General features: G+C 44.1%; 1 protein-coding gene across 2 annotated transcripts; it reads right to left on the minus strand.

The window, feature by feature from the left end:
• Positions 1-21,746: 21,746 nt before the first annotated feature.
• Positions 21,747-60,672, minus strand: HPRT1 (hypoxanthine phosphoribosyltransferase 1). Of its 2 annotated transcripts, XM_021684341.1 has the most exons (9): positions 60,507-60,672; positions 45,187-45,293; positions 42,803-42,986; positions 32,783-32,848; positions 29,488-29,505; positions 27,426-27,508; positions 23,256-23,302; positions 22,971-23,047; positions 21,747-22,453 (listed from the first exon to the last, which is right to left on the minus strand). In XM_021684341.1, exons 1-9 carry the CDS (start codon positions 60,531-60,533, stop codon positions 22,406-22,408), a joined length of 657 nt encoding a protein of 218 aa, XP_021540016.1. In that variant the 5' UTR covers positions 60,534-60,672; the 3' UTR covers positions 21,747-22,405. The 2 variants fall into 2 exon arrangements, with proteins under 2 accessions (XP_021540016.1, XP_044767933.1); XM_044911998.1 differs by lacking the exons at positions 21,747-22,453; positions 22,971-23,047 and adding an exon at positions 22,886-22,937.
• Positions 60,673-62,453: the final 1,781 nt, after the last annotated feature.

A 62,453-nucleotide genomic window follows, 5' to 3' on the forward strand; every position in this document is an offset into this window, starting at 1 on the left:
ATTATCCAGTGTCCTCCTTTCCCTACTAGACAGAGTGTAAGAGAGGGGATGAGTGTGGGAGGGCCCCCTTCCTAAATGGAAGGTCTCCTGCCCAGCTGAGAGAGAGAGAGAGAGAGATTCTTAATATAAGCACTGACCTTAACTCTTTTCACTTACCAGTGAGAAAAGCTCTAGCCCCTGAATTTCTGAACCAATAAACGGTCTTAGGATTTGGCCAGGACAGAGAGCACTCAGAGCTGGGAGTATGCCAAGAAGGAGCTGGGAGCTGCCCTTTGCTAACAGGGTCAGGGCAATCCCTCATTTTACGGAAGAGGAAACCAAGTTGCTGAGAGAGGAAATACGGTGTAGAGAGGTCATGCAGAAAACCGGTGGCCACGTTAGGACTGGAACCTTGATCTTCAGGGCTCTGTCCACTCTAACACCCTGTCTGTAAAGGGCGGACGGAGCCACCCAGGAAGGCGCTCTGAAGGATGTGGGCTCTGTGAGAACCTTTGAAGGCGGGCAGGGCCAGAAGAGGCAGAGAGGGCGTGGCAGCAGGGCACTCAGGAAATAGGTCTGGAGGAAATTGTGAAGGCCAAGTCTGGCTTCCCAACGTGAGCTCTTCAGACCATTGAGGGGATAAGCCAGTGTCCCCAGGGGTGCAAAAAGCCACACAATACTAGGGCACACACTGGGCCCAATCGTGAGTCATTTAAAGCATTGTTTTCCTGTTAAAAGCAGCACAGATCTCAAAAGATAAAACTGAGGCCTCAAAAGCATTTCAAGTTTGTCGCAGTGTTGCAGGCCCCTCGGGGCTGTCCCCCAACTTCCACCCCAGGCCCATTCCAAGGGAGCATCTGTGTACTGGTCTCTAGACGTTTTGGCTTTTTGTCTGTTTTTCCTGCCAACAACAGGATCCTGCACTTCTCCTGCTAAGAGCAGTTCTGCCCTTGCCTTGGGTGAGCTGCTTCTCCCCAGCCTCCTGCCCAGCACATGACCCAAGTCAGGCCAGTGAGGGCGTCTCATGCCCCTTTCTGCGCTGACTGTGCTAGAGAAAGTGCATGCGACCCTCGCCTGACCAATGAGAGCACTTCCCTGGGATTTCTTTCCCTCCTGGAATGGAGAGAGTCTCTTCTGCAGTTTCTAAGCCTGCTTTACCATGTTCATCACTGGGAGGAAACCCATCCTCTCCCCGGCCCCGACCCACTGCACCTTTAAGAGCCATTGCAAGCACTTCCTTCTCCAGAGGGCTTCCTTGACTGCTCCCCACCCCTGCCAGGCGGAACCTCCTTTGAACTCCAGCCACACCCATGTCCAGGCACTTGCTCATAGTAGCTGTGGATTTTTGCAGGAGTGTCTCCTGCAATTCAGTAGGAAGCCACCCGGGGGCAAGAACCTGGGCCCCCCTGCACGGCCTCCCCCCTGGAGCCTAGCCCCGTGCCCGACCCAGCAGACGGGGTACTCAACTCAGGCTGCTGGAGGGACCTGTTGCGGAGACAGCTCAGGGATAAGGTATATCTGAATTCCTTTTCCTGGGACAGTCCTGGTTCAGGCCAGTTTTATTGTCATAATTATTAGTAGCATCCTCTTTCACTCTCAAAAGTGCCTTATGATAAAGTAGACTGTCAGCTGTTTATCGGGGGGAGTCCCAGAGGGGCTGTCGTCACAGCCAAGTTGGAGTGGCTCCCGATATAGGACAAAATATTTATAAAGTCTAAACAGCATCCTATTGAAATTCCGTGCTCCATCACTTGGAACTAAGCATGCTCCTTGCGGAGCTCTGGAAGGTCCTGCCCGCCCGGGTCTTGCCTGCTCTGCTGGATCCAGTTGCCACGCACCCCCTGGCACACGAAGCCTGAAAACCATAGGACAACCTGTCGCAGGATTCCGATGTTGCTTCCATTGCCGTCATGCCCCGGGCGTGGAAAATAGCACCGTTACGCCCCACAGAGGCTGGAAAGGCCCACGGGCCCCGTCCAGGCGCAGAAAGAATTCAAAGGCAGTCATGAGTGAACCCGAAGCCCAACAGATGGGCTACCCATGTCCCCAGAGTCATGGCTCCATCCTGCCACTGCCCTGGGATGCTCAGTGTGCCTCGGATGCTCACGGTCCGCGGAGCAGAGCGCCCGTCTCCAGCAAGTCCCTCCTGGGCCGGTGAACGGTGCCCACAGATTCTCCGACACTCCTCCCACTGGGATGTGGGGTCTGGGTCCCCTCCCCTCCAGTCTGGGCTGGCCTCAGTGACCTGCTGCGCAGTGTGGCAGCCGTGGCCTCACCTGGCTTCTGCCTGGGTCTCTTGGAGCCCTGAGCTTCCACATGGAAGTCCAGCCACGTGGAGAGGTGCCACGGAGAGGCCCCTGAGCCTCCACTAAGGAGGGAAAGAGAGGCCCTGGGCAGCCCCTTACTATTCCAAGCCCCTCGGCGGTCAGGTCATCCCTGCTGTCCTCGGATATCACTAGACATCCGGGCCGAATCGCAGATTCTGGAGCAAGAGAAATGATTGTGGTTGTTTTAAGGGCCGGAGTTTGGGGGTGGTTTGTTACGCAGCGCTTGATAAGCAGGCCTCTCCCTATTGCCAGTGCTGATTTATCACTTCTCCTAGCGTCAGTCCGCTGTGCTAGGTAAGCTCTACAACACAAAGGGAGGCAGGGGAAGGACAGAGCAGGTGGAGGGAACAGAGAATCCGCTACTGCTGCGCTCTGAGTTCAGTAGGGGAGGGTGGCTAGACAGTGAAGGTGAAAACTCCCAGACATCTGTAGTACTGTGTGTTTACTTTTACTTTCTATTTATGGCAGGTGAAAATGGGTTTTGTTTACCAGAGCGAAATGAAATGATACTTAAAAATAAATTTACGTCACCCTCATGAAGATGGCTACTATAGAAAAAAAAAACAAACCCAAAACCCAGAAAAGAACAAGCGCTGGCCAGGAGATGGAGAAATTGGAACCCTTGTGCATTTCTTAAATGGTACAGCTGCTGTGGAAAACAGCATGGCAGTTCCTCAAAAATTAAACACAGAATGACCGCAGGATCCAGCAATCGCACTTCTGAGTATATACACGGAAACACTGAAAGCAGAGATTCAAACGGTATTTGCACACCGGTGTTCACAGCAGCATTATTCACGATGCCCAAAAGGTAGAAACAACCCGTGTCCACTGACAGATGAATGCATGCAGAAAGTGTGGTCTATCCATATAATGAAAGATTACTCAGCCTTAAAAAGGAAGGGAGTTCTGACATCTGCTACAACATGGATGAACCTTGAAGACATTATACACTCAGTGAACTAAGGCAGTCACAAAAACCAAGCATTGTATGATTCCACTTAGGTGAGTTATATGGCCTATATGAGTACAGCACCGCCCCCCCAGTGGTGAGCTGGGACTCTCCACGGGCGCCCAGGGGTTCCTGCCTCCCCAAGGATACAGAGTGCAGGTGCGTAGGGACCATCACCCTGGGTGGCCCCTCCCAGGGACCGCCTGGCATATTACCCAGGCCTGGGGAGTGGGTGGAGTCTGGGGGAGAAGATCCAGGCCTCCTGACTGCTCCGGCTCATTCTGAGCCCCCACTCCCACCCCCACCGCCACCCCCCCAACCCCCCAAGTCGACTCTGCCTGTGACCACCCGCGGGACACAAACCTCAGTGCCTCAGACCCAGTGATGATGCGTACATGTGGAGGGGTGGCCCAGCATGCATGTCTTGGCCCAAGTGAGTTCAGGAAGGCATCAATATGCGGCGGGGGGAGGGGGGTTGAATTATAGAAGGTCTGTTCTTGGTGACACTTAACACAGCTGAGGATGGGAGTTACTGGCTAAACCAAAAGCAGAACAACTGATGGAAAGTCCATTTAGACTTTACTAAGTCCAGCACCCTCACCCCTAGGCTCCTTTCCCCAGAGCTCCCAGTATGCTGACAACCTGGCATACATCCACCAGTCTGGAGATTGGAGTTTATGTAGTCCCCTAGTGTGTCTTGTCCCTTCCCGTGGGCCACGTCTGATTTCAGCCACATACATGCACCGTTTTGTACAAGATCAGACTGACCTCATGCTGGTGGTGTTCGACCTTCGGGGAACATGAGGCTTCTTTCTGCTTGTAGTTCCCAGGCCTTCTCTGATGCTGTGTGCTATGGTCTGAATATTTGTGCCCCCCTCCATTCAGCTGTTGAAACCTACCCCCTAAGGTGATGGTATCAGAAGGTGGCGCCTTTGGGAGGTGATTAGGTCCTGAGGGTGGAGCCTTCATGAATGGGCGTAGTGCCCTTACACAAGAGGCTCCAGAAAGATCTCTTGCCTCCTCGACCATGGGAGGACACATCAAAAAGATGGCTGCCTGTGAACCAGGAAGCGAGTCCTCACCAGACACCAGACCCTGGACTTCCCAGCCTCCGGGACTGTGAGAAAGAAATGTCTGTTGTGAACAAGCCACTCCACGTGTGGGATTTTGTTACAGCAGTCCAGATGGACTAAGACATTGTAGGTGCCTACCTGGCTCACTTTTAAGAGCAGCCTGAAGTGTGGTCAATTATCACCGCAGGATTAACTCTCCACCCATGGGGAGATAGGAGCGGGTGTTTAAATGCTCCAGGTTCCCGGCGCCTGGGTGGCTCAGATGCTTAAGCATCTGCCTTCGGCTCAGGTCATGATCCTGGGATCCTGGGATCGAGCCCCGCATCGGGCTCCCTGCTCAGCGGAGAGCCTGCTTCTCCCTCTCCTTTTGCACCTCCCCCTGCTCATGTGCTCTCTCTCTCCCTGTCTCAAATAAATTAAAAAAAAAAAATCTTTAAATGTTCCAGCTTCCTGGGGCGCCTGGGTGGCTCAGTTGTTGGGTGTCTGCCTTCGGCTCAGGTCATGGTCCCAGGGTCCTGGAATCGAGCCCCGCATCGGGCTCCCTGCTCGGCGGGAAACCTGCTTCTCCCTCTCCCACTCCCCCTGCTTGTGTTCCCTCTCTCGCTCTGTCTCTCTGTGTCAAATAAATAAAATATTAAAAAAAAAAAAAAAAGCGCCAGCTTTCTGTTCTCTGTGGTCAATTCCGGGAGGCCTCTGAGGGCTTCTAAGGAGGCGCCGGGGGGGATGAAACCATGTTCCCTACAGGGGTGACCTCAGGCACGCGCGTTTATATTGGCTTTCTCTCTTTCCCTGTGTCACTCTCTCAGCTCCTTCACTCCAAACGCCTGAGACCAACTCCTAAATACACTGCCTGCTTTCAAATCCTATTCTCAGCCTCCACTTTTCAGAAAACCCAAATTAAGATGCTCTCCATTTGGAGATGCCATAATGAAATGTCTGTGTCCTGGTCCAGGCATTCTAGAATGAAGCCAGTGGACAGGCCTGACCCATGCCACGGGGCTTCTGGTCAGCATGTTCATATCTCATCCCTAAATATGGATCAGGGTCCGGAGCTGGGACTAGAGTAAGGCAAGATGACCAGGGCGCACAATTTAAGGAGGCGCTCACTCTCACATGCTGGCCCTGCATTTGCATGAGCCTGAGAAGGGAGTGCCTCCCTAAATTTTACACCCTTGGCGTCCTGTTTGTCTCACCACGACCTGGTTCTGGCCAAGACACTAGTGAAAAAACCTCTGAGATTAAAACAGACAAGGGGACCTGGGTGGCTCAGTCCACTAAGCATCTGCCTTCAGCTCAGGTCATGATCCTGGAGTACCAGGATCAAGCCCCGAGTTGAGTCGGGCTCCTGGCTCAGTGGGAGTCTGCTTCTCCCTCTGCCCGTCCTCCCTCTCGTGTTCTCTCTCACTCACTCTCTCTCTCAAATAAATACATAAAATCTTTTAAAAAAAGATTAAAACAGACATAAGAAAAAGAAACTCAAATAAAAAGGAAATCATGCACACAGTAGAAAACAACTTTTAAAAATCCACAATATCCTTGGAGACGTAATTCATCGAGAAGGAGCATTTAAAGAACAAGAAAGGGCTCTTGCAAATTAAAAGTTTAGGACAGCTCTCAGAGAGTAGGAGACAAAAGACAGAGTAGGACTGAAAAGAAAAAGGACATTAGAGAATTGTTCCAGGAGACAAATATTCGAGAAAGAGAGCGGGGGGGGAAAGGTGGAGAGGAGATTATTGAAAAAATCACACATAAAAATACCCAGAGCTGAAGGACATGAGTTTCCAGTTTGGAAGAATATGGTGTGCCCAGCATAGTGAGTGAAAAGAGCCCAAATCAAGGCACCTCATCATGAAAATTTCAAACACAAGGATAAAGAGAAGATTTAAGCACTTCCAGGAGGAAAAAAAAATAGATTAGATGAAAAGGATCAGAAATCAGAATGGCTTTGGATTCTTCAAGAGAAACACCGGCAGCTAGAAGATAAGGAAGCAACGCTTTCAACATAAAAATTAATATCCAACTAGAATTCCAAATCCAGCCAAACCAACAATTATGAGAATAGAAGTTTCAAACATACAAGGCCTCAAAAAATTAATTCCTTTTTTTAAGATTTAATTTATTTACTCTAGAGAGACAGAGAGCAGGGGGTGAGGAGCAGAGGGAGAGGGACAAGCAGACTCCGAGCTGAGTGTGGAGCCCGACGCAGGGCTTGATCTCAGGACCCTGGGCCGAAACCAGGAGTCCAACACTTAACCGACTGGATCACCCGGGTGCCCCCCTCAAAAAATTAATTCTTATACACTCTTTCTTTTTTTGCCACCCAAACGAAGAAGAGGGACTTTAGCTTCTGTAAATGGCAGACTAGGTAATGCGGACCAACACTCCCACTGGAGACATCAAAGAAGGTGGACAAAATAATTTCAGTGAGAAAGTAGCGAGCCAAGATCCGGGAAAGGACAAGAACCCAGTGAGATGAGAACAGCTCTTCAGGTCACTTTGGCTCAGGGAGACTTTTTCCAATCAGGAAGAAGCAGCTGAGAGACCAAGTGCTTCTGGTGGCCTCCCAGGGACAGGGAACAAAAGTCAGAGTCCAGGGTCAGGCCAACGTAAATTACGACCCTGTTAAACCATTGCCTGCCTTGGACTGGTATCTTGAAAAGCTACACCCTAGCAGTAAGGATGAATGGGATGCAAATCATATCTCACACGCATTGCAGCCTGCCTTCCGTTCATCTGTGTAACCCAGAAAAATCTCATACCCCGAAATCAGGTTAAGTTTACTTCAGATAGCTAGGAGCCCCAGGCACCTAGGGAAAACAAATCAAAGTCTTCTTTGGAGGAACAACAGTATCTTAGGCTTAAAATTATTTCTTTAAACTAAAATCTAATGTCCAACACAAAGACACATAAAAATTTAAGACACTACAAGCAAGAACCAGTAGAAATCACAGCCAATAGAAATGAATGCAGGAGAGTTTCAAATACCAGAATTTGCGAGCGTGATCGTAAAACAATGATGCTTATTTTGTTCAAGAAGAAAATGCCAAGCTTTCCAAATGTGGGGGGAATTGGAAAACTATAAAATGAGACATAGATTAAAAATGAAAGAAACCAAAGCATGAGAGTAAACCAATTAAGACAGAGATAGGGGATCCATCAAACAGGGGACACAACACAGAAGTACAAAGGGAATCCCTAAGTCGATAGGGGAGGAGGATGCCAGCATGACAGCCGAGTGTGAAACCTTGAGAGCTCCAAGTTCAGATGGGGAGCTCCAAGTTCAGATGGGAGCAGGGGACGGAAGGCCTCCAGAAGGTTGTTTTCCAAGAGGAAAAAAAGTGGAACTGATAGCTTATCAACTGGGCTGAAAGCTGTTTTACAAAGTGATTGGACATTATGAGAACAGTTAGCCAAGGATTTGAAGAAACGAGAGAGAGAGAGAGAGAGAGAGAGAGAGAGAGGCGGGGGGGGGGGGAAGGGTAAGGAAAATACTTAAAAGATTTTATTTTGTTTGTAAGTCTAATTTCTCACATAATTTCTTATTTGGCCTGTGGGTTATTTAGAAGTGTGTTTATTTACTCATATTGGGGAATTTCCTTCCCTCTTTGGGGTTAATAAAATATCTCTTTGTGATACCTGCTATTTCTTCTTAGCTGTACCTCTTTTTGCTACTTTCTGTGGTAGCTCTAGGTTAACAATACACATCTTTCACTTAGAGAGTCTCTTTTAGAGTCATACTTCACGCCTGAAACATCAAACTTCCAACTTTCCCCTTCTCGCTTTACATGTGACACTTCACAAATCTACTAACCTTCCAACACAGTAGTTAGTTCCATATACCTGCCCTCCTATTCTTGGTGCCACTTTGTCGTATCTTTTACTTCCACAACTGTTGTAAACCCCAGTGTACAGTTTTTGTTCTTTCCATTAGAGAGTTGTTTACCTTTTAAGTCAGCTACAATAAGAAAGCATCATTTTTTCTTACTCAATGACTTGCTATTTCCAGTCTTCATCCCTTCTTGTACATCCGGGTTTCCTTCTGGCGCCATTTCTCTTTGGTCTGAAGGACACCTTTTAATGTTTTTTGGTTTTTTTTTTAAGATTTTTATTTATTTATTTATTTATCTGTCAGAGAGACAGAGAGCACAAGCAGGGGGAGCGGCAGGCAGAGGCAGAGGGAGAAGCAGTCTCCCTGCTGAGCAAGGAGCCCGATGTGGGGCTCGATCCCAGGACCCTGGGATCATGACCTGAGCGGAAGGCAGATGCTTAATGACTGAGCCACCCAGGTGTCCCCCTTTAATGGTTTCTGGTAACGAAGGTCTGCTGGTGACACATTTTCTCACCTTTGGTTTATCTGAAACTCTGTCTCTCACTCATTTGCGAAGGATCCTTTTGGATGGATATAGGTCCTTTTGGTCATGATCTCGGGGTGGTGAGATAGAGCCCTTCCTCGGGCTCCACGCTTAGCAAGGAGTCGGCTTGAGATTTTCTTGCTCCCTCTCCCTCTGCCCCTCCTCCCCACTCCCATCTCTCTCTCTCTCTCTCTCTACCTAAAATAAATAAATAAATCTTTTTTTTTTTTTTTTAAGAATTGCCATTTACTGACTACCTACCCCATGTTATTGGAAGTGGACCCTCAGTGGAAAGTGAGGTTCAGAGAAATGGAGAGGAAGTGAGGGTGAGCATAGGAATCCAAATCTTTCAGTAGACACATGTTGGTCTTCTCATGCAGTAGCCTGGAAATGTGTATGACACACAAACCTAAGCAAAAAAAAAAAAAAAAGTCATGGTCAGATATAAAATGTGACTATAATTAGGATAAAAAAACACTGCACTTCTGATTGCATTTGGATGATTCACTTCCTAGTTTTCTGTATTTCTCACATTTTTAAAAATCAGCATTAAAAACTATAAGAGTACAAATCGAGGCTTTCTTCTTGATATAATCAGAATGATTGAAAAAGAATGATTGAAAAGAGGGGGGAAAATGAGAGAGCAAAAGCTTCCTTTTTAAAATTACTCCCTTTCTCTGTTTCAGCTGCAATAAAACTAGTTTCATTTTTTCTGATGATATACATTTAGATATATACATAAAAGTTCAAGAACCAAACAAACAACCTGATTAAAAAATGGGCAAAGAACTTGAATAGACAAGTCCCCAGAGAAGATATACATTTAAATAACCAATAAGCACACGAAAAGATGCTCAGCATCACTAATCATTAAGAGAAATGCAAATCAAAACCACAATGAGAGACCATTTTTATACATCGGGATGGCCATTAACAAGAAAACAGGGGGTGCCTTGGCTGGCTCAGTCATAGAGCCTACGACTCTTGATCTCAGGGTTGTGAGTTCGAGCCCCATGCTGGTGACAGAGCTTACTTAAAAAATTTTTAAATATTAAAAAACAAAACAGACAATAACAAGTGTTGGTGAGGATGTGCAGAGAACGGAACACGTGTGCTTTGCTGGTGGGCATGGAAAATGGTGTAGTCACTGCAGAAACCAGCACGGCAGTTCTCCAAAAAAATTAAACCTTGAATTATCATATGATCCAGCAATTCCGCTTCTGAATATATACCCAAGATAATTGAAAGCAGACTCAAATAGATATTCATATACCCATGTTCACAGCAGCCTGATTCACAGTAGCCAAAATGTGGAAGCGACCCAAGGGCATTAATTTGGTAGGGCTGCCATAACAAGACTACAGACTGGGTAGCTTAAACAAGAGAAATTTATTTCCTTACAGTTCTGGAGACTGGAAGTCCAAGACCAAAGCGCCAGCAGGGTTGATTTTTCCTGAGACTTCTCTCGGTGGCTCGCAGATAGCTGCCTTCTTGCCACGTCCTCATGTGGCCTTTTCACACATCCTTGGTGTTGCTTCCTTTTCTTATAAGGACACCAATCCTACTGGACTAGGGCCCCACCCTTATGACCTCACTTAACCTTAATTACCTCTCCAAAGTCCTATCTCAACTACAGTCACACTGGGGGTTTGGGCTTCAATATGGATTTGGGGGGGCACAATTCAGTCCATAGCACCAAATGTTCATCAATCGATGAATAGATAAAAGGAAATGTCATAGACACATGAAATTCTGACACACGTGACAACGCGGATGACTCTTGCAGACATTACGTGAGGTAAAATGTTGGTCACAAGGGGACAAATATTGTATGATTCCACTTCCATTTAAGTTCCTAGAGTGGTCACATTCACAGAGACAGAACCGAAGGGTGGTGGCTGCCAGGGGCTGGGGACAGGGAGGAGGACTGGGGAAGGATTACTGGGAATGGGTACAAAGCATCAATTTTGGAAGATGGCAAAAGTCACTGAATTGGGGACACCTGGGTGGCTCAGTCAGTTGAGTGTCTGCCTTCAGCTTGGGTCGTGATCCCAGGGTCCTGGGATCGAGTCCCGCTTCGGGCTCCTTGTTCAGCGGGCAGCCTGCTTCTCTCTCTCCCTCTGCCTGCCGCTCCCCCCTGCTCGTGCTCTCTCTGACAAGTAAATAAATAAAATCTTTTTTTAAAAAAGCCACTGAATTGTATACTTAAAAATGTTTAAAATGGTAAATTTTATATTATATATGTTTGCACAATAGAAGCACAAGAACCCCCCCTCCCCCCGAGATATTAATCATTAACATTTGGGGAACTCAACTTTTCATGCCTCTTTTTCTACACTTATGTATACACATATCACATGCGGTTTTTTTCTTTTTCATCCTTGTAGAAGTCCTACTAATTTTAGGATAGTTTTATTAGATTTCAAGTGTCTTAGAGAATCATATTTCAAATATAAAGCATAGAGAATCATGTGTACCCACCTGTGTACCCACCACTCAGACTTCACAAATTTCACCATTTCCCACGCTTGCTTGAGATCTTTTATAAAAGTCTTTTTGATGATGTGATATTTAGGACCTACGATATTATATATGAAATGTGCCCATAAAATAAAAATGCATACTTGAGAACTCACAACACACAACCTCAGCTTTAGGCCCTTAAGGGTACCTTTGAATCTACCTGTGTTCCTCCCCCAAGAAACACTATCTTGACTTCTGGGTTTATTATTCCCTCGCTTAAATAACTTGTCACTTGGATATACAGCTCTATTCTGGCCACCTTTTGCTGCCTAAGAAACTACCTCTAAACTTAATGACTTAAAGCATCAACCATTTAATTACATCTCATGATTTTATGGGTCAGGAATTCAGGCAGGGTTCAGCTGGGTGATTCTTTTATTTCACATAGCAGATGGGCTGGTCTGGAAGGTTCCGTGTGGGCTCCACTCAAGTCTGGAGACTTGGTGGGGCTGGGTAGAAGACTGAGTTCAGCTGGGACTGTTTATTGGGCGCTTCCAGAATGACCAACTCTGGGTAGTCGAATTTCTCATATGGTGGCTCAGGACTTCCAGAGTGTTCCAAGAGAGCCAAACAAGGCTGGAAAGCCTCTTGTAACAGCCTCGGAAGTCCTAAAACGTCACTTCTACTGCAGTCAATTGTCAACTCTCAAAGGCCAGACTGGATTCCGGGGGAGGGGAGTTTGCTCCACCCCGTAATGGGAAGATTAGAAAAGAATTTTTGGCCATCTCTCATCTATCACAGCCCCTGGATAATATATTTTTTAGTCCTCTTAATGCCAGATGGTGGCAGGGGCCCTGTACATGCTGAGCATTCCACAGCAAATGTCCCCTTCTCAATTAGGTTATCCTGGTAACTTGTTTTTCTTCTTTTTTTTTTTAAAGATTTGTAAGTAATCTCTACACCCAACATGGGGCTCAAACTCACCACCCTGAGATCACATGCTCCACCAACTGAGCCAGCCAGGCACCCCTTTTTCTTCCCCCTCTTAAAAAAACAACTTATCATGGGAAATTTCAAACATATATAAAAGGGGAGAATAGTATCCTGAACTCTGCATATACCCATCACCCAGTTTCAGTGATCATCAGCTCATGACCTATTTCCCCTGACTCCTGTATTTTTTTGAAACAAATCCCAGACATCGAGCTGTTTTCATCTGTAAATAATTTAGTCTGTATTTTCTAAAAGATAGGACTTTTCTTTTTTTTTTTAAAGATTTTATTTATTTGACAGAGAGAGACACAGCGAGAGAGGGGAACACAAGCAGGGGGAGTGGGAGAGGGAGAAGCAGGCTCCCGGCCGAGCAGGGAGCCCGATGCGGGGCTCGATCCCAGGACCCTGGAATCATGACCTGAGCCGAAGGCAGACACTCAACGACTGAGCCACCCAGGCGCCCCCATAAATGTGTATTTTCAAGTTTACTTGGGTTGGGATCTAAATCAAGTCCGTACATTGCTCCTGGTTGAGATTTCTGTCTCTCTTAATCTATAGGTTTCCTCCTTCATGTTTTTCCTTGCAAGTTATTTGTTGAAGAAACCAGGTTGTTTGCCCAATAAACAACTGATAGCATCTTAGACTCAATGAAAACCAGGAATATTTTTGGTTTATCAAAATTCACATTTTTTCCACATTCCCCATTTCTCACTCAATGAGCACAATCCTCCACTTTCTTGGCACTTGAGAGCACAGAGGTTGCTGGTTGCCTCCCTAGCACCGAATCCGGGCTACGTCCTCTTCACCAAGTTCTGAGTTTGTGCTATGCGTCCCAAGGGAAATGGACTCTAATCTTAGCTCCGGAAGTGGGCCTGATGGGGCAGAGGGCAATCCCACCCCCCATCGCTAGTGACTGGCTATGAAATGGACATCTGAGCCTGTTCTGGCTCGTGGGACACCAGGAGGGATTTTTCATCACTTCTAAAAGCAAGTTGACACAGAAGGCCGTTCTCAGTGAAGCTTGCCCCCCCACCCCGCCCCCGATGACTACTGGCCGCCCTCACCCGGCCACAGGACGAGCGGCCTTAGGATGAAGCTGGTCCAGGGCAGGCACGTGGGAGCCTGGCATCGTCATGGAGCGGGGGATCACCCCGAGCGGGCTGGAGCTACTCCTGGGCTTCTCAGTTCTGTAGTTAATGCCCTTTATTGCGTAGGCCAGTCTGAGCAGGGCAATCTGACGGGAAGCCTAGATCATCCTAACAGATACAGAAGCCCTTAAAATGACCCCAGTCTACTCTGCTGGCTTTCTCTCTTATCGCTCCCCTCGACATCCTCTGCCATGGCCAAAATAGACTCCTCACCATTTCCCACACTACCCTGTGATTTTTTTTTAACCCATGCCTCTGCCCAAGCAGATCCTTTGGCTGAAACCCTTTCCCCAGCCTTCCTTCCTCTCTATCTCCCTATTCAAACCTTTCCTGTTCTCCAAAGTTGTATTTTTTTTTTTTTTTAAGATTTTATTTATTTATTTGAGAGAGAGAGAGAGCACAAGCTGGGGGGAGAGGGGCAGAGGGAGAGGGTGAAGCAGGCTTCCCTCTGAGCAGGGAGCCCTGATGCGGGACTCGATCCCAGGACCCGAGGATCATGACCTGAGCCGAAGGCAGACACTTGACCCACTGAGCCACCCAGGCGCCCCTCCAAAGTCATATTTTAAATGCTGCTTCTCGGGCGCCTGGGTGGCTCAGTTGGTTGAGCGACTGCCTTCGGCTCAGGTCATGATCCTGGAGTCCCGGGATCGAGTCCCGCATCGGGCTCCCTGCTCGGCAGGGAGTCTGCTTCTCCCTCTGACCCTCCTCCCTCTCATGCTCTCTGTCTCTCATTCTCTCTGTCTCAAATAAATAAATAAAATCTTTAAAAAAATAAATAAATAAAATAAAAAAAAATAAATGCTGCTTCTCCCTGAAGCTTCTTTCAGAAGGCCCCCCTGCTTCCCCCTCCTCGTTCTGAGCTTTCTTTGAAGTCCCATTACATTAGGTGTACCCTCTTCTTCGGCACTGAACGGAGCCTTGCCTTGCGTTGGAACACTGGTAGACTTGCCCCTTTCCCCTCCTAGACCTGAAGCCCCTCGAGGACGTGGACCGTTGGCATTCAGTGCTATCCCTGAAATGCCCAGCACACAGCCCGAGACGCAGGAAGGCCCCATCACCACTACTGAATGGAACAGCGACAATGCCAAGTGCGGATGCTCCTTGAACCGCTGTGCTCCCAGACAACTGTTTTCCATGAAGCCTCGGTTACCTTTTAAAGAAATTGCTAGGTTGCCAAATTTACAAGACGTGTCAACACATTTTGGAAAATGGGGAGGGTGGAATCGACTGAGGGCAACGTCTTCCCCCAGGTCCTAAGCAAAGGCCAGGTGGCCCCTCATGGCCCTTGTCTAGCCACGCCGGAGCAGAACAAGGCTTGCGACAGTGAACAGAACATTTTCAGAAAGGTGACTTCAGACGTGCCGAGCTTCAGGGAGACCCAGGATGAGGAGGGACCAGACAATTTTAACAAAAAGGTGGTCCCAGTGTTGTTCCTGGTGTCAGATCCCGGCTGGGGTAGCGGTTATGTGCCAGGATGTCAGCTCGGACAACGTCCTCACATCTGTGGGGCTCAATCCCCTCATCTGAGAAAATGGTGGTGATACTAGGACCTACCTCAAGGGGCTGCCGTGAAGGGGAACGTGCCCAGCCGCAGTATGTGCTCGGCACACACACGGCTGCCACGAGAAGCCAGGAAGATGATGATCGTCGAGTGGGTGGGAGGAGCAGAAAGCTGGGGCAATGGGAACCGGACGAGGGGACCAAGTATCTCCGAGCAGACCTTTCCGTATCGCTCTCACTCTTATTATGATCCACTGTAAGACTCAATCACGACTAGGATATAGGAGCCTAAATAAAATACACTAACAAATGATTCAAACTGCATGACAGGTGAATACCACAGCTGCGCTAAAAGGGAGGGAGAAGAAAATAATTCTGGAAAAGAGTATTGCGATTGGACACCGTAAGGCTTACGGCAAAAAGATCTGCCCACAGACACCGGGCTCTGGTTAGTTAGATCTGTCATGGGCACACATTAAGTCCTTCATGATATTGGGGTTGAACAAGCAAGCGAATGGAGCCAGATTCTCCAAGTCGAAGCGAAGAGAAGTTCAGAAGTCAGGCAAGGCGGCTAGAATGAATCCTGTGGTGTGGATGAGAGCAGCCCGCAGTGTGAACTCTTTCTTTTCCTACGTACACAGATGCAGAAATAGACACAGATGTGTGTGTACGTGTGCGAGGGTGCGTGCTCCCTCTTCTAGCTCTGTTCCACCCGGAGGCCCCGGAAGCCAGGACGCCCCGACGGTGATGAGCACAGCGCTATCCCTGAAATGCCCAGCCAGCTAGCTGCCACATCCAGGATGAACCCGTCAGGTCTTGTGGAGCCGGGGAAATGGGGAAGCCCTTGGGAAAGGGCAGGGCAACGAGGACACGGGGGCCGGTGGGCAGATGCGGGATGAGCGCTCCAGACAACGCCCCATGCAGGAGAACCGAACTGGTTCATGTTCACAGCTCTCGAATATTGTCACGATGAAGGCAAGAGGGGGGAAAAATGTCAGGAAAGGAAGTTCTACTGTAAAGCTACGGAGTTTGAAAGTCACTTCAGTCATGAATCATAATGAGGAGGCTCATTATGAAGTACACCCGTGTTGTGTTAAGAGAAAACTTGAAAGAATTTGGCAGTTTTTATCAGTAATGCTTGAAGTTACAACTAATAATGAAAAACCATTAAAAAATCATTACTCTTTCAAGTGGTTTGAGGGATCTATAAAATTCACATTTACAAATGGCAAAGAGCACACACACAATCCTTCATGCCAGAGAGTTATTTTGTCTGAAGCTGCCCACGGGGTCGTAAAATAAGCCAGCAGAAAAATTCGGAGATCACATTGGAGGAACCCCGCAATTGTTTTTGAAAACGGTTCCCAGTGCTGGAGGAAGTCAGTGTACATTCTTAAAGATCAGCTGTGACCTTGAAAAGTTGTTTAAATACACAAGTCATTTGGAATTATTCCCTTCAACGAGCTTAATATTTTTCTCTGTGCCCTCAGTGTATTAGTTTGCACCTAAGAACCAGGCACTAAAGGTTAAGTGCTAATGGACTAAGAGGGCAGGTTCTGGAATAAGACCGCCTGGGTTCAAATTCCTCATCTGCCATGTCTAGCTGTGTGATCTTGGGCAAATTACACAACCTCTCTGGGCCTGCATTTCTTCATTTGCAAAATCAGGATGGTGAAAAAACATCTGCCTCCTAGGGGTATCACAAAGATTCGACAGTGCTTAGTATGCGTCCACTGCATGTGGTTAATAACCCAATCAATGTTAGCTACTATTAGCAAGAAAGAAAATTCTGCTCGTGTTTTTGTTTTTGTCTTGCACAACCTGAGGAAACGTTTTGCTTCTCATTCTGGGTAATTTGGCTATCATTTTAAAATATTTTACTTGCTTTTTAACTTCCTATCATTTATCCAATGGATACTTCTTGAGCACCGTAGTTTGCCAGGCCCTCTGGTGGGTGTTGGGGACACAGCAGGGAAGAGGGGCAAGGTCCTGCCCTCACGGGGCTGGGGGTCTATGAGGGAAGCCAGGAAAGAGAGAGAGAAAGCCACAATCCACTGGGCAGGTGCTTGTAAGGGACCAGCTCCGCCACAGATGCCACCCCCTAGGCAGCATAGAGAGAGCCGACTGCCGTTGGACCCAAGTCTCAGACATCCCGGGAGCCTGCCGGGAGCAAGGACAGGTGAGCAGTTGTGTGAGGAGCTGCCGCAAGGCTGTCTGTCGTCCCCCTCCTCATCTCACGGGTCTGCCACGAGGCAGCTTCCCATCCGCCTCCCTGGTTCGGGCTAAGCCGTGGGACCTCCGACTCGCCCCCTGAGCTCGGCGAGAGCTGCAGGCCACACATTTAGCCGGAGAACAGTGCCATCCCGTGGGCCCCGCGCCGCTCGGGCTTAGGCTAAGGAATAAACTGGCCGCGGCCACCTGGGCAGCTTCCTTCCCAGCCAAGCGCGTGGCAGAGTGGCCGCCGTGGCCGTTTCTGCCCGGTGGGGACCGCGTGAGTGCTCGGTGGTGCTGAGGACCACGAGCAACCGAAACAGGTCACGTCACAGAGCGCGACCTCGAGGCTGTTAGAGGAGATCAGGGAAGGGTTCACTGGGGCGATCCGTGAGCCAGCCTGGCTGATCTGGGGCAAGTGAGTGACAGGCACAAGGAACAGCAGGAATTGAGGCCCTGAGGTAAGGGGGGATGGCCTGGCAGGTCTGAGGAACTAAAAGAGCAGTGTGGCTGAAGCGAAGTGAGCAAGAAGGACAGATGATGTGAGGTGGCGGGGGGCTAGTTCGTTCATAGGCGGGCTTGCAGGCCACACACTCTCTCGCTGTGTCTCTGTCAAATAAATAAAATCTTAAAAAAAAAAACTTTATTCATTCATTTGAGAGAGGGAACACAAGCAGGGGGAGTGGGAGACGGAGAAGCAGGCTTCCCGCTGAGCAGGGAGCCTGACGCGGGGCTTGATCCCAGGACTCCGGGATCATGACCTGAGCCGAAGGCAGATGCCCAACCGACTGAGCCACCCAGGCGCCCCTGACTTCTATTTTTTTTTTAAACATTTACAGTCTTTATTCAGCAATTATTATTCTGGAATGTTACACAAAGGAAGTGATTCGAGGTTTCTTAGACATATAAACTCATAATTTTGTCTTTTTATAATATCAAAACTTCAGGAGGATTTAAAATGTGTATATTAACTAGGATGCATGCAACCATTCAAAAACATATAAATTCTATAACTAGAAAATTTTCATGATATAGTAAACGCAAATATTTAAATTTTTTGTAGAAATATTATTTATCTGACTTCTATTTTTAAAAGAACATCATCCCAAAAAAGCAAGCAGACACCAAGAGTAAGAAAAGAAGGGCCTACCTACAGCGCAGGGGGGCAGCAGGAAGGGGGCAAGAGCCAAGGCAGGGAGAGCAGCCGTGGGGGGCTGGCAGCCATCCCCATGCTCGAGCGAAGGGAGGGGGAACACGCAGCAAGCGAGCGGGTCCGGGGCGAGCTCAGCATCCTTACGGTGGTGGTGGTGGTGGTGGTGTGGCCAGGCGCCCCGCAGCAGCGAGGCGGGACCCACAGGCGATCCACCCCTGGAAGGACCTGGGCTTGCCCCCGACAAATGGGGAGCCCCAAGAAGGATCTGAGCCAAACCGAACATCTTCCTTGGACTCTGACTGCTGCACCAGCCGGTGTGGGTGTCAGTCTGGCGGGCGGGGGACAAGGATGGGAACTGGAGATGTGACTGCAATCACCCGGGGAAGAAATGGCGGCCAATCTGTCCCCGGCAGCCTCCCCTCCACTAATGTGACAACTGAGCCTCCGAGACGGTCCCTTCTGTGAAATGTGCTGTGAGCAAACGTAACGCATATAAGGCACTCGCCTTACGCGACGCCGTAGGCCCTGCCGGTGCTGGTCTGACTCCCCAAGCCCCTGCCACCCCTGCCACTCTTGGAACTGCCCCTGGGCATCCTCGCGCCTCCGAAGCTGCAAACAGAATCTCAATCCCGGCTCCCTGCTTCACAGCCCTGGACGGCCGCCTGCTGCCCAGCGCACAAAAGCCCTGCTCCTCGGCCGCCCGGCACACGGCCTCCCCAGTCTCCGGCGCCACCTCGCTTACACGTGCGCACACACTTACTCTCTCTCCCCGGCGCAGACACACACGCACACACACACGCACACACTCTCTCTCCCCAGTGCAGACACACACACTCACACTTACACACACATTCTCTCCCCGGCGCAGACACACACACTCACACGCGCACGCACACACTCTCCCCGGCGCAGACACACACTTACACACACTCACACTTACACACACACTCTCTCCCCGGCGCAGACACACACTTACACTCACACACATGCGCGCACACACACTCTCCCCGGCGCAGACACACTTACACTCACACGCGCACACACACACTCTCTCCCCGGTGCAGACACACACACACTCACACTTACACATACGCGCACACACTCTCTCTCCCCGGTGCAGACACACACTTATGCACTCACACACACTCTCCCCGGAGCAGACAAGAGCGCACGCACTCACACACGCACTCACACTCTCTCCCCAGACACACACACACACACACTCTCTCCAGTGCCGACACACACACACTCTCTCTCTGGCGCCAACACACACACACATGCACACACGAGAAGACCAGGAACCTTGCCAGTCTTCCCCAGGACCTGGCACCCAGAGGGTGCACAGTGTGCTTCTAGAATCTCAACCGCAGGGGAGGACATTAACCCTCGAAGCTGATGAATCAGACCAACAGGCCATCTTTACACACGGAATTACAGGCATGATGCAAACAGTAGTCCCATACAAGCATTCACAATAGGGGGACACGTGGAGGGTTTGGCACACACAGTTTTCCAGGTCTTTGAGCACCCACATCGCCTCGGATGGTAAGATGCCATGTTTCCCTGTCTCTCAAAATCAAGCAAATGAAAGCGCAGTCCCGAGGATTACAGACGTGTGACATTTGTGACCAGCGGCTCCCAGGCTAAATGACCAAAAAGGGCCCCAGGAGGCTTTGGCCTTTTTTTTTTTTTTCTTTTTAGTACTTTTCCTCTCCCTTGACAGACTATTATTCCAGAAATTACTACTGCTCCCATCAGTGTGCCCTTTCTGTCATCCTATAAATGGACAATGTTTAATCTGCTGCAAGTTAGTCAAGGAAATAAAATTACTGGGAACAGGCACCCCAATGGCAGGTGAAGTAAGGTCTGAGGCATCTTCTTATGAGGTAAGAGGATGCGCTCCCCAGGCCTTTCGTTCCCAGCGGTTAGCTGGGATTCTTGACGGGTGTGCCAAGCAGCGAAGACATGACCTAACCGCAAGCTAATGAGCTCGGCCGACTCGGGAGAAACAGCTGAGGCTCCTCATGCTACAGTAGCAAGAATCTGACAGATCTCAGCTTAAACCTCGGCCGCTGACTAGCCGTGCACCTCACTTCTCAGAACATTCATTTCTTTCAGCATCAACCACAGTTTACAGCGTGCCGGCTCGCTCCCGGACCACCGTCCCACTCCACCTGCATTATGGCAGCTCCTTACTCCTCACCACGTGCCTGTGAAGAGACACCACTGTCCCCACTTACAGCTGAGAAAACAGGCCCCAAAGTTCAGTACCTCGATGTCACAGTGCTAATAAGGAAAGGTTAGGACAGTCTAACCCAGAGCTCTTAGCTACTCATTTGACAACTGTCATGTGAGCTCCTAGTAAATCTTCGAGACACTGAGTATACATCAGTGAACAAAACAGATACAAATTCTTGTCTTGGGGCACCTGGGTGGCTCAGTCCTTAGGCGTCTGCCTTCGGCTCAGGTCGTGATCCCAGGGCCCTGGGATCGAACCCCACATCGGGCTCCCTGCTCAGCGGGGGGCCTGCTTCTCCCTCTCCCACATCCCCTGCTTGTGTTCCCTCTCTTGCTGTCTCTGTCAAATAAATAAAATCTTTAAAGAAAAAATTCTTGTCTTCCTTATGGAACTGACATTCTAGAAGATGTGGAGAGGGGAGACAAACAGGAAGCCGTACATACAAATGTAAACCACACAGCATGTTTTTAGGGCACACCACTTGAAACTGCCACCAGCCAACAGTTTTTCTTTTTTACCTATGAGAAGGGTCATTTCACATGGTTCAACCTAACAGAAGGTGGGAAGTGCACCGGGAAAGGGGAGGGGAAGAGGGATGGGCAGCAGGAGGCCGCTTGCCTAGCAAACCCACCGTGAGGCCAGGACATGCTGAGGGGAGGGGAGAGGAGGGGAGGGGAGGGGAGGAATCGGGAGTTATGGTGGATACTACACCCATGTCGACACCAACCTCAACACCACAGGGTTATGAAGATCAAATGAGATAACCAAAGTGAAAAGGTTTGATAAACTAGGAAGCTCCGCGACCCTAACAAATTATTACTCGGTACTACTTCAAGTTCCCTACTTTGCTCTTGGGAAGGACAGCAAACTTCTTAAGGCAGCGATGTGGCTAGATGGCTCCCGGGGTTGCTGGTTCATACCTCACCTGGAGCTGAGGGGCCCCTGAGGGTCTGGGTTTAAAACCGGTCTCCCTGGTCCCAGAAAACAAGAGGCTGTGTTGGTGCTGTGTTCTCAGTGAGGTATTATCTACACAAAGGCGGCAGCGGGATGCGGCTCAGACAGACTGCTGAGATGCCCGCCAGACCGCGGTCTGAACAATCTACCAGGATCGCAAGAGAAAGCCCCGTTACTCGAACACGGTGACACGTCATAAAGCATACTGTGTGTCTGAAACTTAAATGTCGGTAAGAATTTCACCAGCCTCACCCACGCATTCTACCAGATAATCGCTATTCGCTGGGCTCGGTAAAGATTACAATTAAAATAGCTGCTAAGGCGTAACAGACAAGGAAAAGGTAACCGACAGAAAATGACACTAGGTTAATTTGTAGGGAAATGAGAGGTAGGCATAGTTTCTTTTAAGAGACAGCCTTTATTGTAAGGAGTTTTACACCCAAGAATTCAAAATGTGGTAACGTTTTTTGGAATTTATTGATTTGTATTTAAAAGGAACCGCTGACACAGATTCACCGGAAATCACTGGAACAAGCGCAAGAAAACTGTTAATACTACCGAAACAGCAAAGTAATTCCAAGACATGTGGTTTCTCCAACAGAACAATACTGTAGATGCTGTCACTGATATGAAAACTGACGGCTCCTTACTCTTCTAAACACACAGTGGTATATAATTAACAATATTCAATCACTTCTGTTCTTTCCGTAATATATAAAAATTAAAATACCAATTAAAAAACTAATATATCTTCTCTTTAAATGTTTCTTACAGATACAATTTCAATATTTTCATTCGATAGTGGTGTGGTTTAAGCGATTTTTTTCATTCACAAGTCAAACAACACTCCACGCCAAGAGAACAGATAGTCTATAGGCTCATACTGCAAATAAAGACTTGAGGAATGCAGCAACGGGCATTTCTAAAATACAAAATGGATAAAATTCTGAGAGGAAACATGCAATAAAGCTCTACTAAGCAGCCGGCCACAGAACTAGAACATTCTACTGATGATTTCAATGGGACTCCAGATGCTTCCAAACTCAACTTGAACTCTCATCTTAGGCTTTGTATTTTGCTTTTCCAGTTTCACTAATGACACAAACATGCTACAAAATAAAAATCCAGAAACTCACATTAGAAAAGCGTACTGTGCAACGAAAGGCAAGAAGAGCATTTTGCATGGCTCGGGTGAACGGTGCTGTGCTGTAGGGGTTCTAGTGGACAGAGGGGGGTGGGGTCTTCTGCATCTTCCTCACCCATGTGAGGAAACGCACGCCCGGGCCTCTTGCCCACAGAGCAGAAGCAGGTGCTTGAAGGAGAGTGAGTGAAAAGACTTAAACCTTCATTTATTTCTTACTTATGACTACATCTATCATCTGAAGTAATAATGGGACAGTTATTGTACATTAAAGCTGTTCAACTGTTGCAGCCAGCAAGAAGTGTCGCCCCAGCCTGGCCCAGTTCCAGCTCTAAGGACGTCTGTACTTGACTACAGCTTTATGTGACTAATGGGAACCATCAGTCTGTTCAAATTATGAGGTGCTGGAAAGAGAAAACAAGTCTTCTCTTTTGTAAATTTTTGTATGGGTTCTGAAAAATGTGAGAAAACGAGGCATTACTTACATTCAAATCCCTGAAGTATTCATTATAGTCAAGGGCATATCCTACAACAAACTTGTCTGGAATTTCAAATCCGACAACTAAAAAGAATCATAAGTCATCATTTAGATACAAGAAAACATCATTTTCAAATCGAATGCTTATGAATGTGCCTTCTCTACAAATACTCTCTAAAATCTTAAAACAAAACAAAACCCAAATACCCTCTAAAGTAACTCTCAACCAATTCACGTAGAACTTGTTCGGGTCAAAGATGGTTAAATGACTGACATAAAGTAATTCACTTACAGTCTGGTTTATAGCCAACACTTCGAGGAGTCCTCTTCACCAGCAAACTGTTAATTACAAAATGTAACGTGTGACATATGGAGACATGACAGGGCATTACAAAAGAGAACATTCATGCTCTGAGACATGGTCTCACCCGCACCTAGAATACTTTCTACGTGAAAGACTATGAAATGGGGAGCTAGCTCACAGGGACTGGGCGGGCCAGCAGTGCGTTCCCACCACAGCCAAGGCCCCTGCCTGCTCCCCACCCGAAACACAACTGACGGTTCTGAGAGCTGCACCTTGACCACTCAGCACCCACCAAAGGGCAGCGAATCAGAAGGGTGAGTGGACGGCGAGTGCCAACGAGCAGTTTCACAATCCCTGGAAATCCAATCCTAGAGCTGCAAAGGGGTGCGGGAGATGTGAGCATCACCTGAGACTCTTAATACGTGGCTTACAAAGACCATGAGGCTAAAAAATAAGTAGCATGCTCGAGGAGCTAGTAATCATTTTTGAGAGCAAAAATTGCAGTTGGGATAAGCCACCTCTAACATAAGCTAATTTCGTAACTCAAGTGTGTACTACCTGCTGAAAATTTTCAGCCATTAAGAAAAGCTATCGACAGTGTTTTGAGAGCCTTTACATGTTAAGGGCAGTCCCAATAAAACTCACGATTTTATATCTTCTTAGATAAATATATTTAAAAAGCTGGAAAGGACAGGGGCACCTGGGTGGCTCAGTCGGTTAAGCCTCTGCTTTCAGCTCAGGTCATGATTCTGGGGTTCTGGGATCGAGCCCCCCTCCCCAGACCCCCCGCCCCCGCATCGTCATCAGGCTAACTGCTCAATGGGGAGCCTGCTTCTCCCTCTGCACCCCGCCCCCCCCCGACTCGTGCTCCCCCTCTCACTCTGGTCTCTCTCTCAAATAATTAAATAAAATCTTTTTTAAAAAAAAAGCTGGGAAGGACATAAAGTGATATTCAATCTTAGCTACACATCAGACTCACCTGGGAACTTTAACAAAACAAAATCCAGATACCCAGGCCACACCCCTGACTGATTACATTAGAACTGCTGGGGATGGGACACAGACATAGGTTTCTTTTTTTTTTTTCTTTAATTTGTATAAGTAAATAAACTATACAAGTATACTTCAGAGATCTTGTGGGTATGGTTTCAGACCACCACAATAAAGCAAATATCACAGTAAAGGGAGTCAAATGAATGTTTTGGTCTCCTAGTGCACAAAAACTGTTTACATTATATTGAGGTGTATTAAGTGTGTAATAGCATCACATCTAAAAAAATGTACATATCTTAATTTAAAGACATTTTATTGCTAAAAAATGCTAACTATCATCTGAGTTTTCCGAAGTCATAATCAGTGATCAGAGATCACCACAGCAAATATAATAATAATGAAAAAGTCTGAAATATTCCAAAAATTAATCAAAATGTGACAGAGAGGGGCGCCTGGGTGGCTCAGTCATTGGGCGTCTGCTTTCGGCTAGGGTCATGATCTCGGGGTACTGGGATCAAGCCCCACATCGGGCTCCCTGCTCAGCGGGAAGTCTGCTCCTCCCCACCGCTCGTGCTTGCACACTCTCTCTCAAATAAATAAATAAATAATCTTTAAAAAAAAAGTGACAGGGACATGAAGTGAGCAAATGCTGTTGAAAAACTGGCGCCTACAGACTTGCTTGATGCTGGGTTGCCACAAGCCTTCGATCGGTAAAAAAAAAAAAAACAAAAACCCATGGTATCTGCAAAGTGCAACAAAGCAAAAGCACAATAAACTGAGCTATGCCTATATCAAAAGTTACTAAGCAGATATAGTTATAAAGTCCAATGTTAACAGCTTATTCAAATTTTTCATTTTGAAATAATTAGATTACCAGGAAGTCACAAAAATGCACAGGGAGGTCCCGTGTGCCCCCTGCCCAGCTTCCTCCAATACTAACAGCTCACATAACGAGTAGGTGACCACAACCAAGTGGACTTTGGGGATCTGACCTTATCCAGATTGCACCAGTCTTACACACATACATGCGTGTGCGCGTGTGTACTTCTATGCAATCCTATCACACGTGCGGATTCACGTAACCACCACCACACTCGAGATACAGACCTTTCCATCACACAAGGCTCTCTCCTGCTACCTCTTTATTTATAGTCACACACTGCCATCACCTCCCTCACCCCTGGCAACCACTAATCTGCTCTCCATTTCTATCATTTTGTCACTTTAAGAAGGCTGCATAAATGGAATCATGTAGTAGGTAACCTTTCGACATTGGCTTTTTTTTTTTAAAGTAGGCTCCACACCCAGCATGGAGCCCAACATGGGGCTTGAACTCATGACCCTGAGATCAAGACCTGAGCTGAGATCAAGAGTAGGACACTTAACCGACTAAGCGCCCCCAGGTGCCCCTCGACATTTGAGGCTCATCTAGGTTGTCATGCGGATCCACAGCGCAGGGTTCCATGGACGGGGCCCTGCCGTTTGTCTAGCCATTCACCCGCTGGGGGGGCATTCTGGGTGTTTCCTGTTTGGGGCTATGACAAATGAAGTTGCCATGAGCTTTCGTGAATGAGTATCTATAGGACCCAAGTTTCCATTTCTCCGGGATAAAGGCAAGTGCTTGAGTCGTACGGCTGCCACATGCTCAGTTTCTCACAAAACCGACAAGCTGTTTGCCCAGGCAGCCATTCCATTTGACATTCCTATCAGTTAAGTGTCTTTACATTTTTAATTGAACTTCTTAAGTTAAAATGCTTATCTCATCCTTCTTAAACCTGCATTGAATAAAAAGAATGAGCTGCCAGGCTTACTCCAAGCACAGATATATATACCTCGTAAAGGGATATATGATATACCTGTGATATTAAAATCTAATGGTGAGGGAGGGATTAAGAAAAAAAGGTTAAGAAACACTGACTTAGGCCAACTCCATCACTAAGAAATGAATGACCTAATAAGTACTCTTTGAGCACTCCACACCCCCAGCAACACAAAATCCCCCTCTGTCGTGAGGCAGTCTACCTCAATTCCACAGCATATTCCAGGAAAGAGGGACAAAAGACTATCCCGAGGCTACAGACTATCCTACACCACAGTAGAGAAATAGGCAAGTGCGTGGACTGGCTTACGGGAAGCTACTTAGTGCCCCAGAATGCATCACAGGTAGAGACCCTCTTGTCACAGCTGTCCCAAACCCACCGAAAGGGATTGACCCACATGGGCACCAGCTATCAGAGAAGCCCCAAAGGACAAACTGCTGACAGATGATTCATTAGAAGGCTCACTCTGATTCAAAGATGCTCGATATGGGATACTTGGATCCTTTAAAAGAGGTTTATCAAAACCAGTTAATCATTTAGGAAAAAAATTAAATTACTATTTGACCCCTACACCAAAATTATAGAGCGGTCAAAGATTTAAAAATAAAAGAAGAAATTGCAACCCCCCCCAAAACAAAAACAAAAACCACCCCAAAAAAACCACCCCGGGTGTTACCCTACCGAAAACTTAAGGTGGTAAATAAAGCATGAACTGTGAGCTGGGTTGCCTGGGTTCAAATCTCACCCCAATAGGGTGCTAGGCACTGTGCCTCTGGACAGTTCCCTATGCCTTGGTATCCCTAACTGTAAAGTGGGAGTAACAGTGCTTCCTAGGAGTTGTTAGGGATTAAGCTCTAATTATAATTAAATATAATTAAACTAGAAACAAAGGTAGAACTAATAAAACAAAATCCAAACAGCACAGGCAGGGCCTGGAGATGAGGCCGGCATACGTCGTCACCACATCACTCAATTCCAGGAGCTCCGGACCCTCAGATCCCACCCCCTTCCTACTACCTCCTAAACCCAATGTGGGATCCCTGGTCTCAAGTCTTCAAGAAAGTCCCAAATCTTCTACCATGCTCCCCAGGACAAGTTGGTATCATTATTAGCATGCTAAAAAACCAAATGTTATTAATATTAAGCAAAAAGAGGACCACAATGAAGGGCTTCCTTAACACATGACAAAATTATTTACAAAGCATATTTACCGAGTCTTATTTGAGGTCACATTACTTTCTGAAGATAAAACAAGTTGAGAACATTTACCCTTACAAAGAAGCAATTAATTACTTAATCCTGTTTCAAATGAAGAAAATAGCCTGTCAAAATGTTATATACGTACCTTGCGACCTTGACCATCTTTGGATTATGCTCCTTGACCAAGGAAAGCAAGGTTTGCATTGTTTTGCCAGTGTCAATTATATCCTTTAAAAAAAAAAAGACAAGACATTTAAACAGCAAATAAAACCGAGTCATATAAACACGAAATACCAAAACCCCACGTGAAAATAGAAGAATGCTATTTTTCTTTTTCAGTGTAGCCAACTCTCAGATGCAGGTGGTTAATAGACTACACTCTGAGAAACACTGCTGTACGCCATCTTGAAAGTATCCAAACTAATAAGGTTTTACTATATAAAATGACGTTATATGAAAGTGAATCTTCGCGGTTTAGTCAAAAGCAGGACATTATTCAAAACAAACCCATCTCTAATTGGGAAAATGCTTCTTAAGCCATAACCCTAATGTTCTTCAGTGAAAATACTCTTATGGACGGTATAAAGCGATGCTTCACAAAGTGGGGTCCGTGAGTCATCAGAAACATCAGGGCTGGAGACTTGTGAAAAATGCAGAGTTCCGGGCTGTGGTGGCTAGAATTCAGATGGCCCCAAGACTCCCGTCCCCTAGTGCACACACCCAGAATAACCCCCCCCAGCCCCAGCATGAGCACGACCTGGGAAAATGCTGGGACGGTCTCTCCTGTAACTAGTTATGTCCTATGAGGTGGTTGTAGCACACTGGAGAGAAGATCTCCGGCTGGTTTTGAAGAAGTCAGCTGCCACGTGAAGGCCACGTGTTAAGGACATGAGGTGGGCCTGTAGGAGCTGTGAGTGACTCTTGGCCAGCAGCCAGCAAGAAAACGGGGCCCTCAGTCCTGCAACCACCAAGAACTAAATTCTGCCAACAACCTAAATGAACTTGGGAGAGGACCACGAGCCCTGGGTGGGATAGGAGCCCCAGCCTTGCTTCAGCCCGATGGGACTCTGAGCAGAGGACCCAGCTAACCTGTACTCAGGCTCCTGACCCATGAAAACTGAGACACTGAACATGTGTTGTTTTCAGCTGCTAAATCTGTGGTCATTTGTTAGGTGCCATTACCCCAGACAAAGTCAATCTGAAGTGGAATTAATGAATGTACATTTAAAAACAAGCAACCAGGGGTGCCTGGGTGGCTCATTCGGTTAAGCGTCCAACTCTTGATCTCAGGGTCAAGAGTTCGAGTCCTGCAATGGGCTCACGCTGGGCGTGAAGCCTAATTAAAACAAAACAAAACAAACAAAAAACCCCAAGCAACCAGTTCCCAGGGATATTCATGTACACGAATCCTCTGAAAACAGTGTTGTCTGTTTAGCTTTTGATCCGTAAGCTGGTTTCTATTGATAACAACAAAAATGAATTGGGGGTTACTGGTGCTCTTAAGTCTTAAACATTTCACATAAAAGAATGAAAACTCATTCTACTGCTGAGAGTATAAAGCATACAACCACTCTGTTAAGTCATTTGGCAATAACAATAAAACTGAAAATGTACCAACCCTACAATCCAGCATCTAGAAGGGACCCACACAAGTGCACGCCGAGTACCGCAAAGGGTTGCTCTTAGCAGTCCCGTTATAGCACGAGAACTACGAGACTTGCCCTACTCATGGGGCAATAAACTGGTGGATTCGTAAACTGCCAATTTTGCATTTTAAGCCAACTAACCGTAGGTCTCAACACGAATAACCTCAGAACTTATTATGAGTGAAAATAACAAGATATAAGAGAGAACATGTACAGTTTGGCACTACATACATTTTTAAATCACAAAATACGTTTTCCATGTGGATACATACATGGAAGAGAAGTATAAAAAAAGACGCATGGGAATGATGTATATCAACTTTAAAAGAAAGGAGAAACTTTTAAGCCCAAAAGAGAGGGGTAAGAAATATATCATTTTCCCATTATCCAATAAAAACAAATTACTAAGTATTTCTTAGAAAAAACCAATCTCACTCCCTTATAACACAAGGCCACCGTTAAAATTGATGACGAGGAATTTCTTTCCCTGGATTACCTTTAGGACTGTGCATACTAAGTCAGAAAACCATAAACACTATATTGAAAGTATGTAGAACTTACCTCAACAATCAAGACATTCTAGAAGAAAAAGAAATGAAAATCAGTACAGTAAATCAGATAGTGTTTCCAATTATAACTCAAATCACATCATCACAAACTCATTATCCAAATTCTTGTTTTTAAGATACTTTCCTATCTCAAACCCTGATTTAAACAATGGGCCATCTGCTGGGATTTGGAACTCTTTAATGTGAAATTTTCACTGTAATGGAATTTTTTAAAATAAAATTTGACCTATATGTTCATCTAAAAAAAATTCTCATTACTTTAAACAGAGGTCTCATCTTGGGCAAATCATGAAGTTTCTCTGGGCCTCAGTTTACCATGTGTAAAATAAGGGATGTGAACTAGTATGTATCTTCCAAGTCTACATTCAAGAACTATAATTTGTACCAGAACTCCAAAATCATGCCTTTAATTTACCATACAGGATCCAATTCAAAACCCATTTTCTCATTAGGCTGAAACTGATCTGTTTTTTCTGGATGTGTTCACATTCTTGGACTCAACTAAAGAAAGGTACCAACGCTTCCTTCCACCAGAAACCCTCACCCCAATTTCTACCTCTCAGAATTTTATAGCTGGAAGAGAGCCCTTGCAGGAGAAAGCATCTAACAATTACATCTGAGGTAGAGAAGAGTCCTACCTGTTCTTATGCTAGTTACAGGAATGAGCTAGCATTTCACATACTGGTTATAATCACTGTCACGGGGAAGATTCATGCTATATTGCGATTTGTAGTTCTCACTTCTTGGTCACATACCTATTGCATGACCATTTTAAGGTTCTATATATTCCTCTAAGTCAGTGGTTACCAAGGTAGGGCACACAAGATCCACAGGGTTGTGCAAGAAAGAAGTATTAGACCTTTTTTTTAAACCTCACCCTGTTTGAGCTATAAATTTTGCATGTATTTTGTAATATACATAATATCACTACCATAGTCTGTATTATCATTTACCCCTTTCCTCCCATGACAACTACTTTGTCTCTTTTCAAGATACTGCCATCTCAATCTTTAGTAAAATATAATCAACGGACCAATAATCGTTTCACCGCCTACCATGTGATTCTTTCTCAACATTTTCTCTACCCTAGCTAGCACATCGGAAGGATAACATTCTCCCATCCTAACTGTGGCTCCCTGCTGCAGCAATGTACACCATGGGATGGAGTTACAGTCTGGAAACAGCACTGAATCATGAGACAGAGAAACTGGATCCTAGTCTTGACTCTAGTACTAAGTAGCTGCACGATCTTGATTATGTCATAATCATAGACTTCTAGTAATGAGATAGTTTGTACAAATCAACCACAATCCAGAGAGATTAAATATTTATCCAATACAAAATCATAGTATCTAGAGTATGATCTCAATACTGTTTTAAAAATAAAGAATGAGAATTTCTACCATTATTAAGAGCTGATGTCAAATAGCTACAGCTCTTAATAATGGTAGAAATTCTCATTCTTTATTTTTAAAACTGCATTCTTACTTCATAAATGGAAACAATGAGGCTTCAGAGGTCAAATGATTTGCCTAAAGTCATAAAACTAGCCAAGTGGTAATGAGGTGTTTTCAGGGTACAAAGCCCATATTCTCAACCACTAACTGGGGGGGGGGGGGGAAGGGGGAAAAACATTTATATACATATGTATCTACACACACGTGTCCCCAAAAAACTGAAATAGAAAGTCTAAATAACCCACAATCTCACCACCAAGAAATAACTTCACCCAACTTAGATGTCTTGATTTTTTTCCACAATTAATGTGCTCTACTGTGACTATCATGAAAAGAAAATTATTTTAGAAAGAGACGTTTAAGATCACAAAGTCATGTAGTAGGACAGAGCCATTAGGTGGGAAAGGCAAGGTAAATGGAATCCCAGGAGGCTTTGAAGGCTAGGTCCCTTCCAGCACTAAAAACTGACTATAGGAGTAAGGGCTTCAAATGACTTCTAAATATGGGCAAAACACGCTGAAAGGGAAGACTAGGTCTGGCAGTGGTATATATGATGGGCAGGAAGGGGAAAGAGTCAACAGATTATAATTTCTCTTTTGAAGTTTTCAAAAGATGTTGAAGAGGACAAGATTAGTTTGGCAGGACCCTGATATGGAATTAAGAGGATGTGACACAAGTGTTGTATGCTTAAGTCTCCTACTAGACACTCAGTCAAGGAAGCTATAAACATTTAAAAGCCAGAGGAAGAAGAGAGCTTTGAGGCCAGAAAGACCTGCATTTAAATTCAAGCTCTACCACTTACTGGCAGCGTGACTTTGGACAAGTCCTTCAAATCTACTGAGTCTTAGTTTCCTGATCTGTAAAACAGGGGTAACAGGATCTACCTCACAGGATTGTCGTGAAACTTTTATGAGATTCTGCCTTTATATCTGGCAGTGTTTATAAATAAATAACTAGCAGCTGAAAAAAATATAGCAATCTATCATTTCTCATTGGTTACTCGAAAATCATTTCAATGTATCACAAGAATAATATTCAAATACCTTAATATCTCTATTATTTCTGCCAATTGTCTATACTGGAACAATCTTGATGTATTTAGAAAACTCCTTCTGAGATTTCTTAAGATAGTAGTATGTTTGAACTAACTGAGTATTCCCACTACCAGAAAAACTGTTGTAAGAGGTCTACATGCATTATCTCACTTAATGCTCTGAACTCTGTGAGGGGACTGCCATTATTTAGTCCCTACCTCACAAAGAGGAGACTGAGAGGTTACATAATCTGCCCAAGGTCACACAGACAAAGTACTGAGCCAGGCTTTCAAGCAAAGCTGCCCATCTTGGGGCACCTGGCTGGCTCAGTTGGTAGAGCATGCAACTCTTGATCTTGGGGTCGTGAGTTTGAGCCCACGTTGGGTGTAGAGTTTACTTAAGGAAAAAAAAGCTGCCCATCTCTAGAACCCACACTTTCACATCCACTACATGATACTACACTATATGTTTTGCTGTGTGAGTCTATTTTTAAAAAGACTGTCTTTTCCCCCCAAAATATATATATACTTTTGAAGAATTCCAAATTAGATCACACAGAGGAAGACAAGAGTACTTTGTAATACAGACTTGAAGTTTAACGTTGGATTCTGCTGCCTCTCTGCTATATGACCTAGGAAAAGCAAGCTAACTGAGATTGCTTCCAGGGGTTAAACAGCCCTTGTGTAAGTGCATAAATAACTGTGTAAACTGCCTCGTAGTGATAAAGCACAGTGTTACTGACTGACTCCTGGCATGAAGTCAAGAGAACTCTTTTCTTCCCCTTCAAGACACATACCTTTCCAGTCAAAGTTGAGAGATCATCTCCACCAATTACTTTGATGTCCCCTGTTGACTGGTCATTCTAGTTAAAAAACAAAACAAAAAAAGATGTAAGTATATATGTATATCCTTTTGTGTACACGCCTACATTTCAAATTATCAAATGGGAACTAGAAGATTTAAGAAGTTAGCTATCTAACGTCATCGCATTATGATATTCTAAACGATACAAATTACAAGAATTATGTTTCAAGAAATGAACGACTAGGTAACTTTCAAGTAGAGATTAGTGAAAATTTACAAGTTCTAACTGGCCATTACTGATTTGATGCTCCTCAGAGTCGTACAAGTAGGGCACACACATCTTCGAGTGGACAGTATCCTAGAAACCACCCATCTTCAGTCACAGTAATTTCTGAACCATGAAGTTATTAGCACGACATATGTCCAGTTCTGGCCCTGGACCATTGCCATGAATCAAGCAAGCTGTAGGTTCTGGTCTGTATCACACTCAACCCCAAAAATACTGCCTTCAAAAGTCTAGCCCAGGCACATGTCATCTTCAGCACAGTCTGGAAAAGCAGGTCTGATTAGCAGTCTTTTAAGGCCTTCCTCTTAGGAGGCTCCCAGTTTTCTGCTATCACAGAATCCAGTAGAAACCCTTACAGGAGTTTCAAAGGGAAATCCTCCATACCCACCGTAGTTGGTGGTGATAGTGATCATAATTTGACTGAACTGGAGCCAAAGAGCAGGTGAACAAAAGAGCTGAGACTTGCCCTACCAGAGAGCAAACCATACCAATGCTACGACAATTACAACAATGTTGTGTCAGCACAATAACAGACAAAGAGACCAAGGAACAGAACAGAGCCCAGGAACATATGAGGATTTAGTATACGACAAAGATGATATTTCAAGTCAGCAAGGAAAAGGTGAATTATTCAGTGAAGCAGTTATCCATTTTGGGGGAAAAAAATAAAGTGTGATCCCTACCTCACAGCATACACAAAAATAAATTCCAGATGGATTAAAATCTAAATGTAAAAAATAAAGCCATAAGCAGACTGGAAGAAAATGTAGAAGAAATATTTTCACATTCTTAGAGAGGATAAAAACCTAGGGATATCATGAACCCAAACGGAAAGAAAAGATCTGTTAACAAATATTCCTATTATATGTTGAGTTCCAAAACTAAGAAGCCAAAAGGAAAATGAAGAATGAACACAAATAGGCAATTCACAGAAGAGAAGGCCAGAACATATAAAATGGTATCAATCTGAGAAACAAACACTAAAACCATGTGATTCTACCATTCCTCCATTCACACTGGCAAAACTTAAGCCTGATGATATATGTTGACAAAAGTGAGGGGAAACCACTCTTGGTGAGAGAATAAACTGGTACAACCTCTTTTGAAAACGGTACAGCAATACCTATTAAAATTTAAGTATGTGTGCCGCTCGACCCGGCAATCCCACTTCCAGGAATCAATGCTATAAAAACACTCACAAATATGCAAAGGTACATACAAGGAGGTTCACTGTATCAACTATTTATAAAAAAAGAAAAATGGGAGACAACCAACGAGTCTATTAACAAGGACCTATTTAAATTAAGTGCATCTGCACAAGGTAATGCCACGCAGCTATTAAAAAGAATCTGAAAATCTATACACACTGACATGACCGATGGGAATTAAAAACACCAACTAGTAGAGCAATGTGTTGTCTACGAAATCACTTCTGTTCAACAGTTTAAACAAATTTATAACATCAATTACCTCTGAGTGGTGAGAATGGGGAATAACAAAGCTTTTTACTTTTATATACTTCCATTCTCATCAGATGCTTCTATATACATGTCCATTTTTTATGGAGTGTCATTTTTGAAAAACACAACTGGGCCAAAACTATTCAGTGTTGCAAACTAAACAGATCTAAGTAGGACTTCTGATATGAAAAAAATCTAGCATATTACTTCTCATCTTAAGGAAATTACATACACCCTTTATTCTAACTAACTTAAAACCCAGAGTTTCAAACACAGGAAAGTGATCAATAGCCAAAAAAAAAAAAACCCCGTACAAAACCTGAAGCTTTCCAGGAGTCAGTCACAGTAAATTATTTACACTGTGTATCAAAGTACATAGTGACATCATCTGTAGAAGTTTGGTACTACAGTCCAATTCCAAATGACCTTTTTTTTTTAAACATAGGAAAGAACTAAAAAGTATGGAGTCATGGAAAAAACCCCTGTGAACCAAAGACTATGATGATAGGGTAAGAAAAAAGAGAGCTCCAAGCATGCAAGTCACTGTTGCTTCACTAGCATCCAAATCTCCATACTCCTGTTTGCCTCCAAGGTTGTTAGCTTAAATCTCTTCTGAGGCTTTTTTTTAAGATTTTATTTACTTGACAGAGAGACAGCGAAAGAGGGAACACAAGCAGGGGGAGTGGGAGAGGGAGAAGCAGGCCTCCCGCTGAGCAGGGAGCCCGGATGTGGGACTCGATCCCAGGACCCCGGGATCAGGACCTGAGCCGAAGGCAGATGCTTCACCCACTGAGCCACTCAGGTGTCCCTCTTCCGAGACTTTTTTTTTTTTCTTTTTTCTTTTCCCCATGTGAACAGCCGCCTTTCCAGTGGAGGCTAATAAAGAAGATTCACTGGAGAAAACTGCTACAGTCCACTTTGCTAGAATACAGGTATAAGTGCCCCAGTTGCACAGAAATGGCATCGCTGGATCAGTTACCCCACCAGAGGGATTTCCCTCCCTCCCTCTCGCCCCTCTCCCTCCTCTCCTGGTGGAACAAGCTTCCCACTGTAGTCCTGCTTTGTTACGTTACTGAGTGACCTTGTATGCCTCATCTTGAACGAGATGATGGGGCTGGCCCAGGAGAGGGGAGAGTTCCTGGCCCCCATGTTCTTCCCTCTTCTCTACCATCCCATCTCCTCATTCTTCCCAGCCAGAGGGCCCAATCTGTCCTTAACTCAGAGCGTCATTGTCAATGACATAAAATTCCCAAAGAAGCTCTCTGGGTCTACAACTCTACCCTTAGCATCTGTGTTTCCCTTTTGTCTACCTTTTTTTTTTTTTTTAAGTGTTAAGACTGCCAGTGATGATTTCTGGGTTTTTTAATTCAAATATAATTAACACACAATGTTGTATTAGTTTCATATGTATAATTACCTTAATTTTTTGCTTTTTAAAGATTTTATTTATTTATCTGAGAGACAGAGATAGCACAAGTGGGGGGGGGGGGCGGGGGGGGGGAAGCAGAGGGAGAGGGAGAAGCAGACTCCCTGCCGAGTGGGGAGCCTGACGCAGGGCTCCATCTCAGGACCCTGGGATCATGACCCGAGCCAAAGTCAGAAGCTCAATTGACTAAGCCACCCAGGTGCCCCCAATTACCTTTCTTGAGTCTGGGTGAAAAGATGAGAAGAGAAATAGAGGAACTTCGTTTATTCCTATTTGTATATCCCTAGGGATTCTGTGACCCTCCAGGCAGCAACAAGAACTGCAGCGTGGTATTGGAAAAGAGGAGAGAAAACTATGGGAAAACACACCATGAGAGGGCTACAAAAAACCAGCCTGGGACAAACAGGCCTCCTCCCGTGTGCAGAGGATGCAGAGGCCAATCCCCAAAGCTGAGCTCCCAAGACGGCAAGACTAGGGAGTTGTACTGAGGTAGGAAATCTGGGCTTAGCACCTCGCAGCTTGCTTACTGCAGTGAACCTGGGACCGTTCTTTCAGAGCCCGAGTGGAGTTACTGGGAAACTCATTCCTTCTACCTCCAGCTAGGCCCCGGCCCGCCACACTCAAGCATGCTTTCTCTGCACATCCTAATCGTGACTGTCCTCTGTCCTGTTGCTGTTTTTCCATACCCTGATCAAGTATCAACAGCAGTGAGAATATTACAATCATATGCTTTTAGAGGTAGACTGCACCTCAGATGAAAAATGGCAGAGATCCAATTTTCTAAAAATAGATGCAGAAAAAGAGAAGTCTGGAAGGATATATACCCAGGGAGTAATTTATTTACCTGTATTTTATGAGTTTTTTTTAAAAGAACGTGTCGCTTAAAAAAAAAACAAAACAAAAAGCTATTATCACCAGTTAAAAAAATGCTGATAGTGAGGGACACGTGGTTGGCTCAATGGGGAGAATGTGTGACTCCTGATCCTGGGGTTGTGAGTTCAAGTCCCACACTGGGCCTAGAGCTTACTTAAAAAATAAAAATAGTGAAAAGAAGGGCCATATGCACCCCAATGTTCAGAGCAGCAATGTCCGCAATAGCCAAACTGTGGAAGGAGCCGGGATGCCCTTCAACAGATGAATGGATAAAGAAGATGTGGTCCATATCTACAATGGAATATTACTCAGCCATCAGAAAGGATGAATACCCACTATTTGCATTGACATGGATGGAACTGGAGGGGATTATGCTAAGTGAAATAAGTCAAGCAGAGAAAGACAATTATATGGTTTCACTCATACGTGGAATATAGGAAATAGCGCAGAGGACCACAGGGGAAGGGAGGGAAAACTGAATGGAAAGAAATCAGAGAGGGAGACAAACCTTGAGAAACAAACTGAGGGTTACAGAAGGGAGGGGTGGGGGAATGGGTATTAAGGAAGGCATGTGTGTTATACGCAACTAATGAATGGTTGAACACTACATCAAAAACTAATGATGTACTACTATATGCTGGCTAATTGAACGTAATATTAACAAATAAATAAATAAAAATAAATTTTAAAATGATGGTACTGAAGTGGGGCATTTAGATCATTTATCCCCTGCACTATCCACTATAGTAGCCATTAAGCACATGTGCCAATTACAGCTGACCCTTGAATGTCACGGGTTTGAACTGTGCAGGCCCGCTTATACGTGGATTTTTTTGATAAATACAGAACAGCATGGTCAATGTATTTTCTCTTCCTTGTGGTTTCCTTAATAATTTATTATTTTCCTTTCTCAAGCTTACTTCATTGTAAAAATATGGTATATAGTACATATGATATACAAAATACGTGTTCACTGTTTATATTATCAGTAAGGCTTCTGGTCAACAGTAGGCTATTAGTAGTTAAGTTTTGGGGGAGTCAAAAGTTATACAGGAATTTTCAACTGTGCAGGGGGTTGGTGCCCCTAACACCCTGTATTGTTCAAGGGTTAACTATTCTTGAAATGAAATAAAATTAAAAATTCAGGCCCTTTGTTGCACAAGACATATTTCAAGTGCTCAGCAGATAGTGGCTCTGTATTTGACAGCACCGATATAGAACATTTCTATCGCCACAGAAAGTTCTATTGGTCAGAGCTGCTCTAATCAAATCAAAGACACCACTTAGCACAACATAATACTAGAAAAAAATATGAAAAAAACTTGAACACTACCTTTATGTTAAGAAACAGGGTGCTTATATAATGCCTCAGCCTACATCAAAGTGGAAATCCACAGGAAATGGCTACAAAGTATACTTTTGACCCCAGTTCTGTTAAAGTTTCCTTATACCAGAGATGGTACACATCCCTGTTCCCTCCGATTTAAACTGAACAAATTCTTTCCCCCACACCTGTCTGTGCTCTTAATTCAATAAGCAGGAAAGAGACATAAATCATCCCACTTGCTTTATATATATATACAGAGAGAGAGAGATTAGCTTTACAGAAGATAAGCTTTAGACTAGTGTCAACATCAAAGTGGCACATTTACATTTAACTTCAACTGTTCTGAAAGAAAAAGCATATCTTAAAGCAGCAAATAAATCCATATGAAGGAGAAGGTCAGACTAAAAGCTACTGACCTCTTCTTTTAAGAGACACTTTAAGAAACTACTCCAGTATTTTCTGCATTTTTCTTTAACAAGTTCACTCAAATAGCCACCTTCTTACAAATTACTGTAAGGTAATTTACATCTTTGATATATTAAACAGCTTAATCAAGCTACTAACCAAGCAACTTCCAAGATCAAGACTGAATTATAGCTTTATGCACCCTGACTGCAACTGAGGGGGAAAAAAAATCCCACAATTGGCAAGATGAATTTTTTGCATACAGAACCTCTGACCAGGAGGGGTGCCTGGGTGGCACAGTTGGTTAAGTGTCTGACTCTAAATTTTGGCTCAGGTCACGATCTCCAGGTCATGAGATCAAGCCCCACATTGGGCTCCATGCTGGGCGTGGAGCCTGCTTAGGATTCTCTCTCTCAACTCTGCCCCTCCCCACCCCTCCCGCTCAAAAACAAAAACAAAAAAACTTCTGACTAGTAGAAAATGAAGAAATAAAAGGAAGCCCATATTAGAGGATTCAAGTTAGTTATAAATTTTCCCAAATAAGACTCTGAGTTCTGCACAGTTAAAGGTGTGGGTTCAAATCAAAGACCGGTATGATCTTAGGCAAGTCACTTCATCCCTCTGCGCCTCCCTGTTCTCAAATGTATGTGGAGATAATAATTCAGAACTCAAAAAAAAAAGTTTTCTGCAAGATTTCAAATCCTAAGAATAATTCATTTTAATGTAAGCCACTCTGTCGGGACACACAGTAAATCAGGCTCATTTTCCCTCTGCTGAAGGCCCACACAAAAATATTGCCACAAAACATTTACTTGTTGGTAACTTTTCCTCCTGAGGCTTCATCTTTTTTTTTTATTTTTATTTTTTAAAGATTTTATTTATTTATTTGAGAGAGAATGAGAGAGAGAGCACATGAGAGGGGGGAGGGTCAGAGGGAGAAGCAGACTCCCTGCCAAGCAGGGAGCCTGACGCGGGACTCGATCCAGGGACTCCAGGATCATGACCTGAGCCGAAGGCAGTCGCTTAACCAACTGAGCCACCCAGGCGCCCGAGGCTTCATCTTTTTATGATGCAAAAAATTAGTAAGAAAAAATTTATTACAAAATTGAACTCACAAGAAAAAAAATACATTTGCATATTTATCGATTATTTCATTTTTCTGAATATCACAGAGCCTTAAGGGTCTTTGAATATAAAGTACTACATTTCATTGCTCGAAGATGCACACTCACATTTTAATGTCCCTGAAATCAACATCTTACAATTGACAACTTACAATATAACCGACAGTGTCTTCTTTCTTAGCAGTACAAAAAATAGGGTAAGTCTTACCATCAGTGGTATCTTAGATTGAATGAAATATGGTATTTGGAATCCCTGGCAATTTCCCATTGAGGTACTAAGCAAATAAAATCCTACCAGATACTCTGATGAAGAATATGTAAACTATGTGGGGCATCTAGGTGGCTCAGTCAGTAAAGCATCTGCCTTTGGCTCAGGTCATAATCTCAGGGTTGTGGGACCAAGTCCCGCACTGGACTCCCTGCTCAGCACGGAGTCTGCTTCTCCCTCTGCCTCTCCCCACTGTTCCTTCTCTCTCTCCCTCAAATAAATAAATAAAATCTTTTTAAAAAGAGTATGTAAACTATGATTGTGTGTGTGTGTGTGTATACTCAGAATATTCTTTAAAATATTAGAAATAAAAGTCGTAGTGGAATTTAGGGTGACTTCATTCCTTCATTTCTTTATTTCCTGTGGCTGTATGGCTTTCATAATAAACAGGTATTCTTTAATCAAAAAATGCAATTTTTATTTTGAAGGAAAACTAGTTTGGATGTGTTGATATTGTTAGGGCTCTTTATATATTCCAGAAACACTTAATAGTTCATGGAGCATTTCTTTCGGATTAGCACAGATCAGTAAATGTTTAATTCACTATTTCAAACTGGGGAAAATCAGCATGTGAAACTATACTAACATCAATGTTACTGATGCTGCAACAATTTTAAATTTCCATCTTATAATTTTATCAAATTAAGTTATCTGGTTTTTTATATGTACATGGGAATATCTTCCATGACAAGCTGATGAATTATTAAATAGTGCAGAAATGTTACTTCAAATCAACAGTAAGCATGTGATTTTAATTTCTATTGGTTAGTAGTAATCCACACAGAATTTCACATAAAACAGAACAGATATTTTTCTCTACGTAAAAACTAACCTAAAAACTTGCTTTGCTTATGTTTAAGATTTCATTCTTTTTATCATTTGAGGAGTTCCTCTTAATAATCCTCTAAGATCTAAAAGCACAGGAAAAAAACCTAAGAGTAGAAAATGGCATTAACGGGTCAAACTGTTCCTACGGCTTCAAATTGTTCTTATAACTATAAAATGCTTTAAAAAGACATATTAAACTCCCCTCATTTTTTTTTTTACAAGTTTTCTTTTCAAAGAACATCCTGTTGCAAATCCCGAAAGGAATGAAATCTAAGACATAAAGTAGTAAGACTGATTTTTATGTGTATGTGTGTGGAGGGGGGCACTTAAGAAGATCAAAAAAAAGAAATCATACCACGGACTGTAAGTACATGTTTTGACTCTAAGCCCAGAAGACATGAAAGGTTGGAGAGACAGCCGTACTGCTAGCAGCAAAACGGACTAGAATTAAATCTTAGTGTAAACCAGCTCACTCACTAACTTCTAGTGAGTGAAAATCCAGACTCCGTATTTAAACAATTCTCTAATTCATGTAAGACTCTGACAAGTTACAAGGAGCCTATGAGTATGAAGCAATGTCATGGTGTATGAACACGAAAGTTTTAAGGGGATAGGGAAAAAGTCTTTTTTTTTTTTTTTTTAAGATTTTATTTATTTATTTGACAGAGAGAGACCCAGCGAGAGAGGGAACACAAGCAGGGGGAGTGGGAGAGGGAGAAGCAGGCTTCCCGCAGAGCAGGGAGCCCGATGCGGGGCTCGATCCCAGGACCCTGGGATCGTGACCTGAGCCGAAGGCAGACGCTTAACGACTGAGCCACCCAGGTGCCCCCCCCTGAGAAAATGTCTTAAATGGTTCTCCAATCACCCGAAGGACTGATGAAAATGTGGAAAAGGTCAAACATTTGGGTCAAATAAATGATTAACTGGGAGAATGAGGATGAAAGTTCAGTGGTCTTATTTTCAATGAAAATATAAACATAAGGTCAGTTTCTACAGGGATGTACGACACAGATTCATGAAACAGCAAAGAGCAAACATTTATTCTAATCTTTGAAGAAGCTAAGAGAAACCCCACTTTTAAGGAAAACAGTAACTCCCAGGAAGTACAATGGCAACACGCAACCAGAAACAAACAGCAGCATGAACTCACAAAAATCAAACATCCACATGGCCAAAAAAACCATGGATGATGAAATCCACGTGTACAGATCCCCCCGATTTGGGCTCGTCCCACTGCCAATACTGCTTATTGTGTCTGTATCCTGAAGCATCTGAGACGATGGGACACAGGCAGAGTAACCGAATCAGAAGTGGTTTCTTCAGAGCGCCAGGGCTTCCGCTCCCCGTGGGCTTTCTAGAAAACTGCGGACCTACCTTCTTTTTTTTTAAGATTTTATTTATTTATTTATTTGACAGAGACACACAGCGAGAGAGGGAACACAAGCACGGGGAGTGGGAGAGGGAGAAGCAGGCTCCCCGCGGAGCAGGGAGCCCGATGTGGGGCTCGATCCCAGGACCCCAGGATCATGACCTGAGCCGAAGGCAGACGCTTAATGACTGAGCCACCCAGGCACCCCCGGACCCACCTTCTTTATCAGACTTGGAAGCAAATGACTTACCACTGCCCCCAAAACCAATCTAGCTCCACAGAAGATATCTGCCAATGGTAAGTGTAGTCAAAAAATATCCCCCCTCCGAGGTCCCAACGGCAACTCCTAAAAGGGGTTTTTAAAAAATCCAAGAAACAAAACCAAACCAAAAACCCTTTAAAATAAGTGTATAGCCTCCAAGGTGACTAGTTTGGAAAAGATAATATTCACTTGGATATAAAGTAGAAGATATTAGAAAATCTCACTGTAACCAAGTGAAATGAACATGAAAGTATAGTTTGCAGAGCTTCAAAAACATACAGTTTAAACGTATGTTTAAACATGTATATAACATACATTTTTAAAATTTTTTATTTAAATTTTAGTTAACAGTGCGATATTGGTTTCAGGAATAGATATACTTACACAGTAGCTCTTCAGTCTGATGAAATCTACAGTCATGGGAATGGATCCATCACTATTTCTGTTCAGTGCTTTGATATAATCCAGCAGGTCAGCAAAGAATTTATAGCCTCCTTTGAGCACACAGAGGGCTACTATGTGATGGCCTCCCATCTCCTTCATCACATCTCGAGCAAGCCGCTCGGTCCTACAGAAATAAAATCAGGAATTTAACAGAAATTAACTTAAAGAAATATACTTAACTTGGGGCGCCTGGGTGGCTCAGATGGTTAAGCGTCTGCCTTCAGCTCAGGTCGTGATCCCAGGGTCATGGGATCGAACCCCACGTTGGGCTCCCTGCTCAGCAGGGAGCTTGCTTCTCCCTCTCCCTCTACTGCTCCCCCTGCTTGTGTGCTCTATCAAATAAATAAAATCTTTAAAAAAAAAAAAAAAGAAAGAAATATATTTAACTTTGTAACCAAACATCCCCCTTAGGCATTAAACTTCCACAAAACACACCCTTTGCCCCCCATGAATGCTTGCTTCATAAAGTGAAAATAAAAACTTAAAAACCTTCAAAAAAACATGTACACTGTTAACACCTAACAAAAATGTTTAAAATGCAAAGTAAAATACCATTTCCACCTATCAGATTGACAAATTCTGATTAAATAATATTTCCCTGGTAATATACAGTATTATAAGAGATTATAGAAAAAGGAGAGCACTCTCATATACCACTGGGAGTAAAAATTACAGGGATAATCTGACAGTATCAAAACATTCAATAAATACCTTCCCTTAACCCAGAATTTCCCCATGGATCAAGTTGAAGCAAGTGCCCAAACGTTTCCTTCTAGTATGGTCTGTAAAAGCAAAATAATGGAGATATCTTGCATGTCCATCAATAAAGGACTGCTTAAATCAATTATGGTACAGTCAGAAAATGGAATGTTATGCAGGGCGCCTGGGTGGCTCAGTCGTTAAGTGTCTGCCTTCGGCTCAGGTCATGATCTCAGGGTCCTCGGATCGAGTCCCACATCCGGGCTCCCTGCTCAGCGGGAAGCCTGCTTCTCCCTCTCCCACTCCCCCTGCTTGTGTTCCCTCTCGCTGTCTCTCTCTCTGTCAAATAAATAAATTTAAAAAAAAAAATAAAAAAGAAAATGGAATGTTATGCAACCTTCAAAATACATGATAGCTCTAAATATATTAATATGAAAAAGTGTCCAATAAATTTCAGACCTATATGATAGTACATACCTATGTGTTAAAATAAAATATAGTTGATGCTTGAACAACACAGGTTTGAATTGCACAAGTCCCCTTATATAGGGATTTTTAAAAAATAAATACAGTACTATACATGTATTTTCTCTTCTTTATGATTTTCTTAAAAACTATTCTTTTGGGGGCTCCTGGGTGGCTCAGTCGTTAAGCGTCTGCCTTCAGCTCAGGTCATGGTCCCAGGGTCCTGGGAATCGAGCCCCGCATCGGGCTCCCTGCTCCGCGGGAAGCCTGCTTCTCCCTCTCCCACTCCCCCTGCTTGTGTTCCCTCTCTTGCTGTGTCTCTCTCTGTCAAATAAATAAAATCTTAAAAAAAAAAAAAAAAACCAACTATTCTTTTCTCTAGCTTACTTGCTTGTAAGAACACAGTATAGAATACACACACAAAGTATGTGTTAATCGACTTTGTTATTGGTGAGCCTTCTGGTCAACAGTAGGCTATTAGTAGTTAAGTTTTGGGGAGAGTCAAGAGTTAATTGTATGTATATTCGCATAGAGTATATGTGCATAACTAGTGTGTAGGGAAGGACGGTGCACAGGAGGCTGAGAGGAGAGAACCCTATTCTCATTTATAGCCTCAATCCTTAGAATATTTTACAACACACATGTATTGATACATGAATATTTTCCTTAGAATATTTTACAACACACATGTATTGATACCGTCATCTTAAAATCAAAACCAAAATGGCCAGACACACAAGGCGAGCACTTAAAATACCAAGTTAGGTATTTCACTGCAATTCAGTTAAGGGGAAATTTTCAAGCTAGATGCGCATACTAATCAAAATATGACCTTCCATTCATGTGATTTAGCCCCAGCCCATTACCCTGTTCAGGGTTGAGTAATCAAAGACTGTGACTAGAGTTGATTCCTATAATCTCCCTTCAATGTTTACTTTATTCTACTCCCTACAGATTCCCAGTATACCATGACTTACGCTGGGTAATTAGTAAGCTTTCCCTGCACCTTGTTTGTAAAGAGGGCTCTAAAATAGAAAACATCTATTATTTGAAAAGCTAGCCTAATTTATGTTCAAATATCAACTACTTAAAACAGTTGCTGACACCTGAAATTAATAGAAGAAAAAAAACAAAAACAAGAGATTGAAGATCTTACTAACCTGTCCATAATTAGTCCATGAGGAATAAACACCTTTTCCAAATCCTCAGCATAATGATGAGGTATACAGAATAAATCTAGGTCATAACCTGGTTCATCATCACTGATCTGAAAAAGAAATATGACTATTTCAGTGACAGCATTACATTTAGGTATGACACATCAAGAACTTTCTGAAACTTTGTAGGTACGATTATGAATTAGAGTTATATAAGAAATCAAATGTATACTTTAGAGATGAATAGTTAAGACTGTACACATAAAATGACATGATATGAAATTTCCTTTAGTTCAGCAAAGCGAAAACAAAAAACTTTAAAGAGTTAAGATAAATGTGGAAAAATCCTGAAAACATTTTAAACGTGGGTGATGAGCATATGGGAATTCATTATACTATTCTCTCCACTTCTGAGTATGTTTGAAATTTTAGTAAAAAAAATTTTAATACACTGTAGAAAAAAAAAATTTTAACACACTGTAGTCCAACAAGCTAAAATGTCACACTGAACAAAAGCTGCTATTCCCCACCCCAAATCCAAACAGCCTCTCTCACCTCAGAGTGGGGGGGGGGGAATCACCCAAAAAGCTAAGTGATTTCTTAAAAACCCAAACCCTTAGAAGTCTGAGATTGTTATAATCAATTCATGATGTGCCTTCATAGCAGATACTCCAAGGTTGTTTGAGTAGAACCATATATTGGTTGTCTTTGTACGCCGAGTACCCACCATACAAAATATTTAATAATACTGATGATGTGGTATCTGTGGTAAAATATACTGTGATTATAGTTTTATAAATACTATATATACACCTATGCATACAGAAAAAATACAATAAAATCATAAAAACTATTATCTCGGGGAGAAGAGTTATAACGATTTTATTTCTTCATACTGTATATTCTGAATTTTCTTCATTGAATATATATTGCTTTTTTAAAAATTCAGTAGTCTTTCTTAGAAATTATTTGTGGGGGCGCCTGGGTGGCTCAGTCGGTTAAGCATCTGCCTTCGGCTCAGGTCATGATCCCAGGGTCCTGGGATCGAGTCCCCCATCGGGCTCCCTGCTCAGTGGGGAGCCTGCTTCTCCCTCTCCCCACCCCCTTGCTTGTGCTCTCTCTCTCTCAAATAAATGAATAAAATCTTAAAAAAAAAAAGATTCCCTCTCCCTTTCCCTCTGCCCCTCCCCTGCTCACACACTCTCTAAAAAAAAAGGGGGGGGGGGGAGAAAAATAAATTATCTGTGGTATTATGTGTGTTTTTTACATGCATATAAAAAGTATGGGGAAATTTTTAAAGATGTATTAAAACAAAATCTACAAACAAAAATTGTAATACAACAAAATAATAAAAGAAAGAAGTGAGGAGGGGAAGGGGGAAAGAAGGAGAAGGAGGAAAGGAACAAGTGAAGGAAGAAAGGGTGGGTATGGAGGAGAACATACCCATCAGTGGTCAACTATAGGGGGATACTTGCTGCACTGTACACTTTATTTTTTTAAGATTTTATTTATTTGAGAAAGAGAGAGAGTGAGAGAGCACAAGCAGGGGAGGGGTAGAGGGAGAAGCAGACTCCCCACTGAGCAGGGAGCCCGACTCTACTCGGGGCTCCATCCCAGGACCCTGAGATCATGACCTGAGCCAAAGGCAAACGCTTAACCGACTGAGCCACCCAGGCGCCCCATGCACACTGCGCACTTTAATATTGACTTGGCCTTTTTTTCATTATCAATTTCACTTTTTTTTTTAATCATAGTTGATTTATAATTCCCACTTACCATTAAATTAAAATTCATTCAAAGAAACCAGAATTTTAATACTCTACCTCACATGATAGTCAAGACTAAATATCTTCCAAACCACATTCAAGAAGCTGATGATAGGAGTGCTTTGGCAGTTTTCAAGAAATATTGGTCAAACCATAATTACATCTTGATGCTTCAGCTACTATCTACTGAGCCCCTTTCAGTCAGCATTGTGTTAGGTGCTTAAGGACAGGTGGCTTGGCTTTCAATAAATTTTAAAAGTACTTATTTAAGATTTATAATATTCTTCACAGAATTCCTAATTATATTCTGACAAATCTGAGGTTCACGCTTTTTCAGTCCCCAAAGCTGTTTTGAGTTCTCCAGGTGTCAGTGGAACTGTAGGTGTCGTCTGGTCCAGCTGCCGGTCCCTTCAGCCAGCCTCCACCTGTGCACAGGGGCCGGGCAGCTGACTGTGCCTCAGGGAGGCGCACAGCCCTGCGGCTGCGTAGAGCAGAGGCACTCACTTGGCAGCCGGTCTGAGGGTGGCTGGAAGTCATTGCTGATTTGTTTTTCAACAAACATGTATTACTTTCATACGCAGCAAGAAAAATTCTATTTTTGGGGGGGGAAAAGATTATGTCGGATCCTCTAATATGAAGTGCTAACCTGTCTGCTAAACATTCATAGCATGCATATTTCAGAACACATTCTCTACAAAAAGAATGGAAACGGGACATCTGTGTCACCTACAAGAGTTTTTCAAGAATACTCTCTAACAAGCAAGTACTCCTGTTATAAATTTTATTTTATTTTAAGATTTTATTTACTTGTCAGAGAGAGACACAGCAAGAGAAGGAACACAAGCAGAGGGAGTGGGAGAGGGGGAAGCAGGCTTCCCGCTGAGCATGGAGCCCGATGCAGGGCTCGATCCCAGGACCCTGGGATCATGACCTGAGCCGAAGGCAGACGCTTAACGACTGAGCCACCCAGGTGCCCCTATAAATTTTTTTTTTTAAAGATTTTATTTATTTATTTGAGAGAGAGAATGAGAGACAGAGAGCATGAGAGGGAGGAGGGTCAGAGGGAGAAGCAGACTCCCCGCCGAGCAGGGAGCCCGATGCGGGACTCGATCCAGAGACTCCAGGATCATGACCTGAGCCGAAGGCAGTCGCTTAACCAACTGAGCCACCCAGGCGCCCGCCCCTATAAATTTTATAAACTGAAATGTAGTTCAAGTTTTGGGAAAAGACAGACCTTGCTAGATCCTGTAGGATAAGAGGATCAGCATTCAAGTCTGGCTCATCAGAAAATATCTGCTATTACCGGACAAGAATGAAAATGTACCATTTCACAGTGCTTTAACACTAAAAAGATCCAGAGCACCAAAATGGCTTCCCTGAAGCTTACTCAACACCTCTTCTCAGTTACTCACTGCTTCTGCACAAGCATAAACCAGGACCCACTCAGGACCCTTCAAAATTATGTAACATCAGACTATAGCTTCTGCGAAAGTGGCTCAGGGCCTGGCTACAGGTTTTGCAGGCAGCCTAAGAACTTCAAGAGTCTGCTTTGTCTCAATCAAAGCCAATGTGACTTTTGCCCAGAGTTCATCCCAGACGTGCAGTCTGCTATACACAGAACAGGTGGGATGTACACCAAAATAGGAATTCTATCTCTGTCAAAACACAAAATTAATCTCTAATTCAAAAGTTCTTATTTTCAATCAATACTATTAGATTTATATATCATATTTAATGTCAAAGGTCTGACTTGTGGGGCACCTGGGTGACTCAGAAGGTTATGTCCAACTCTTTTTTTAAACTGTTTATTTTTTTAAAGATTTTATTTATTTATTTGACAGAGAGAAAGAGAGAGAGAGCACAAGCAGGGGGAAGCAGCAGGCAGAGGGGGAAGCAGGCTCCCCGCTGAGCAGGGAGCCTGATGCGGGGCTCGATCCAAGGACCCTGGGATCATGACCTGAGCTGAAGGCAGCCGCTTAACTGACTGAGCCACTAGGCACTCCTAAGTGTCCAACTCTTGACCTCAGCTCAGGTCGTGAGTTCAAGCCCCTCTTGATCTCAGGGTCATGAGTTCAAGCCCCGCCCAGCATGAAGTCTACTTAAAAAAAAAAAGGGGGGGGGACAAACCATAAAAGACTCTTAATCTCAGGAAACAAACTGAAGGCTGCTGGAGTGGAGCGGGGTGGGAGGGATGGGGTGGCTGGGTGATGGACACTGGGGAGGGTATGTGTTGTGCTGAGCACTGTATATTGTGTAAGGCTGATGAATCACAGGCCTGTACCCCTGAAAGAAATAATACATTTTATGTTAATAAAAAAAGGGGGTGTTGACACTCCCAACAACAAAAGTCTAGGCCGAGATGCCTTCACAGGTGAATTCTACCAAACATTTAAAGAAGAGTTAATACCTATTTTTCTCAAACTATTCCAAAAAAAATAGAAGAGGAAGGAAAACCCAAATTCATTCTATGAGGCTGGCATCACCCTGATACCAAACCAGACAAAGATACTACATAAAAAGAGAACTATGGGCATCTCTGATGAACATAGATACAAAAATCCTCAACAAAATATTAGCAAACCAATCCAACAATACATTAAAAAAATTATTCACCACGATCAAGTGAGATTTATTCCTGGGATGCAAGGGTGGTTCAATATTTGCAAATCAATCAGTGTAACAGATCACACCAGTAAGAGAAAGGATAAAAACCATATGATAATTTCAACAGATGCAGAAAAAGCATCTGACAAAATACAACACCCATTCATGATAAAATTCCTCAACAAAATAGGTTTAGAGGAAACATACATCAACATAATAAAGGCCATACATGAAAAACCCACAGCTAACATCACATTCAATGGTGAAATACTGAGAATTTTTCCCCCTAAGATAAATGAACAAGATGAGGATATTCTCACCACTGAAGTCTTAGCCACAGCAACCAGACAAGAAAAAGGAATAAAAGGATCCTAACTGGTAAGGAAGAAGTGAAACTGTCACTATCTGCAGATGACATGGTACTACATATAGAAAACCCTAAAGACTCCACCAAAAAACTAGAACTGCCCTTACCTTTAGTATGGTTGCAGGATACAAAATCAATGTACAGAAATCCGCTGCATTTTTATACACTAATAATCAAACAACAGAAGAGAAATTCAGAAAGAAATCCCATTTACAAGTGCACCAAAAATAGTAAAATACCTAGGAATAAACATAACCAAGGAGGTGAAAAGGTCTATACTCTGAAAACAATAAAACACTGATGAAAGAAACTGAAGACAATACAAATGGAAAGACAGTCCATGCTCATCGACTAGAAGAACACATATTGTTAAAATGTCCAAAAGTACCCAAAGCAACCTACAGATTTAATGCAATCCCTATTGAAATACCAACAGCATTTTTCACAGAACTAGAACAAATAATCCTAGAATCTGTATAGAACCACTAAAGACCCTGAAGAGCCAAAACAATCTTGAAAAAGAAAAACAGGGGCACCTGGGCGGCTCAGTCAATTAAGCTTCCACCTCTTGACTTCGGCTCAGGTCACAATCTCAGCGTTGTGAGATCGAGTCCCATGAGGGGCTCAGTGCTGGGTGTGGAGCCTACTCTCTCTCTGCCCCTCCCCCATTCTCGTTCTCTCTCTCTCTCTCTCTCTCTCTCTCTCTCTCAAAAAAAAGAAAAGAAAAAGAAAAAGCTGAAGGTATCACAATTCCAGATTTCAAGTTATACTATGAAGTTGTAGTAATCAAAACAGTATGGTACTGGCACAAAAATAGACAAACAGATCAACAGAACAGGATAGAAAGCCCAGAAACAAACCCACAATTATATGGTCAATTAATCTTCAACAAAGCAGGAAAGAATATCCAATGGAAAGAGACAGTCTTTTCAACAAATGGTGTTGGGAAAACTGGACAGCAACATGCAAAAGAATGAAACTGGACCACTTTCCTACACCATTCACAAAAATAAAGTCAAAATGGATTAAAGACCTAAATGTGAGACCCGAAACCATAAAATCCCAGAAGAGAGCACAGGCAATAATTAACATCAGCCATAGCAACATTTTTCTAGATATTTCTCCCGAGGCAAGGGAAGGAAAAGCAAAAATAAACTATTGGGACTACATCAAAATAAAAAGCTTCTGCTCAGCAAAGACAACCTACTGAATGGGAGAAAATATTGGCAAATGACATATCCGATAAAGGACAGTATCCAAAATATCTGAAGAACTTATCAAACTCAGCACCCAAAAACCAAATAATCCAATTAAAAAATGGGCAGAAGACATGAACAGACATTTCTCCAAAGAATACATACAGGTGGCCAAAAGACACATGAAAAGATGCTCAACATCACTCATCATCAGGGAAATGCAAGTCGAAATTACAATGAGATATCACCTCACACCTGTCAGAATGGCTAAACTCAAAAACACAAGAAACACCAGGTGTTGGCGAGGATGTGGAGGAAGGAGAACCCTCTTGCACTGTGGGTGGGAATGCAAGCTGGTGCAGCCTGTGTGGAAGACAGGAGGAAGTTCCTAAAAAGTTAAAAATAGAACTAACCTACGATCTAGCAATCACACTATTGGGTATTTACCCAAAGAATACAAAAACACTAATTCAAAGGAATATATGCACCCCTATATTTATGGCATTATTTACAATAGCCAAATTATGGAAGCAGCCCAAGTGTCCATAGACTGATGAACAGATAAAAGATGTGTGTGTGTGTTGTGTGTGTGTATATACACACACAATGGAATATTATTCAGCCATAAAAAAAAAAAATGAAGTCTTGCCATGTGCAACAATATGGGTGGAGCCAGAGAGCAGTATATGCTAAATAAAATAAGTCAGAGAAAGACAAATATCATATGATTTCACTCATATGTGGAATTTAAGAAAACAAAGGGAAGAGAGACAGACAAACCAAGAAACAGACTGTTTACAAAGTGATGGTTACCAGAGGGGAGGTGGGTGGGAGGGAGCATGGGTGAAACAGGTGATGGGGATTAAGAGTACACTTAAAGTAATGAGCACTGATGTACAGAATTGTTAAATCACTATATTGTACACCTGAAACTCATATAACACTATGTTTACTGGAATTAAAATTTTTTTTAAAAATTTTTATTTATTTGAGAGACAGAGAGCCAGTGAGAGAGCATGAGCAGGGGGAGGGGCAGAGAGAAAAGCAGGCTCCCCACTCATCAGGGAGCCCGATGTGGGGCTCGATCCCAGGACTCTGGGAACATGCATGACCCCAGCCAAAGGCAGACATTTAACCGACTGAGCCACCCAGGTGCCCCTATACTGGAATTAAAATTTAAAAACTTAATAAAATTTTTAAAAAGGGTTGATGTGGGATGCCTGGGTGGCTCAGTTGGTTAAGCATATGCCTTCAGCTCAGGTCATGATCCCAGGGTCCTGGGATCGGAGTCCCACATCGGGCTCCTTGCCCAGCGGGGAATCTGCTTCTCCCACAGCTAGCTGCTCCCCCTGCTTGTGCTCTCTGACAAATAAATAAATAAAATCTTTAAAAAAAATAATAAATAGGGGCACCTGGGTGGCTCAGTCATTAAGCATCTGCCTTCGGCTCAGGTCATGATCCCAGGGTCCTGGGATCGAGCCCCACATCAGGCTCCCTGCTAGGCGGGAAGCCTGCTTCTCCCTCTTCCGCTCCCCCTGCTTGTGTTCCCTCTCTTGCCATGTCTCTCTCTGTCAAATAAATAAATAAAATCTTAAAAAAAATAATAATAAAAAGGGTTTTCTTCCAAGCATAAAAAAAAAAAACATGTTAATATAACTCTTCCCAAAAGGCAAAAAGAAACTCTTAAACTTGCATTGCTTGAAGGTGTCCCAATTAATAGGGGGCATTTGTGATCAATTAAATAAGATCAAGATATTCACTGATCTATTTGACAAAATTGTTAATTGGGGCTCTTATCTAAGGGATGTGATCATAATTTTGGGCCTAATACTTTTTTTTTGCTTGTCAAATGAAGCTTTACTGAAATTTTCCTTTATAGTTCTTTTTTATTATTATTAACACATAATGTATTATTTGTTTCAGGGGTACAGGTCTGTGATTCATCAGTCTTACACAATTCACAGTGCTCACCACAACACATACCCTCCCCACTGTCCATCACCCAGCCACCCCATCTCTCCCATCCCCGTCCCCTCCGGCAACCCTCAGTTTGTTTCCTGAGATTTAAGAGTCTCATGGTTTGTCTCCCTGTCTGGTTTCGTCTTTTTTCATTTTTTTCCTCTCTTCCCCTATGATCCTCTGCCTTGTTTCTTAAATTCCACATATCAGTGAGATCATATGATACTTGTCTTTCACCGATTGACTTATTCTGCTTAGTATAATACCCTCTAGCTCCATCCACATTGTTGCAAATGGCAGGATTTCATTTTTTGATGGCTGCGTAATATTCCATTGTATGTATACACCACATCTTCTTTATCCATTCATTGTTGATGGACATTTGGGCTCTTTCCCTAGTTTGGCTATTGTAGACACTGCTGCTATAAACATTGGGGTGCAGGTGCCCCTTCGAATCACTGTTTGTATCCTTTGGATAAATACCTAGTAGTACAACTGCTGGGTCATAGGGTAGCTCTATTTTTCACTTTTCGAGGACCCTCCATCCTGTTTTCCAGAGTGGCTGCACCAGCTTGCATTCCCACCCACAGTGTAGGAGGGTTCCGCTGTCACGTTCATCCTTTTGCATCTGCTGATCAGTGTACCATTTGCTGCCCATCAGGACCCCCTGGGGCCATACCACAAGCCCCTGGACCGACCTCTGGATAGACTCTAACTGCCACACAGCCCGCCGCCCCATTTCAGCAGGAAGCAGCCAGAGTGGTCATCGTCCCATTCCCTAAGGGCAGTTAGGGTTACTATTCCAGGGGGAGGAATGAGGAAGGGACAGGCCAGGCTCGGTAGGGAGAGACAGGTAGGGGGCTAAGTGATCAGGCTCACAGAAATCCCCAAAATGTGGAGGTGTGAGGAAACCAGAGAGAAGGGGACAAATCGGAACAAATCGGACCACCCTGCCCTAGGCGTGTGTGGGGTGGGTCGGGTGGGTGTCTTTGTGATAATCACCTCTGACCAACAAAGAACCGCCAGCCCCTAAAAAGGAAGTAAGCCATTGAAGGTGTTATCAATAGAGATGTTAAAAGGATTTAAGTTCCCTGGTTAGCTTTCTATACTAACCCTAAAGGCCCTTGTCAGCAACCCTGTCGGAACCCCTCTCACTCTTGAGAGCTTTCTCTGTATCCTCACTTAGTAACTTTTATCACTTTACTCACACACACACGCACGCACAAAACCTTGCAGTGCTTGAGGTACTTTAGGCATGAATTCACAACTTTGTTATAATTCACTATAAATAAATGGGGTATATTCATAGGGGTCATAATTTAAGAAATATATGACTGGCCATAGGTAGTTTGCTGTCAAAAATGGGCAATGGGTATATAGGGGTTTGTTATGCTATTATGTCTACTTATAGATATTTCAAATATAAAGTTAAATACAGAGCAATTTATTTAAACGATGACAAGGCACCAACATCACTTTTCCCAATTTTACATTTAATGAAAAGTTCAAGTTTTTTAAATCCATATAAAATGACCAAATATTAGAATACTAATTTTAAAATGGTGATGACCTTATCCAGAACCTGCATTCTTATTACTAATATTCAAATATTTATTGAGAATCTACTATGATGTACATACTAGAGGATTAGATAAATCTGACTTGGCTTCCCTCAAAGAGTTTACCGTATAGAAGACATGACATGTACATGAATAACCATAAGACGGTGGGGTAAGGTGCTATGAAAAAGAAATATGTGAAGTATGGTGGGAGTTTAGGAGAGCACTCAAACTCTCAGAAGCCTCACTTGCACCTGGATCACTGATAAGAAATAAAATAAGATACAATTCAATGAACAGGGACTTTTTTTTTTTATCACCCCAAACACCAAAGCTTCACATTAAACAGGTCCAATAACCTCAATCTCCACAAGAGCTAGACAGAAATATATCTGGTGGCCTTTAATCTTATTAGCCCTTATGTATCCCATCTGATATTGGTTAATATTGCTATTAACCTCATCTGATACGGATTACTTAACAATCCAGTGGCTGCTTTGATAGGAACGGATTGCAATATATTAAATTACATAAAAACGCACTTAGCATCCACTTTGATTAAGGCACAGTGCAATAAATTTTGTAGGGGGCTACAAAGATGATTTTACATTTAGATCCCTCAAAGAGCTTACAATCTAGAAGACATACACACCCCCCCATCTATACAGCACAACAAAGCTTGTCACTTGTACCTGAATCTAATTTGACAAGCCCTCAAATCTGCGATTATCAAAAGCAGTTATATACGCACTAAAGGCAAACCTGGAACCCAGCACCAATGACTCCCCTGAAAGCAATATCAAGCTTCATCATTATATTCTGTTGCCTAGGTTGTAAACTGAGTAAAGTAGACTGGCATGTCTCTGATACTGAATTAGCACAGCCTTCTATATCAACCAGGCAGTAATTGATTATGAAAAATATGTAACATTTCTGGATGAATGGAAATCACATCTGTTTTATTATTGCTGACTTGGTGTTGCATGTCTAAGCACGTGGCTGTCACCGACATCTGAAACAACTGTATTAGTCTGCTGGAGATGCCATGACAAAATACCACTGCCTGGGTGGCTTAAACAGCAGGAATTTATTTCTTACAGTTCTGGAGGCTGGGAAGTCCAAGATCAAGATGCCGGCAAAGTAGGTTTCATCCTGAGGCCTCTCCTCTTGGCTTGTAGGCAGCTGCTTTCTCCTAGCCATGTGCACAGTAGAGCGTGGGGGGGGGGGGGGGGCGGAGCTCTTTGGTGTCTTTTCCTAAAAGACCAGGGCCCCAACCTCATGACCTCATCTACTCCTAATTACCTCCCAAGCGCCCCATCACCAAATAGCACACACTGGCAGTTAGGGCTTCAACATATGAATTTGGGTGGGAGTAGCTATTATGTCAACAAGAACTTGACCTAAAATGGCTAAAGAAGACCACAAAGAAGGTTCTAGATGGCTTTGCGGAGAGCCCAACCCCAAAATATTTGGGGAGCGCTTTGGAGGGGCACGAAGTGGTAAACAATGTTGGTACATGTGCTGCCAGAAGTGAGCACAGGAAGCGGTAAACAAATGAAAATGGTTTGTCTCCAGATCCACCGTTCCCACTATGGCCATTTCTGGCTGAACTGGAAACCAAAGAATAGGTTACTAATAGCTCTGAGTTACTCAGACAGTTCAGAAATCTGACCGCATCCCCTCGGCGCTTTAGAACACAGCTCTCAAATTCTAGCCTATCTGTAATATACTTGTTAACGGTAAACTCTACACCGGTACTTTCATCAATACGTAAGATTATTGGAATATGTAACATCAGCATCTACCATTTGTCTAGAATCATAGTCAATACTTTTGCTATCACAGATTACCAAAATAATTTTACTTCCCAGTAAAACTGGCATCACAAATTCTTAATGATTATGTGTGTCACGTCTATAATAGTTTTCATAGTGAAAATTTTTGTGGTTTACACATCAAATTTCTTTTTTTTTTTTTTTAAAGATTTTATTTATTTTTTAGAGAGTGAGCAAGCGAGAAACAGCATGAGAGGGGAGAGGGTCAGAGGGAGAAGCAGGCTCCCCACTGAGCCGGGAGCCCGATGTGGGACTTGATCCCAGGACCCTGGGATCATGACCTGAGCCGAAGGCAGACGCTTAACCATCTGAGCCACCCAGGCGCCCTACACATAAAATTTCTAATTACAAAAATATGTTATCTAAAATTACAGCAGGCAAGGAAATTAACTCAACCTAAGATAACACTAGCAACATCAATTCATCATCTGTGACTAGGACTGCTTAAGTCTCTTTGTGGTCAAAATACAGCCATGTTCATGGGTCCAGACAAGACCGAATGGAAGTGAGCCTTAAAATGAGCTTAAAATGTGAATTAAAAGATGTACAGTAATAGATAAAATACATTTTATTTTATTCCTAGTAGCCAACAACAATTCCAAGCTTCTAGAATGGGCAGAAATTGCTGGGTAGCATATTTCTACCTTTTATATTCAGATGCTTTAAAATTCTTAAAAAACTCGAAAAAAAAAATTAAAATTCTTAAAAAACACCAAAGCAGAGAATATGTCATCCCCTTGGGATAATTTGTGATAACCCAGGGTATCAGAAAACTGAAATTATGAATCACTGATGCACATAATTCTTAATGTAAAAATAATTTAATTTAAGCTAGCAATATGTTCATCTTCCAATTTTATATCAGTCTTACAAATAAATTACATATATAAGTTGCTTGCCCTCCCTTCTAGGGGTTAAAGAATTAAAAGGTTTAGAAGAGGGGCGCCTGGGTGGCTCAGTCGTTAAGCGTCTGCCTTCGGCTCAGGTCATGATCACAGGGTCCTGGGATCGAGCCCCTCGTCGGGCTCCCTGCTCAGCGGGAAGTCTGCTTCTCCCTTTCCCTCTGTGCCCCCCTCTGCTTATGCTCTCTCTCTGTCAAATAAATAATTAAAATCTTAAAAAAAAATAAAAGGTTTAGAAGAATCTAAAGATTATAAGAATTAAAATCAGGGGCGCCTGGGTGGCTCAGTTGGTTAAGCGACTGCCTTCGGCTCAGGTCGTGATCCTGGAGTCCCGGGATCGAGTCCCGCATCGGGCTCCCTGCTCCGCGGGGGGTCTGCTTCTCCCTCTGACCCTCTTCCCTCTTGTGCTCTCTGTCTCCCATTCTCTCTCTCTCAAATAAATAAATAAAATCTTGAAAAAAAAAAAAAGAATTACAATCAGCATTCTTTTTTTTTTTTTTAAGATTTTTAAAATTTATTTTAGGGGAGGGAAGAGGGAGGGAGAATCCCCAGACTCCCCACTGAGTGCGGAGCCCGATGCGGGGCTCGATCCAAGGACCCTGAGATCATGACCTGAGCAGGAATCAAGAGTTGGACGCTCAAATGACTGAGCCACCCAGACACCCCTAAAATCAGCTTTCTTGACTATTCAACCCAGGGGTAAATTATTAGCTGCTCCTAGGTAAGTTGGCCCATAACTACTATCTGTCCAAGTACATGAACTTATCCTACGCTGTGATCTTTCCTTTTATTAGTGTGCACAGTGGAATAATAGCCATGTTCATTCTGGACAAAAAAATATATACCTATCAATTATGAGAAGCACACTGTTAAAGAGAGTAGTTCCACAGCAATTTAAAGTGTGTATGAATTCTTATTAGTAGCAAATTATTCTAAATGTTAGTAATTTGGTGGCAAAGTAACAATGGAGTCTCACTATTGATATTCACAAAGGTGGTTGACACTCCTACAGCATATGAATCCTACTGAAGCCACACAGGATAAAATTACAGAAAGAAAGAAGGCTACACTAGCGCATCTGTAACCTCTCCTCACATGACATGGCCCAGTTACTACCTGATGAACTACAAGAAAACTAAAGGAAAACTCCAAGATCCCTCTCCTGGGCTGATCTGGTTGGTCCTTTCGTCTTTTTCTTAGAAAAGAAACCAGCACATAGTAAGCACTAAGTGAGTGTTTGTTATTACTAACATGCAGACCATTTTTGGGAAGGAAATTAAAAAAGGAACAGGAATTTGCAAACACTGCAAACACAATGAAGATCTTAATGTTCGAACAAAACTAACAGCCAGTTCTCGCAATAATAATTCACTGCGTGCTGGGGCGGGGCATCATAGCTAAAAGTATCTTAACTTCCTCAGCAACTGAATAAAAACAACATCCCCCACCCTTTTTTAAGTATCTACTATTAGTGAACCATTTTAAGGGCATGGGCTCTGGAGAGAGACCTAGGTTTGAGTTCCTCTTAGTAACTGTGTCATGTGGGTATGAATTTAACCTCTCAGGGGCTTCAAAGATTCCTGCTCTGTAAAATGGTACTAATCATGCTAATTGATCTCAGGGTCCTCGCATGGAGCTCCACATCAGACTCCGAGCTCAGCAGGGAGTCTGCTTGAGGATTCTCTCTCTCTGCTCCCCACTCTCTCTTAAATAAATGAGTAAATCTTTTAAAAAATAATCATGCTATTGTTACAGGGTTGTCCTGAGGACTAAATAGGACTATATAGGTAAACACAATGATAGCTATTATGTTATTATTCCCAGTCAAGGACCATGGAAAAGTTGTTTAGTCAGTTAGACTGTAGACAGTCTTACAATCTTTTCAGTAGCACCTCAGTAATACATTAAGGACCAGAAAGGTGAAGTAAGTTACCCAAGGCCACACAGCTAGTAAACAGCCCAAACAAGCAGGATTCCAGGCCAGACTCCATTAAGAACACTGGTCTTTACCTTAAGCCACAGTGCCTAATATCAACAGAATCCCTCCCTTTTTAGGGCTCAAGTGGCTATTTGTTAGTTCAACAAACCATTATTGATAATTCCTTACATGCCAGGCACTGTCCTATGTGCTGGGGTTACGGTGGTGATCCTTGACCTTCATAAAGTTTATGGTTTAGTGGGAGAGACAATCAACAGGTAATCGGGTAAATGTGAAAATAACGACGATGATGCTGCAGACTAAGGCATGTAACTGTTTGGGAGGGGCGTTGGCCATTTTAGCAAACGTGATCCAAAAGGTGGGAGGGGAATGCAGCTTAGCTTGTTCGAGAAACAAAACGAACCAATGAGGTTGGAGACAGGATACGAGAGGCTGATGGTGGTATGAATGTCCTTGGAGGTAAGGACCAGATTCGCATTTTTTGTCCCTGCAGGATCAAAGAGCTTAGGATCCAGGTTGAGGCGTATCTGAATTCGAGACCTGGTTACCTCTGGGCCGTGGGAAAATTACCTAATATCGTCTCACTATTCCTCGTGTGTGAAGAGGAAGGCATGGTTACCGCTACCAAGGCTGCTGTGAGGATTCAATCGGGCACTGCGCATTCGCACAGTCACTATGTATTTGCGGAACTAGGTACAAATGCCAGTCCCCGCGTGCCCTCCCATGTGGTCGTTCCCGTGCCTGGGCCCCCTACACCGCAACCCTGAGGACCTGGGCAGCATACCCCAGTTTAGAGAAGGGCCTCTCCGGAGAAAGCCCCCCCCCCCCAATAAACAGCCCAAACCCGCGGCGCGCCAGATCATTCCCGAACTGGCCCGCGCGGCCCCTCCCCGCAGCACGCTCCCCAGCGGCACTAGTCAACCAAAACGCCATTTCCACCCTCTCCTCCCACACGCGGCCCTCGTTGCCAGGGCCGTCCAGGCGCACCCACCCCGCACCTCGCCATCCGTCCCCCACGCCGCCCCGCGTGACGTAAAGCCCGAGCCGGGACACGGCGGCCGCCCCCCCCCCCCCCGCCCCTCCGGGCTTCCCCGGGCCACCCTGGCCGGCGACCTCACTGCGGGCCGCGCGCCCCAGGGGCCGCCCGCCACCGCCGCGGCCGCCGCCGCCACGGCCCGGCGGGCCAAGCTGCTCACCACGACGCTGGGGCTGCGGGTCGCCATTACGGAGCCGGCGGGCGCGCGGGCTGACGGCAGCCTGAAGAGGAGGAAGCCGGCGGCGCAGCAGAGGAGGCGGGGGTTCCGCAGAAGGTGGCGACACGCGGGAAAGCCGAGCGATCTGCTCGCTGTTGCGCTCTAGGCCGCCGCGGGCGCAGAGGCAGAACAGGCCCCGCCCCGCCCCGCCCCGCCCCCCGCTCCGCCCCGCCCCCGGCTCCGCTCGGCTCCGCCCCCCCGACCGCCCGGGCGCCTCCACCGGCGCCGGCGGGTTTCCACGCTCGCGAGGGGGGAATTTTCCTCCGGAAGAAGCGGGGACTCCTCGGGCGCAGCCTGTGTCCCGCTTTCCCTGCGTCTCCCAGCCGGAGGGCTTCCGAATTCCCAAACCTGCCGCCGCCTCGCTTCTTCCTAGTGGCCCTAAACTGGGCGCCGGCTCTTCCGCTTGCAGTCACCACGTGCTTCTCTCGCCGGGCGTCCCCTTCCCAAGACCTTGGACCGCATTGCGGATTCCGTTTTCCCGACCGGTGGCCCAGTTCTACCAAAAAAAACTTTTACCTGGGTGTGCGAGTTCAGACCTAGAGCCCCAGAGTCAGCAGGTCAGGGTGCAGATCCGGCGGGGGACACCTAACTGCCGTGTGACCTTGTGCGAATCAGACTCACTGAGCCTCTCTTTTCGTCTCAGTAAAGTGAGGATATTAACAGGATCGTTGTGAGGATTAGACATGGTATCTGTGTGTGCATACGTATATGTACCTAGGACATTGCATAATCAGTGAATGGGAACTGTTGCTGTTACTGATCTTTATTTTTGCCTCCACAAATCCCTGTATGGAACTGGGCGAGGGATCTTCCCCTACTCACACACATCAGGTAAGCAAGTAACAGTTGTTCCATTCCAGACGTTCCTACAGCTCCAGCCCCCACCACAGTGCCCAGCACACAGTAGGTGTCCTCTGTTAGGGCCACTGAGGGATATGTGATGGTAAGCGATTTGTGACACTGGGCAAGTCATTGTGAGCCTTCATCAAAAAAATGAGAAGAATTCTTGCTGTGAAGGGTTATTATGAGAATTGTAAAAATCATTTATGTAAAGCACCCAGCATACTACTTGCCTCCTAGTAGGTGCTCAAGAAATAGTAGCAGTTATCATTTTAGCGCGTATGAGTGTGTGAATACCATAGTGTCCGAGTTTCTCAGCCTCCCCTATCTATCATGGAGCGGTAAGAGACTATAAGGGAAAAGGTCCATGTGGGCTTCAGATTGAGAAAGATCTGAGTTGAAATCCCGAGTTCTCCACTAACTAGTGTTATACCTTGAGCAGGATGCTTGACCTCCGTGTGCCTCAGTTTCCTTATACGTCAAATGAAGATAATATCTCCATCACAGGGCATGGCGAGGATTAAACAAAATAATGCAAGAGTGCCTAGTATAGTCCTTGCTTCAAAAAATGTTAATACCAATGCTCTGTGTTCCATATTTTTGCCTTAAACAATTCTTCACTCTATTTATCCTTCTAGCATCTAAGACCTCTTATCCATTCTCCTATTGATGGACATTTGGGCAGTTTCCAGGTTTGGTTTATTGCAAATAGTGCTGCTATGAACACTATACATATTTTGTACATAAACGAATGTATTTCTCTTGGATATAGACTTTGAGGTTCATTATCAGCACATTTTTATTACTTATCCTTTTAACGGACATTGTGTTCCACCAGGAGTTAATTCATAGCAGTTCCAGTTTATGCACTGGGCCCCTGGCACAGGTGGACTCAGCTACATTTGTTTCTTTTTTTTTTTTTTTGTCTAAGTAAGCCCCCCCCCCAGCGTGGAACCCCATGCAGGGCTTGAACTCAGGACCCTGAGATCAAGACCTGAGCCAAGATCAAGAGTCAGGCCAACGTGCACCCCCCCCCCCCCCCCCCCCCCC

The sequence above is a fragment of the Neomonachus schauinslandi genome, chromosome X, assembly GCF_002201575.2.
Source record: "Neomonachus schauinslandi chromosome X, ASM220157v2, whole genome shotgun sequence".
NCBI lineage: Eukaryota > Metazoa > Chordata > Mammalia > Carnivora > Phocidae > Neomonachus > Neomonachus schauinslandi.

Bases quoted from the DNA above. Each gene is read 5' to 3' on its own strand.
- HPRT1 (XM_021684341.1), bottom strand. From the start codon at position 60,533: ATGGCGACCCGCAGCCCCAGCGTCGTG. The intron at 32,849-42,802 runs GTAAGTATATCT...TTTTTTAACTAG, and splicing joins TCAGACTGAAGAGCTACTGT to AATGACCAGTCAACAGGGGA. The intron at 23,303-27,425 runs GTACGTATATAA...TGTAATTAACAG, and splicing joins AAGATGGTCAAGGTCGCAAG to TTTGCTGGTGAAGAGGACTC.